Below are 72,089 nucleotides of genomic sequence, written 5' to 3'. Positions count from 1 at the left end.
TGAACAACGTAGATTGACCTTTTTAGAGTTTTTATACCAACTCCCACCGCAAGAATTCTCTCTTTTGTAAGACACTCGATCAGTCTTTCTTTGCTGATAAAAAAAAAAAAAAATCTTTCTGAAAAGATAGGCATGCAAGACAAGGTAGGACAAAATTTATGAAATTTGCTGGATCTCTCAAAGAGATCATTAATTTACTTTTCTAATAATAAGACAACTTCTTAGATTTACAATTTGAAAGCTCTATATAAGAGTTCTCATGATTGACTTCAATGGAAATTAGGGTGTAAGTGGGTTAAGTTGGTTGGGTTTGGATAATTCTATTACTTGACTCAATCAAAATTTTACCGATTGAGTTGAGATCAGATTTGTTTAATTTTTTTTAAAATTCTAATCTAACTCAATCCGATCACAAAAAGGTTGAATTAGGTTGGGTTAATTAGGTCAGCATATTTATATTTATTTATTTATTGTAAAAATTTAAATATTTTAAAATAAATATAAATTATTTGATACATTGTTATAGGTTTAATATTATCAACCTATAAATAATAATACAAATTAAATTCTAAATTTTTTTTTATTAATTTGTTACATTATTATCAACTCAAAAAATTAACATTAATTAATACAAAATAAAATTTAAAATAAATATATTATATTATTAAAATATTATTAATTTAAAATACAAAACTTGTTACTAAATAAAAATTATAATGAATATTGTCCTGAGCAAATAGTCATTCAAATATTATTATTATTATTAACCGAACCGAGTTGGGTTGGTAACGGGTTGAAAACATGAAACCGTTATTCAACCTATACAATACCATGTTTTGATCGGGTTGGGTTGGATATGACTTTAATACTGAAAAAATTCGATTCGAATTCATTGAGTTGATTTGAGTTAGTTCAAATTTACGAATTATCTATACTCGCTTACACTTTTAATAAAAATTTCTAGATATTTGACACGAAGATCATCAAGATGATGATTCAGATATATCATCCAAAATAATACAAAACTTTTGCTTCAAACAACTTTTCATTATATTATTATTATTATGCTAATTAAGATTATTTGAATCTAACGTACTTCTATGAAATACCTCAATAATATTAAATTGTTTTATAATCCTATTCTCTTTTTAATTAACAGACTTTAACTTTTAAAGGATTTGTCATTCTATTAAAAAAATATCAACTTAACTTCAATTCAACGTTCTTTCTTATATTTTCAATTTTAATTATCTTTATGGAATATCAACAAGGTAAAACCAATTACATATAAACAAACTGCCTATACAAATATATATATATATATATATATATATATAAAAGAACTAGCCAGTCGAGATTAATCACAGAAATGAGAAACAATTAATTATAAAAGCTAAATTAACTTTATTGGATGATCTATAATTCATCAATACAATCACCATAATCACGTGATTTTTTTATATTCATAATACAAACTAAAAGTGTTGCTCATAGTTTACATATTGCGTAAGCAGTATGCACTTATTTTGAAGGGATGGATGCATAACCAAGTGTAGTTCAAGGGCAGAATGTGATGGCATAGTCGGGCCTGTTGAAGCAAGTGAAAGTGCTGGTCTTGTCATCGTAAGCGTAGGAATAGGCATCGGGACATTGCTGCTCGAAAAACTGAGAGTAGTTGAAGGGTGGACACGTCTCAGCGGTGTTGTGAGAGCCAGTGCAGCAGTATTGATCTCCTCCAAAAGCCAAGCAAGCACTCTTGCAAGCGATAACGCTCCCATCAGAGCCTTTCATTTGGAGCTCTGCAGGGCACGCAGCGTTTATGTTCGCAGGACAGCTCGAGGTTTTGCAATCGCCACTCCCACCTTGTGGGGTCACGGCGATGGGCACGTTGAACCCGTCCACGTTGCTCACGTCGTAGAAATCTTGTCCTCCGTTTTCTGCCACCGTTATTTCCACCAAAGATGCCGGTGGAACTGCGCCTGCGCCGTTGCATGCCACTTGCCCTGAGGCACAGTCGGCGGTGGCGCAACTGAACTTTCCGTTGTTGTTGGAGCATCCCGTTCGGCCCCAGAACCTACCCGACCATGGAGATGGAAGGTCCAAGGAGTTGGATGCTCCTTGTGCCAACTCAAAACCCGTTGATGATAACTGCGGCTTTTGGTCACCGGTTAGGGTTCCTGGCCATACCGTGTATGTGCATTTGTTGGTGAAAGTAACTTTGGCTCCTTCAGACACTGCATGCATACATAATTATTTGATCAGGTTCACGGTTAGGGCGTATAACACCAATAAATTATTAACTTGAGGAATGAGTGTAATAGCTAGCAAGACACGTCTATATGATATATCAAATAAGCAAAGAAGGAAATATATATATATATATATTATATATATATATATACCGTAGAAGAGGAAATAAATATATATATATATATACCGTAGAAGAGGAATGCAAAGCAAAGGCAGAGAGCAACGCGGGTGGTCGTCATTGTTGGAGATTGGAGACTTCTCGTTTTGCAGTGTGCAATATATGATGAGTTTTGCGTGTTGGTAAGGTTGCTATATATAGGCTACGAGGCTTGAATCTTCAACAGTTTAATACTACACGCATTTGGTACGTGGAGCAATTCTGTGATGACATCAAGACAAGACTCAGTAAGTTGAAGGCTGCTGTAAACCTTGACCACTAAAAGGGGCTGCTGTCATCATATCTTCTGTGAAGTAATGTCTTAATTGTTGATGTTCTGATCTCCCGGGATCCACGGCGTGAATGTTTCATTAGTTTCTTCACAGAGAAAATTCCTTCTCCTATAATCTATTACGCGTATACTGTACAGTGTCATCACAAATAGTTTTCAAAGATCCTAATTAATTTACATTCAAATTCTGTACTTCTAATTAAGACTCTGTTGTTGGTTTTAATCAATCCAATTCAACTTCTTATATACATAGAGGAACCCATTTTACTTTTGAACTAAGTTTACTTAAACTTATTTCGTTTAATAATTCATGTTTTACATTAAATTTTAATGATCTAACTGTTGAATTTAAAGTTTTTAATGTACAGAACAAATTTGCAAATTTTTAAAAAATTTGAAAATTATTTGATATTTCTTTTCATTAATTCAAATCAATGTATAAAATGATTTTATAATTATCCGTTAATTTGAATTAATGAAACGAAGTATCAAATAATTTTTAAATTTTTTAAAATTTTACTAATTTGATCCATGTATAAAAAATTTTAAATTTAATAATTGAATCGTTAAAATTTGATGTAGAACATGAGTTATTGAACGAAGTAATTTTAGGTAGACTATTGAAATAACTTTTAGGTGACCGTTAATTAGTTGTAGTTTCAATTATATCTTTGTTTTAAAGTATAATATTGTATTCTTGATTCATCCAACAAAAAAAGAAAATAAAAGAAACTAGTGTATCCGTGGGAATCTTGTTTTGAGCAATATTATACTTAAATGTTATTCTTATGAGAAAAAAAATTAACATTTATTAATTTTGAAAAAATATTTTATTAAAAATTAAAGAATAAAAGATAGTGAAGAAGAATGAAAGAGTGGTTGCTGTCAAAACAAAACGAAAGAGTTAGAAGAGATAGTCATTAATAAATAAAAAAATAGTAATTGCCATTTCTCGTGACATGATAAAATTGAATTACACATCCGAAAATAGATATTATTTGAATTATTATACTTTTAAATTTTAATATATCAATTACAAAAATATTTATTGAAATAAAAAAAAATTCTTCTCTGACTTTTCTTCAGACTCAAACTCCAAAATACATTTTTGAAAGACACAATTACTTTTTATCAATTATATCGTAATTTATTAGAAAAATGATTGAGCCTCTGTATGCCGAAAATCATTCCGAATAAATAAAATAATATTTTAAATTATAAAATATTAAATTAAATAATTATTTTATAATAAATTTATTAAAATATATTAATATTTTAATTTTTTGGACCATAATTCAGATAAAATTTCGGACGTTGTAGTAATGCTCTATTTATTAACAGACATTATCAACAGCAACAAAAATTATACCACACATTTGACATACAAAAATTCCACATACATCGGTGACGTGACATGATTTTTCTATGATGTGAGATGTTTGTTAACACTTCAGAGTGGGTACGCAAATGGCTAGAAGACAATAGTCTTAGGCAAACATATATCTCAAAGGAAATAATTCAGGTAATATGACGTAATCTTAATTATATAATACTTTTTCTGGTTACGAATATAACTAAAAAAAACTCTATATTTATTGATTTTAAATATAAATAAATCTCAATTATAATTATAATTATAATTATAATTCATGTGTTTTCTATTTAGCATGCAAATTTCTACAAACCTTCAGATAAAACACAGTTTCAGGACAAGAGAAGTAAATGTTGTTGCGGAGAAGTTGCCTCCATGTTGTTTACACAGCCATACAAGTCATCAGCAGTGGATAGCTCCCCCTATACGTATGTTTATTTGATTAATCCTCAGTTAATTCTGTAATTTTCTGTTCTTTTTTTGGTCTTTTGTTTTCTTATATTACAAAAAAAAAACTCCCAAATACATTTTTTTAAAAAAAAAAACATTACTCTCTCCAATTTTAAATATAAGAAGAAAAAAATCATTCACACTAATTAAAAAAAATATTTACATCACTTAATTTTGTTAATCTCATCTAAAAAATATTTTTTTTTAAATTATCAGTCCTTAAAACTTGATATAAAAATAAAAAGAGACATTAAAAATATAATCTTAATTAAACAAAAAAAATATTTTAGAGATGACAGCATTCAATAGAATGAAACTAATTAAATTTTTTTTATAATTAAAATAATAAATATGATTTTTTTAAATATTCAGAACCAGAAAAAATACATTTATCAGTTATTATTAAAGAATATGTCAAACGAAAGAATACCATACAGAAATTTCATATGACCGTTACAACTTCTAGATCTGACGCACTATGACTTTTCTATGAGGTGAGATGTTGTTACTTGTTGTTAGGACTTTAACGTAGATAAGTAAATTGCTGGAAAATAATATTATAGATATATCACATAGGTGAATTAATATCCTGAAGGAAATATTCACGTAATATGAGATAACCTAAATTATATAACAGTTATTAATAAATTTTGATATAATCTGAATTTATATATTAAATATCGACAATTATACTGTGTAAGAATGTTTTTATAAATTTTTCTTTCATGATAGGATTTTAAATTTTTTTATCTAACTTAATTTTTATTTATCATAATTATTTATAAATTAAATATAATATTTTTAAAATAAATTATTAATAAATAAAAATAATATTGTACTATAATTTAAATTACTTTTCATAATTCTAAATTATAATTTATATATTTAGAAATATTTTTTAATCTAAATTTTAAATATAGTTCATATTTAAATAGAGTATTTATTTATATATAAATTTTTTATTATAAATATTAGTTATATATAATAATTAAATATTTAGCCTATATAATATACATGTTAAAAGATTAATAAATATTTATAAAGATTAAAATACATAAAAAAATTTTGCACCGGAAATAGCCATTCGTTAAATATTATATAATTCACTAATTTGTTTTAAAAAAATTCCTCTCCCTCTATTTTTTTTTTCTCTTTAAAATTTATGATAGCAAACCAATTACCCAACATTCAATGGTCACTCAAAGAAAAACATCAGGCCCAATATGGCTTAGTTATTATTAGGCCCAAATGTGAGCCTAGTCTCCTGTCATGACAAACCACGTGGATGAGTTAGATTTTCTGCCTGTTAGCTTTTGTTTGTTTTAAATAAGTCGTTGTAACGAATAGTTAGATATGAAAATGAAGATTGAATGTTTTGTCTTCCCTTTCTCTTAGCCATGCCTAGTCTTTTATTGCTTAATTATTTTTTGTCATATCATTATGGTGTTTTCATTCAAGTTCATTAATTGTTGGTTTCTACACAAAGACTTTGACCATTTCATTGCAATATTTTGGGGAGATATGTCTTTTTAATGGAGGAAATTATTTATTTTGAGAGAGAGACTTAAGCTATTAAAGGAGAAGTTGAAATGTTGGAATATAGAGGTATTTGGGGTGTTGGATCCTAAAATAGAAAAATTATGAGCCGGATGAAAAGGCTATCTTTGTACCTTGGATGTTAATGAAGTGGACCATCGAAGAAAAGTTACGACTGAGTTATGGTAACAATGGCAGATGCGAGAAAATTTCATTTACCAAAAGGCTATAACTAGATGGATGAAGGAAGGAGACGCTAATACAAGTTATTTTCATGCTTGCATTAGAGGTTGTAGGAGAAAAAATCAAATTATTGCTTGGAAGGGTGAAAATGGTTGGATTAAAGATGTCGAAGGGTTAAAAAAAGGGGATGTTGTTGTACTTTCAGAATGTATTTATTGAAAATTTTCATTCACGTACTTTCTTAGATGGTGTTCAATTTAAACAGTTAAACAACAATGATAACTTGGTCTTGACTTCCCCTATTTCCTATGATGAAATTAAAGAAGTTGTTTGGAGTTGAGGGAGATCAAAGTTCAGGACTTAATGGATTTAATTTCAATTTCTTCGAATGATCTTGGGAGCTCATAAAAAGTGAGGTATGTGCTGTTGTTACAAAATTTTTCATTAATGGAGTTCTGCCTAAGTGTGTTTCATCCTCATTTATTGCATTAATTCCCAAAAGGAATCACCCATTTTCTTTGAATGATTATGGAGCAATATCACTTATTGGTAGCATATTTTAGATTATAGCCAAGGTGATGGCAACAAGATTAAAACTAGTTCTATGTAAGGTTATATCACAAAATCAAACTACATTTTTCTCTAAAAGACAAATGAAATGGTTGGAGTTGCTAAAAGGCAAAAAAAATGAGTCCTTTATTTTGAAAGTGAATTTTGAGAAAGTCTATGATTCAGTCAATTGGACTTTCTTAGACTACATGATGGGCAGACTTGGATTTTGTAAAAAGTGAAGGGGTTAGATTAGGAGTTGTATTTGCACCGATCAAGCCTATAATCTTCTTAATGGTTCCTTACAAACGAAATCCAATTATAAAAGGCCTTAGGCAAAGAGATCCATTTTTCTCTTTTCTCTTTTTAATAGTGGTTGAGGGACTCACTAGTCTTATGTGTATGACTTCTGAGTCATGGAAATTCTCTAGATTTAAATTTAGTGATGAAGTCCAATTTTCAATACTACAATTTGTAGATGGTATAATCTTGGTTGGGGAGGCTAGTTGGGATAATTTGTTGATGTTAAAAACTATCCTAAGGTATTTGGAGCTTGTTTCAAGATTAAAAGTCAATCTTCTCAAAAGTAAGTTAATTGGCTTAAATGTGGAATAACAATTCTTGATGAAGTCAGTTGGCAATTTTCTACATTGAAGCATTGAGGATGTTCCCTTTAAGTTTCTTGGGATTCCAATTGAGATTAACCCAAGATTGTTATATACTTGGCGACCACTTATCACTACAATGAAAATAAATTGGCATCTTGGAAAGGTAGATGTCTGTCTTTGGGAGGTTGGATTGTCTTGATTAATTCTATTTTGTCAAGCTTACCTTTATACTTTTTTTTTATTTTTTATTTTTATCATTCTTCAAGTTTCCTAAAAAAGTTCTTAAAACTATCATTGGCATTAAAAAATCATTCTTATGGAGTGGTAAAGAAGATTCTCTTAAAATAGATTGGGTTAAATGGCAAAAAGTGTGCCAAACTAAAGAAATTAGGAGGTTTGGGTATTAAAAACATTGAGATTTTCAATCTCGGTTTACTAGCAAAATGGAGGTGGCATTTTTTGACTGATATATATAGAGGTTATCTGGTATGAATTAATATCTTCTAGATATAGTCCCCTGTCACAAGTTCTATTAGTAGGAAAGTTCAATCCAAGACCAAGCTCTATTTGGTTGAGGGATATTTATTCTGTTGATAACAAATTTGAGGCTACTTGTTGGTTTTCTTCAACTCTTGGTAGAATGGTGAAAGATGGAAAATAGGTGAGCTTTTGGCATGATGTTTGCATAGTTACAACCTTTTTGAAAAATGCCCACTTTAGGTCATATCAAATATTTATTGATAAGGATGTTTTTATTGTTGAGATCGAGGAATAAATAAATGATTCGTGGTACTAGAATTGAAAGCAGAGGAGGAACCTTTTGTGTGGGAGCAAGAAATATTGTTGGATTCTCAAATTTATTGTATTTTATTTCACTTGTAAGAGATAAGGTTGATGAATGATTTGGAAGCTTGGTAAATCTCATACTTTTTTTTTGTTTTTTAAGATTTGCATATACCTTTCTAATTCATGAACAATTTGTATGTAGGGAACCATAACACTTCAACTAGAATATTCAACAAATACTACTTATGATTGAGCTTTAATGAGCTACCAATGAACATACTCGTGAACTAATGGCTTCTATTATAAGGGAGTTAATTCATGGTCTTTTATTTTAAGGAAGGATTAGTATGATTCAATCAAAGTCTTATATCGGGAAAATAAGAAAATGAAAATAGGTTTATAAATACATAATTGTCTCTATTGGTAGAAAAAAAATTATTTGGGAGATGACTAAAAGAAAAATACGAAGGCTTAGATCCAAAGTAGACAATATCTTACCAATTTACAAACGTGTGTGTGGGAACCCCCTGGTTCATAACAAGTGGTATTAGATACTCATGAACTAAAAAGTTAGCTTCTGCTGCAAGAGTGGTTAAATCATTGTTTTTTGTTTGAGGGGTGAATTGTTGGAATACAATCAAAGTCTCATATATATCATTAGAACAAAAAAATATGGTTTAGCTTATATACAAATAAATGCCTCTATTAGTAAAAAGTGTTTTGGAAGATGACCAAAAGTAAAATTATGAGGGTGTAAAATCTAAAGTAGACAATATATTATCAATGTGGAAACGTATGTATGTATAGGAACCTCTAATGCAATTGGTATTTGAGTCGATGATCCAACCAAGTGATCTGCTTAAATGAGTATGATGGAATTGATAAGTGAGTTTGGGCATAAGATCCCTTATATTATAAGTTTTTTTGACAATAAGTCCATATATGAAAAGTCTTCCTATTAACATGGAAGGTTAGGAGGCATGTGCTGCTATTGTGAGTCAACTATGTAATGATGATAAAAGTAACTAGAGCATGAATAAGCTCTATAGGTCATTTTATACATTGATTTGAATTAATGAAATGAAGTATTAAATATTTTTTAATTTTTTTAAAAAAATTGTAGATTTGATCTATGTATTAAGAACTTTAAATTCAACGGTTGAATTATTGAAATTTGATAGAACATGAGTTATTGAACGAAATAAATCTAGGTAGACTTATTCTTGAAGTAAATGAATCCTTTCTCAATATATATATATATATATATATATATATATATAATACATTAAAATACTTTTTTAGTCCCTATAGTTTTACTTAGTTCACTTTTTAATCCCTATAGTTTAAAATTGACATTTTAGTTTTTATAATTATTTTTACAATCATTTTTAGTTCGTATAATTAAAGATAGATCTATTTAATATCTATACTTAATATTTTTAAATCTTTTAGTCCTTATGATTAACTTTTTTTTATAATATTGTCTCTTTCATATTATCGTGACACAAGTTTTAATTCAATTTTGTAAGTTTGATATCAAATTTATTTTGATATAATTATTATAAATTAGGTTTTTCGACGTTTCGTATCTCCTTTATACCTACACATGTGACTTTCATTATTAAGACATCCTTTTGTTTTACATCACAAAATTGAAGACCTCGTCAACGCAAAACAAACAAAGTAACAAAAAATTAATGAAGTGGACTAAAAGGATTGCAAAATTGTAAGTATAGGAATTAAAAATATTTATCTTAAACTATAACAATTAAAAACAATTGAAAAGATAAGTAAATGAACTAAAAATGTCTATTTTAAATACTATAAGGACTAAAATGTAAAATAAATAAAATTATATGAACTTAAAAAATTATTTAATAAAAAATATATAATTATAACATGAGAAATCCAAATTAAAAACATATGTATTAAGACATTACTAAACACAATAAAAATTATAAATTATTACTATAAACAGCCGAAGAATTAATAAGAAAAGTAAGTAATTAATCAAAAGCTTCTATAGCTTGATTGAGTATCTTTAATGCTAATGGGAACATTTGGTAGACGAAATATTTTTATTTTTTTGAGAATTTTAAATTAGGGATTATAGTTTTTCATGTTTGGTAGTTATTTTAAAAAAATATTTCTAGAAATATGATTTTCTGGAAACCATTTTTATCCCACTTTCTTGAGTTAGGGAGAAGTTGAAAAATTTTATGTATATAAAAAAAATCACAATATCTCTTTTTAAAACAGAAAGTCTTTATCTTTCTTTTTCTTTTTCTCCCTCTTTTTTTTCTCTCTCTCTCTCACCCTCACTTCCATTCTCTTCCTCTCTCCATCTCTTTCTCTCACTCTCTCTCCTTCTATTTTTCTTTCTCTCTCTTTCTTTCTGTGATTCTCACTCCCTTTTCTTCGTCTCTAGGGATGACAATGGATAAGGTCTGATTAGGATCTTATAGTATTCATCATCCTTATACCCACGTTTTAAAAAAAAATACCTATAACCAATCCCATACCCATGCAGATAATAATTTTAATCTCCATTGCGTACTCATTAGGTACCTGTGTACCTATACCTACACATACGACTTGCATTTTACTTATGTATAAAGTAAATAAATCAATAAAGAGATAACATTTTATACAAGCAAACATAATACTAATTTATAAGGTCTTTAACATTACAAATATCTAACATAACAATTCCTATAAATAAATATTACAAAACATTTAATTCTTGTAAATAAAATTTTAAAAAAATTCAACATAATAAAAGTTGTAATTAAACTTTCAACATCATGATTATGTGTTAACAATTCTCCAAGACCTGTGAAAAAAATTATACAAAAATTAGTTATATTAAAATTATAGATTAAATTATATACTATAAATTTTAAAAAATAAATATGTAGATATTTGACATCATCATCAGAATCAACTTCTCCATATTTTTGCAAATGTTTGTCTTCTAAGTCTATATATTATTTTGATTTAGTATTACTAATAGAAATTACATGACAAAAAATGAATGATTAAATAATTTAAATTAATAATTAAAATCAACAATAAAAAATAAAACAACTTTTATTAAATAAATAACAATTAGTTATTTATTACCTTATTGCTTGTGTTTCAGCCAACTTTATGTAGACATAAGTGCGTCTAGAGTAAATTCATGGAGTTTAGAATGATAAAAACTAAAAAATCTATCTCCTGTGCTAAATATAAATTTTGAAGCCACGATTGAAATTAAGATTACCAAAACATCTTTAGCAATTTTTTGCAAAATTGGATACTTGATCTCATTTGTTTTTCACCATCTAAGAATGCAAAAGTAGCACTCAGACAAAAAAATCTCTTGCAAGTAGAACTTTATTTCAAACTTTGTTTGTATTTCAATTGTATCATTAACAAATGAGTCATAATCACTAAAAAAACTGTTAATATTAAGATTATCCAAGTTTGACTCATTAAGATTTACTTGTGAAGTTGAACTGTTTACTATCTCATAGCTTTAGTTTGATACCTTTCAAATAATGAGTAACACAATTTCTTGATATTATTAATTTCAATTGAAGATGAGCTACCATAAAGCTTAGAAAAAAAAAATACTCCAACAATTTTCAACTTGTATCTTGGATTTAAAATAATAACAATATTATTATTATTATTATTATTATATATAAATAAATATTATTAATTAAGTAATTATATATATGTATGTATATGTGTGTGTATAACTACGAGGCGAGGCAGACTGGGTACCATAGTACTTATACTCGCACTTGCACCCACTAAATTTTGTAAGTGTATACCCGCCCCGTACCCATCCCCATCTAAATGGGTATTTATGCGCCCCGCATGAGGATAGTTTTGCAAATATCCGTAAAGTTCAGGTTCATTTTTCCATTCCTATTCGTCTCTTCCTCTCCCTCTCCTTCTCTCCCTCCCAGATCTCTATTTCTCTTTCTTGTATCTCATTATTTATTGGTTTTATCAATTTTAATAATATTATTAAAGTATATTTTGTTTATATAGTTTAATGGTGTTTGTTAACTTTTTTTATTTGAGTGAAATGAAATAACATTTTTATTCTTGTTATTTATTATGTAACATTTTTGTTTATTTCTTTTGTTAAATTTTATATTTAAACAATTTTAACTATAAATTTTTAAATTTTAAAAATAATTTATAATGAGATTTAAGTAAATAAACATATCTAACAATATTATTTTAATAAAAGATATTTGAGGGCAAATTTAGGTGAAGTGGATAATGATCTTCCCCTTGGATTTGCACCAACTCCTTGATCTTTTCCTTGAGGTGATTCTGGACGTGCAAGGTCCATATGAAGATGATGACTCGTTGGAAATTGAATGAAGGAAGCACCAATGCCAAAGGAATAAAGGATTGCTCACAAATGATGTCTATCCTATAAGCTTTCTAGGAACCTAAGAACTAGACGTGAACAAGGGACTTTTGAGAGAGACTTTGCTTAGCACAATGTGCTGAAAATATCATATATTCAAAAGTGAATCAAATGATGACTGAATGGTTCAATTTATAGGCCAAGAAGCATTCAAATTTGGCACCATCCACAAGCTTGTGCATTAGCACTGAGAATTTGAATTTCAAATGGAATTTGAAATTCAAATTTCTTGGCAACCACATGTGTTCTCCCATGTGCAGCCCGAATGTTAACATTGAAGGAGTGTTAACATTGGCCACCAACCACAAACACTGAGAATGGAATTTAGTGAGTTGAGAAAAGCGGTGGAGGAGGTGGAAGTGGTGGATGGTCATGCCCACAACATAGTTTCTCTTGATTCCAACTTTGCTTTCATCCAAGCCTTTTCTGAAGCTTATGGTGATGCCCTTACTTTTGCTCCCAACACTCTTTCTTTCAAGGTAACTTAACTTCTCCCTCGCTTTTCTAACTCCTTTATTCTCTAACTTTTGCTACATCTGCGTTCTGTTACGGTGTTGCGCAACAACGTTTTATTTTGGTTTTGGATTTTCTAACAATTTTATCTGCGAGTTTAGAGGGACATCACGATTGATATTTCAAAATTCAAAAAGTCAACTTCTCTGAACAAACTTGGGTTGATATTGTATTTGTTGGGGCCAAGCTGATTGCCCGATGCCATATTTTTAACATTCTAAAGGATATGTTCTTTTTGACTTTGGGAATTTAAATAAGAGAAATTTTATGCTACTTACATAAATTTGAGGGATTTTGAAACTGTCAAGTTTTTAAATTAATAATTAATTTTTAATTTAATTTTTTGTCGTTGTATAGTTTTGAACTTGTATGAAATAGTTAGTTAAAAATATTATGGGCATTTAAAACAAGTAAACAAACAAAATAAAAGTTAGACCTCTTATCTTTTATTGGATCAAATTAGAATTATAAACATTCTTTTATTTCATATTTCATAAGTTTTAAGTTGTATTTTCACACTTCTATTAAATAACTAATATGTCATAAGAAAGTGGTCCAAATGTGAAGAGAAAAATCATATAAATGTAAAACATGTAATTCAATGTCAAAAAGAATTGTACCAAAACACCTTATGGTGTGTTTGGATGAGTAATTTTACAAATTCAAGGAATTTGAAATTCTTGATATTTGAATTACTTTGATTTCAATTTCTATCATTGTTAAAATATTTTGTTTGGATAAGTCAATTCAATTTGTTTTAAATTTTAAATTGTTAATTTGGATATGATAATTTGATTCTATCATGATAAAATTGCTTTTAAAAATATATTTATATGTTGAGATTTTTAAATAAAATTTTTAAAAAAAATGTTAACCAATTTTTAAATATTTAATAATTTTAAAAATTAATTTAGATAATATTTAATAATTTTTAAAGTATTTTTGAATATTCAATAATTAAAAATATGAAGATATAAGATAAAATATATAAGTGAAATAAGAAAAAAATATGAGGAATTTCAAATTCTTACATTTTTGGGAGAATTTGAAATTCTATTATTTCCAAGAATTTCACAAATGCTTGGAATTCAAATTCTTTGTAAATTCTCCATCCAAATAAAGTATTTCACCTCAAAAATTTAAAATTCTTCAAACAAATGAATTACCCCATTAAAATTCCTCATCCAAACATACTCTTAATTTATACAGGATATCACTACAACAAAATTGCTATATAGTGAGTGACACACATTCTATAATGAAATTATATATGTCATTAAAAATTATTTTTACCCACACAATAACTATAATATATGTTGGTATATTATTAAAAAATGTGGGTATAGACTATATAATGACACACAAAATATGTTGTTAAATCTCATTATCAACACTAAAATTGTGTGTAACTATATGTCAAATAGACATATACTTGCATATATTATACCTATAGTGACACTTTTTGTATGTCACTATATGTAATATTTCTTGTAGTAATAGTTATTATTTTTTTAAAAATTTATCAAAAAGTGAAGTATAAATTGTCAAAAAGTATAGATGCTCTAACACATGCACGTGGTAGATAGATAGTGTGGTTATTTAAGTTTTAGGTAAAATGTATTAAAATGGCTTTAGAAAAGAATCAAGCCATGATCCAACGATTCATAACTACTTCCTTATTCAATAAACCATTCATATTCACTATTAGAAAAGTGTCATTTTCCTGCAAATTTTTTTACAAAAAGATATTCACAGAAATTTTTTGCGAATTTTCTTGGAATAATAATTTCACAAAAACTTTTACAAATTTATTTGCGAAAAATAATTTACAGATATTTTTTACAAGTTTTTTTATGAAAAATAATCTACAAGAAATTTTTTGCAAATTTTGCTACAATTTTAATGATCATAGAAATTTTTTTTCCATGGTAAAAATTTGCAGAAAATATTGTAAGAATTTTATTTTGTTTTTAGCAGATTTTCTTGCAAAAATTATTTGCAAGTAATGTTTACTAAATGGTAGAAAAATTTAGCAGGTAACTTTTCCTGCGATTTTTCCTACCAATTTTAATCTTTATGAAAAATCAAAAAAATATTTAAATTTATAATTTTAATATTTTAAAAAAAACTTCAAGTCCCACATCAATTGAAAAACAATTAAAGAGTATATAAGTTGGGACAACACTTACCTTACAAATTGATTTGTATAGTTGAGTGTTAGACTTATAATCTACAATCTTAGAGTTTAAAAGATTATGTATCACATGTTGGTGGCGTGGTAACAAATGCTTCGGATGAATATATTCATTGTGAGTAGTTGAAAGTTGAAGAATTATTAATAGAATTTGTAGTAATTTCTTTGATTTTTTTTTGTAAAAAATATTCTTGCAGAATTTCTTGTAAAAAATTCGCAGGAAACTTTTCTGTGAATCTTTTTTAAGGAAACTTTTCTGCAAATTTTAAAATTCGCAAAAAATATTATCTACGAAGGTATTACCTGTAGATAAAATTTCGCAGAAAAATTCGTAAGAATAATATTTGCTGCGAATTTTAATACAAAATTCGCATGAAAAATCGCATGTAATAAAAGAAATTTTAGTAGTGATTCGACACATAAAATATGTATGGGATATACGATATTTTTAAAAATATAAGATATGGGTATATTAATATAATTTTAAAAATATTTTTAATTATATAAACTTAAGTAAATTATATAAAGGACAGATGAACACTTATGCTAGGATATCACCATTTTATTGTAATATATCACACTTTAGTGATTTCAATCTCATCATTTTTTTTTGTCCATTATCATCTAATACATCAAGAAAAAGATTAACAACTTCGATAATGTTGATCCCTTTAATTGGACGCCATTCATTCCCGTTAATATCATTTGACCCTCTATATAACTCTTACCCTTTCTTGAGAGTAGTTGAAGATTTATATGCATAAAAACTAAATCTTCAACTCTCTTGGAATTAAGCCTATTTCTTTTCATATAATGGATAAAAGAATGTGTGCTCTAATTTCTCCTGCAACAAGAAGTTGATAATGCTTGTGAGAAAAGTTTTAATGCAATAGATTGAAGTTTGGGGATTATTGCATCATATATGGCCCACCAATCCTTAGATTTTATTTTTAAATTCTTTTGTTGGCATATATAGGATTATTTTTTAGGCTTTGGTATGAATCAGATACGTACTTAAAAAGTACCCATTTTTTTGGAAAATGTTATAGGTGGATATCTAATATGTAGGAGTGATAATGAACTGAAATAACTTGAAAATAGTTTAAAATTTAATTCAATAATTAACTTGTTAGACTTAATTCATGAAACAAATGAATTAAACTTAAAAAAAAGATTGAGTTCGATAAATAATGAGTTAAATTTGAGTTATGTATAGTTTAATTTCAACTTATTATAATTTGAAAGAATCTTCAAAACTTAGTTATTGAGTTAATAATAATAATAATAAAAGTTAACACCTTAAAATTTCATAATTATGGATTAAATTTTTTATTATTTTATGCAAGATGGGGTAGTTTTTATTTTTATAAACTTTAGTTATAATTATGCTTCTTTCAAGCCATACCTTATAACCTTGAAAAACTAATAGAACACGTTATGTTTTGTCTTTAAAAAAAAAGTAAACAATCATTTTATCTAAAATCTATTATTAAATTAAAATTTTGAAATGTATAAGATTAAAACAAAATTGGACTTTTGGTTTATGTGGTTCAAGCTAACGAGTTATGAACTGAACCAAATTACTAGCAAGCTTTAGAGTCAAGTTCAAGTTGGAAAACAAGGTTCATTTCAAACTCGAGTTGAACTAAGAGTTGAACCAAATATTATCGAGTCGAGCCGAGCTGAACCTAACTTGACTCAGCTTGACTCATTTTACTTAAATAATCTATTTAATATTTTTTAATTTTAAATTATACATTAATTTACATGGTTCATTCAATTTATAATTTGTTGTCTTGTTAGTGTATTATATTGACTACAATTTTTTAGAAATTCCTTTAGATTGAGTGTAGTATGAATTTTATTAAAAACTTGTAGATATGAAGTGTCTATAACATTTAAGGTTGAAAATGAGTTGAGTTCGACTGACTGAATAACATCTGGCTCAACTTGCAACTCGATTCAAGTTCAACATGAATCATTTTTTCAGCTCAAACTTGACTCGATTCAAGTTTGCTAACAACTTGGTTCAACTTGTCAGCTCGAATCACATAAACTAAAACTCAATTTTTTTTAATCTTATAGATTCAAATTTTCAATTTAATAATAGATCTCAGATAAAATGATTTTTTTATTTTATTTTTTTAAAAAAATAAAACACAACTTATTCTATTAGCTTTGCAACTATATATGACTCTAGAGAAACATGATTACAACTAAAGTTTGTATAATAAAAATATTCCATTTTGCGTAAAATAATAGAAAGTTCAATCCTTAACTATGAAATTTTAAAGTATTCACTTCTTTTATTATTATTTACTTATAATTGAGTTTTGAAAGCTTTTTCACATTTTAATATGATGAAATTAGATAGAAAGTTAATTATATAAACTATATATTTATATATGGATCTGATTCACAAAATAAATGAACCAAACTATAAACAACTCATATTCGACTCATTTATTTATCAAGCTCAATCTTTAACTCAAGTTCAGTCATTTGGTTTCTAAACCAAGTTTAACGAGTTAATTATCAAATTGAAATTTGTGTTATTTTTGAGTCAGTTTAATTCATTGCAACCCCTAATAACATGTATAATTTAAAAAATATTTAATAAAGATTTGTCATGTGGTTCAATTAGTGACTCACTAGTTTAATCTTGATGAGAGAAAGCCCAACATAATAACAACAACTTGATAAAAGAGCAATAACGTAGTGAAAATTAAATCCCACTACTTGTAGGAATCAACGAAGAGCACCAACAAAAAAGAGCAAAAATAGATAACTTAAACACACACAAGACACAAATATTTTTAACATGAAAAACTCTTCAATATAAAGGTAAAAACCACGAGTCATTCAAATCAAAGAAAAATCCATTATGATTAACAAAATGTACAAGAGAGTCTCCAAAGAACACACCAAACAATATTTACAATCAGTCAAAACAAACCAAGCACAATTTCTTACAAAAGAAAAATTAGATGAAAATCTCAAAAATAGAGTTGTCACTACGAGACTCTTTTCTCCAACTCCATACCTCTTTTCAACGATCTAATCGTTGAAAACAAAGAATCACATCCTACGAACTTGCTATTCAAAATGCAACTTGATCCAACAGTGAAAGAATCTACAATTGCAAATAAAAAGTTGTTGCCTAGTGGATATCCGAACTCAACAATGGAATTTTCTCTTTTCTCTTTATATTTTGATATTTTTTTCTCTAAAAATGAGTCACTCTTTATCCTAACCTAACATCTCTCCACTTGGTTAATTAAGACATAATATATTTACACATTTGGATCTATTCTCCACATAGGAAGGGAGCAAAAAACCCAACAAATATCTCCCTCATAAATGTGTGGAGATAACTGCCAAATTGACGATCTCGCAACAAATTTCAAACTTCTTTCTTGGTAATAACGTAGCCATCATATCACTACTATTATCACTGATGTGGATTTTGGTTAGCTCTAACAACTTAGCATCCAAAGCATCACATATCAAATGATACCTCACATTAATATGCTTAGACCTTGAATGAAAAGTTGAGTTCTTACAAAGATAAATAACACTCTAAGTACAAATAATAGATATTTATCTTAAATAAAATCAAGCTCCTAAAAAAATTTCTTCACCCATAGCAACTCTTTGCATGCTTTGGTAATGACAATGAATTCTGCCCCTATAGTAGACAATACTACATACCTTTATAGTCTATACTACTAAGTCACATCTTCCCCTACAAATTTAATCAAATAGCCTAAAGTGGTCTTCTTGGAATCAATATCTCTAGCCATAACAAAGTCTAAGTATCCCACCAAAGTAAGCTTATCAATACCAAAACAAAGCCTCATATTTGGGGTACCATGAAAATACTTCAAAAACTATTTCACAACATTCTAATGCTCTCTACATTGGTTTAACATAAATCTACAAACTATACCAATAACATGCTTTACATCTAGTCTTGTGCATACCATTGGACACATCAAACTACCCACTACAGATGCATAAGTAAGTTGTTACATATCCAATTTCTCAACTTCATTTGATAGAGTTTGTTTAAAACTTATCTTAAAATGAGTAACAAGAGAAGTGCTCACCACCTTGAACTTTTCCATCTAGAGTTTTTGCAACACTTTTAATATAGAGTTGATGTGACAACCAAAGTTTATTCTCCTTCCTATCATGGATGATTCTTATACTAAGAATCTGTTTAGTCGCTCCCATGTCCTTCATGGAAAATGACTCGTCCAATTACTTTTTCAACTTGTCAATTTTGGAAACATATTTTCCAATAATAACCATGTCATCAACATACAATAATAGGATAATGAAGTCATCATCAAAAAAATTTCTAACAAAAACACAATGGTTAGAAATAGTCTTCTTGCGCTTACACATGACAAACTCAAACTTCTTATACCATTGCCTTGGAACTTACTTCAAACCATATTGGCTCTTTCTTAGCCTTCACACATAGTATTCCTTGCCTCCAATAAGAAAACCACCAGGTTGCTTCATGTAGATCTCTTCCTATTAATCACCATGAAGGAAATCAATCTTCACATCCATTTGCATTACCTCCATATCAATAGCAGTAGCCCAACACAACACAGTTCTAATGGATGTCATTTTCACCATAGGTGAGAAAATCTCATTAAAATCAACACCTTTTCTTTGACTAAAACATTTCACCACTAATTTGACTTTATACCTCAAAGATGTAGAGTTATTTTCATATTTCACTCTATAGATCCACCTGTTATCCAAGGCTCTCTTACCTTTAGGCTTCTTCATCAAATCAAAAGTGTGATTATCATACAAGGATTTCATTTTTTCCTTCATAGCATCCAACCGCTTTTGTGTGTCTTCACTCACCATTGCCTTTTCAAAGCACTTAGGTTCTCCTTATCTTTCATGATCACATACTCATCAAAAAAATACCTTATAGATGATTCATAAGTTGGGTTGGTGGTGGTTAAGGTGCATCACTAAGACTTTCATCTTGTGACATCTTATGTTCCTCTTCATAAACATCGTCAATAAGAACATCTACCTCATCTCCAAGTCATTGCTCACCAACATAGCCATCTCATTACCACTCTGAACATCAATATCTCGATTATGAATAATCAATCAAACTGGATCAACATCAGCCATGACACTATTTCCCTTGGGTGTAGACTTCTCCACCTTATCAATGTCTTCAATTGTTTGTTTGGTCATGAACTTCACATTATGACTTCTAACAAGCTTTCTCTCAATAGGATCATAGAATCTGTAACCAAATTCATCCTCACCATAGCTAATAAAGATACATTATTTGGTCCTTACATCTAACTTGGATCTTTCATCCTTTGAAACATGCACAAATGCCTTGCAACCAAAAACTCTCAAGTGATCATACTTGACATTCTTGCCAAACCAAAATTTATTTGGCACCTCACTATTCAAATCAACAATAGGACTGAGATTAATAATATGTACTATCGTGTATAATTCCTCACCCTAAAAGTGCTTGGGTAACTTAGCTTTAGAAAACATACATCTTACTATTTTAATCAATGTCCTATTCATCATCTCTGCTAAAACATTTAACTAAGTAGTTTTAGGAGGAGGTTTCTCATGTGCAATACCATGTCATTTATAGTAGACATCAAACAGTCCATAGTACTCACCACCATTGTTGGTACAAATACACTTCAACTTTTTGCTTTATTGTCTCTCAACTAAGACATGTAATTCTTTAAACTTCTCTAACACTTGGTTTTTTGTCTTCAAAGTATAGACCCATAGTTTCTTGAAACAGTCATCAATAAAGGTAACAAAAGAAAATTTATTACCCAAGCTTTTACCTTCAAAGGACCACAAATATCTGAATTCACCAATTCAAGTAACTTAGATTTCCTAGAACGAGGATTCTTCTTAAAGGATACTATAATCTAGTTACTAATGCATGAAAACATTTCTCTAACCCTACATTCTTCAATCCTTGAAATACAACCTTTTTGACTAAAAAATTTAACTCCTTCTAACTAATATTATGACCAAGCCTTCAATGCCACAAAGATGCCTCCATATACACAACATTCACACTATTTAGCAATTAAAGTTTTTGTCTAGTCAAACTTGAAATTTTCTCCCTTTTAGTCATAGTCAAGTTACCTTTAGTGATTTTTCACTTTCTAGAACCAAAGTGGTTATCATAACCACCACCATCAAGAACCTACACAAAAATCAAATTAAAACAAACATCTGGTGCATGTTTAACTTCTCTAAGCAACAACTATGATTTGCAAGCAAACATCACCAACACTAATCACCTTGGAACACCATCATTACTCACCCTTAAAACTCCAAAACCACTTGGAGTATAAGATGCGAAGAACTCCTTCTTGGTTGTAATATGTAGTGTAACACAACTATCTATTATCCACATGCTCTCATTGGATACAAGATTAATTGCATCAAGATCACGAAGAATAATAAGATCATCATTGGTAGCGGTAGTAACACGATCTCCATCATCGTGATCTTTGTCTCTACTTACACTTCTAGTCTATATTCTCCTTTTTCCATAGGAAACAATTCTTTTGTATATTCCCTATTTTGTGACAAAAGTGACACTCCACATTCTTATGTCGAGATTTAGACTTGCTCTTGCTTTCGCCTCTACCACCCTTCTATTCTTACCTCTTGCTTCTGTCTTGTTCTTAGTAACAAGCACCTCTAAATGAGATGAAGTATCGTGTGTCTTCTTTCTCATCTTCTCATTAAGCACACCACTCTTTTGCATTTGCAAAGAAACATGGAAACTCAGAATGTCTACCAATAGGAATAGTCTCAATAAATCTTCATCAAATTTTATACTCATTCCAGATAATTGATCAAAACACCCTTTAAATTTACTCAACTAATATGTAAAGGGAGTCTCTTTCTTGTACTTCAACTCCACAAAATTGTTCAACAAGTATAATTTATTAGTCCCTAATTTAAAAACATACATAGACCCAAGCCTATCCCATGGGTTCTTGCATGTCTCATTGGCAATAAAATTGTAGACATTATTATCAACAAATTACTTGATAAATCCACACACTCGTTAATATTCAAAATCCCATTCTTCATTAGACTTGGATTCTGACTTATTAGAAGTAAAGACAAGAAGATGCAAATTCTTCACAAATAACAAGTCCTTCATCTTGTCCTTCCATGAGTGATAATTTTTTTAAAAAAATATCATTTTCATATGTAGCTCTATCATTCAAACAAACCAACAACCCCTTAACCATGCTATAATACCACTCTGATATCAACTTAATAAAAGAGCAATAAAACAACAAAAATTAAATCTTTCTACTTATAAGAATCAATTAGGATTACTAACAAAATAGAGTCCAAAACCCAACATAGTAAGGGAGCACAAAGAGAGTCCAAAACCTAACAGATCTTTAACTCACTGATCCTGAACTTAACCCGTTTAATGATTGTTCTGACTTTTAAACATTGTGCACAATTATTTTAAAACAATGTACTCTTTCTCGGGTTGAGTCTTGCTCACAATCAGAGTGTCTGTCTATTTGATGCGGATTTTAACACATGTGCTATAGTTTTCAGTTCAACTTGTATTCGCTAAAATATTATCCTCTAGAATTTTTGTTTGAAGAACTTTGAAGTTGAATATTTTCTATCTGGAATCTTATTATGACAGCCTATATATTATGTAATGTTAGAGAAATTTAAGAGATATTGCTGAGCTCTATGGAACCGAGTTATCTTTGCAAGGTGTTGAGGAATATCGAAAAGTCTCTAGAATTCAATCCATCTGCTCAACATGCTTCAAGGCTGCGAGAATCAATGCCATACTCATTGATGATGGATTGAAATTGGACAAAAAGCATGATATAGAATGGCATAGGAGTTTTGCACCTATTGTAGGTAGAATCTTAAGAATTGAACAATTGGCCGAGGAAATTCTTGATGAGGTGAGACACCTAAACACATTCACTTTTAATCTGCATTCCCATGATTATTAGGCATCTTATATTATTATAGGTGCTTTATTGTTCTCTTTTACTTGTTTTAGTAACCATGCCATCTACATAGTCTGCTCTTTTCTTGGGTTATTTTTTTTTTTTTTTCTGCTTGCTGAAATTCCATTATAGTATTTCATGTGAACAAAAAATTCCGTTGTGGTATTTATTTAATGTTACAGTTTAATTCCACATGATCATTTATGTAGGAAGGATAATATATTCAAATCCCTTTTGTATTGCTGAAGCTGGAGGGTTAGGCCTTCCAAACTTGAGATATCTAGGTTACTTCCTTTCTGTGCAAGCATTTTATAAGGTTAAATAAAAAACAAGTTTTGAAACAAGGAGACAAAAAATGTTGTGTTTTGCAAGGTTCATTTTAGATCGGTAGTTTAGCAACTGGACTTTCATTATGTATGCATTCATTCCATACGCTTCATCTGCTTTCTTATTTACAAGAATTGTTTAAAGTGTTTGGCTAAATTAATCTTCAAATGTCTTAAGCATAACCTGGGTGTGAATATTCTTTAAGTAGATATTCCGTAGTCTTTGGTATAAAAGATATTTTCAATTAAATTATACTTTAGTTGACTTTATATTGTTGAGATTTCCATTGAAACACTTTTGTTAATATTTGTAAATTCGTTTAATTCTATCAACGGTCTCAAACACGGCAAGTATACCGGCCGTTCAAGTAGTAAAAATATCGTATCCACAGGGATTAGAAGGTAAAATAAGCATTTATTGACTATTCGTGACTAAAGAATAATTCCAATTTGTAGTTTGTCATGTGTATGTGAATTAAAGATCATGACTACTGGAATGAAAGCTATAAAAATATTTGTTTGAGAGTGGAAAAGGTTAGAAATGATATTGTGGTATTGTGAGGTTGTGGGGGTCAGATTTCACCAAACGTAACACTAATGTATCCTTAATCTCTTGTTACATACATTGCTTAGTCAACCCATAAGTTTACTCAAACCTAATCCCTTAGAGAAAGAGTCTAGGTGCGGACATTGAATATCAATCCCTTGAGTACCCAATATCTACACCCGCATTACGGGCTAGGGTTTAAAACTACTAATGGGTCAAGCTCTATCCCTAGATACAATCTCCACTAGGCATATGTTCCAGAACTAGTTTCAAGGGTATTTCTCAATATTCAATGGAACCTTAAATCATGCAAAGGGTGATCAATCCAAAGCAAGCATTAAGCGTAGAAACGTACACAACAAAGAATGAAACAATACATATATATATTATTAAAAACGTAAGGATTACAATAGAGTACGTTGGTTACATCTAACCCCACAAAAAATGGGTGGAACCACTCAACAATGAGGGTAAATACAAAATAGAGATGAAAGGAGAAGTGAAGAACCGAAGGAAAGATCCACACACGAACGATCCCAAGCCCTGGGAATCCCTTTCGCAGCTCCTGGAGGCACCCAATGTGTGAATGAGGGTTTCTCCCTCGAAAATGGCTTCAAATACGAGCCTGGGAGATCAGATTAGGGTTTCGCGCTCGGCGTGTAAGTCTTCGCGCCCGGCGCGTAGTCTTTTGAACACTTTCTGTCTCATTGTAAGCCCGGCGCAATTCCATTTTACGCCTGGCGTAATGTCTTCCAGAGAGTTTCAAGCCTCTCTGTCTCGATCACGCCTGGCGCGGGTAGTTTAGCGCCCGGCGCATGTGTAACTTGCAGAGATTGAATGCTCTGCTCTTCTCAAGCCCGGCGCGGTTCATATTGCACCCGACACATCCACTCTGCTCTGCTCCTTAGCTCCTTAGATTTTCAATCCTAAGGTCTTCCATCCTCAATTCACTAGCTCAATACCTGCACAAAAAATGAGGTGTATTAAGGTATTGTTAGCTGAAGTTGGGTTAGTTATATCTGCACACAAAATGAACCAAAAAGAGAACAATTATATTGTAATGGTTCAAAGGATGAGTGGAATTTGTTCAATAAGTCTCATCCAAAAAGAGGTAAAATTGAGACTTAACAGTTAGGCCTTCCAAACTTGAGATATCTGGGTTACTTCCTTTCTGTGCAAGCATTTTATAAGGTTAAAGAAAAAACAAGTTTTGAAACAAGGAGACAAAAAATGTTGTGTTTTGCAAGGTTCATTTTAGATCGGTAGTTTAGCAACTGGACTTTCATTATGTATGCATTCATTCCATACGCTTCATCTGCTTTCTTATTTACAGGAATTGTTTAAAGTGTTTGGCTAAATTAATCTTCAAATGTCTTAAGCATAATTAACCTGGGTGTGAATATTCTTTAAGTAGATATTCCGTAGTCTTTGGTATAAAAGATATTTTCAATTAAATTATACTTTAGTTGACTTTATATCACATCTTCAATTTGGATTTTGTGAGTTTGGAGTTAAGTTAAATAGGAACCTGCACGTATTCATAAACTGACAAATGATTTACTTTTTAATATTTCATAACCCTATACAAGAATAGTAAAAAGGGTTAATTTAGTTCATTTAAGTTTAGCCCATCGTCAACTTATCAAGTAAAAATGGACTAAATACTTTGACTTGTCACACTTGAAGTTGAGTTGACAGGCTAACCTACAAAAAAAAATATAAAATAAGGTTTGTATATTAATTTTAGGCATCTCTTCCTTTCTTAATATAAGGAACTATATAAACTAGTGCACCTAAATAATAAAATAAATTTTAAATATATTTGATGTAATTTGTTACACAATAAATATCAAATTTATTATATAATAAAATAGATATATAATTATATTATAAATAGATCTTTTGACAAATTTGTTATACAACAAATATCAAATTAAATATAATAAAATATATTAAATATACAACAAATTTATTGTATGACAAATCACATATTGCACACATAATAAATTTGATATAACAGACTGACGGGTTTTGTAGGGTGGAATGAAATAATTTTTTTCCTTTCAGTCCTCTAGGATGTTTGGATGTATAAGATATCAGATCATGATAGTAGGCCATAAAGTTATTTGCTTTCCAAAAGAACTAGATTTGATCAAATGAGGATCGATTCTATACTTTGCTTGATGTTTATAATTATCGCATGGTAATTCATGTGAAGGTCTTACAAGAACTTAAGGGACATGCTTAGTTTTGGTGTTTTTCCTTATTGTGATTTCTCCTTCAAATTCTCCTTCTTTAGTCATTTTCTTTGTTAGAGTATGTTAAATTATGATGCAAATTCTAGAAAAGAAAAAGAAATTCTAGAAAACATAATATAAGATGTATAAGTCTCTAAAAAAACTAAAAGAGTGTAGAGACTTAAAGAATCTAGAAATTCTAGATATTTTCATTATCATCTAGAGATGGAGCACTATGCCTATAAATAGGTAAATTGGGACTTCATTGTAACAACAAAAACTACTACTACTACATACTACTCTCTAAATTCAAATAAGTTCCTATTATTCACCATCAACTACTATTCAACTATCGTACACAATTTCTCAAGACTACTCATGTTCCTTTTGTCTATTCCACCAACTATTCCCTTGACAGCTATTAAATACTAACAGTGGTATCAGAGCTATGTTCATTCATCTACTGGGCGTAGAAAAATCACCCAACTACTTCTAAAATTCTCTTTTATACTTATAAACATTTTTTCTTTGATCCATGGCCTCCAATATCGTTAATTTTTCATCTGTCCCTTTACCAGTTTTTACTGGTGAAAATTTTGATCTTTGGAAGCTCAAACTAAAGACATATTTTATCTCACGGAAACTGTGTGATATTGTTCAATTTGGTTATACAAAACCATATAATACTATCACTTTGTCTAAAGAGGAGTGGAAGAAGTTAGAAGACTAGCAACAAAAGGATGCCCAAGCATTGTTTGTTCTTCAACAAGCTGTGAAAGAAACTATCGCTAGACGGATCATGGATGCAGACACTGTAAAAAAGTCATGGGATATTTTGAAAGAAAAATTTGAAGGCAATGAGCAGGTACACTCCGTCAAACTACACTATCTAAGAAGAGAATTTGAGACCATTAAAATGAAGGAATCCGAGAACATTGAAAAATATTATGGAAGAATAAAAGAAATAGTTAATAAAATGAAATTATATGGAAAAGAAATTAAGGAGAAGAGAGTGGTAGAAAAAAACCTTATCACTCTCACAGAAAAATATTATTCCATTGTAGCTTCCTTAGAAACTTCCTCAGATCCATCTTCTCTATCGGTGAATAAATGAATTGGTCCCCTTGGGGCGCACGAAGCAAGATTAAATAGCCGTGTCGATACAGATTTAGTTGAAAATGCATTTCAATCAAAGCTTAAATTACAGTCTAAAAATAAAGAAGATGGAGGAAAGAAAAATGTTGGAGAATATTCTAGAAACAAAGATTCTAGAATTTCTCTGGAAACAAAAATATAAATATCCTTTATGTGGTATTTGCAATAAGTCAGGACATGCAGAAAAAGATTGTTGGCATTGTAGGAAGCCAATATGTCATTATTGTAATAAACTCAGTCACGTGGAGAAGTACTGTCGTAACAAAAATAAACATAAAATGAATTTTGCTGAAGAGCATAATCGAGAGCAACGTCTATTCTATGCTAACCAAGAATCTTGTGACAACGGAGATGGAAGCTAGTACTTGGATAGTGGATGTAGCAATCACATGGCCAAGGACCAAAGCATCTTCAAAGACATTGATAACTCCGTCAAAGTCAAAGTTCGACTGGGAACCGACATGATGGTGGAGTCTCAAGGCAAAGGCACTATCATAGTGGAGACAAAGAAAGGTACGAGACTCATCAAGGACATTTTACTAGTTCCCAATCTTAAAGAAAATCTTTTAAGCATTGGCCAGATGATGGAGAATGGATATTCTCTTCACTTTGAAAAAGATATATGCAAAATTTATGATAGTAAAAGTTTAGAGATTGGCCAAGTAAAAATGGAGAAGAGAAATAAAAGCTTTCCTTTAAGCTTCAACCGTGGCACTAATATTGCCATGAAGGTAGAAGTTGATGACGCATGTCTCTGGATTGGAGATTTGGCCATTTCAATATTCATGCCTTAAAGCTTCTACATCAGAAAGGTATGATGAGAGATCTACCCAGCCTAAAGGAAAATAATGAAGCTTGTGAAGGATGCCTTTTTGGAAAGCAGTAAAGATTACCGTTCTCAAGTAATAATGCATGGTTGTCGCCACCGGCCCGAAACGGGGCTTTCGGCATTCGCGAAGACGGTCGAGCTCGCTTTTATTTTAGTTTTGAAAATGTATTGGATTATTAGAACGACTTGTTCTCAAACTGAGACCTTGTCGATCTTATCCAATTTATTTATTAAATGTCTCACCAATCCATATTAATCCCAAGCGGGACCCTCCATGGATTAGTGGTTTTCGCAAAAGGAGGGTTCGTGGAGTCGCCACCAATGTTTTACTCAAAACATTGGAAAAAGGGATAAGGCAATTGATTTTATAAATCAACTTTGGCCATTACAACCAGAGTTGGGTAAGGGAGTCGGTTACGCGTGGGGAAGGTGTTAGCACCCCACAGCGCCCCTTTCGGGTTCCCTATGACAGATTATTTCTAAAATAATAGCGTAAAATTACTAAATTACCCCTATTTATTATAAACGATTATAAATTAACTATCTACATGATGACAGTTTAAATATGCACACAGAAAGCAGTAAAAGGAAGGATTTAAGAAGAAACCTCTTGAAGCGTGCTTTTATATATTGAGTAAAACTGGGAAGCTTTTTGGCGTTCCCTCGCTCTACAAGCTCGCTCGCTCCTTCCTAAAAACTTTTGACTATGGAAATCCGGAGGATTTCCCTTCGACTAGGTTCGAATCTCCAAGCTAAGTGCTCGGAATTCCAAAACTTCGTCGGATCGACTCCCAGAGAGGTTCCTAAGGCAGAGCACTGCTCAAAAACCCCAGAACACTCAATAAGAGAGTCAAGAAATGGTTCAAAAGTGTCCAATGACGTCCAATTGACGTCATATTTATAGGGAATAGGCGCAATACGGCCTACAGAAGCAATACGGCCGTATTGAAATTTTTGAACTTCAATACGGCCGTATTGAGTTCAATACGGCCGTATTGAAATTCAGAAATTTCAATACGGCCGTATTAAATTCAATACGGCTGTATTGAAGCTTCAATACGGCCGTATTGATTTCAGTACGGCCGTATTGAAGTTTCAGAAACTTCAATACGCCGTATTGAGTTCACTGCGGCCGTATTGAAGCTTCAATACGGCCGTATTAAGTTCAGTACGGCCGTATTGGGCTTCATTCCCTCCACTTCCTTATTTTGAGCTATTCTAAGACCTCTAGACCTACAGAGAACCCTCCTAGGGCCTTCCAGGAGTCCTTCTGGCTGATCTTCCTTCAGTCTTCGAGAGTCTTCAAGCTTTATTTCCGACCCGGACAATTTTAGGGGTCTACAATGGTGAGCCAAGGACTTGTTGGAGCTAATTCCTACTAATGTTTGTGGACCGAAGATGACACCATCACACACCAACAACAGGTATTTCATCCTCTTTATTGATGACTTTTCTAAAATGATGTGTGTCTATTTCCTGAAGACAAAGTCAGAAGTCTTTGGAATATTCAAGAAATTCAAGGCCCTTGTTGAAAAGCAAAGTGAAAAACAGATAAAAGTACTTAGAAGTGATCGTGGAAAGGAGTATACATCTTGTGAGTTTGACAAATTTTGCGAAGATGAAGGCATAGAGTGACAACTTACAGTTGCAAATACTCCACAACAAAATGGTGTGTCAGAGAGAAAGAATCGCATAGTCATGGAGATGTCGAGATCGATGCTAAAAGAGAAAGGACTGCCAAATACATTCTGGGTTGAAGTATTTTACACTACAATCTACCTACTCAATAAATGTCCTACTAAAGCAGTTCGGGACAAGACTCCAATAGAAGCTTGGAGCGGGAAGAAGCCATCAGCTAAACACCTAAGGGTCTTTGGATCTATTTGCTACATTCATGTGCTAGATGAAAAAAGGCATAAATTAGAAGACAAGACCGTACGAGACATATTCTTGGGATACAATTCACAATCAAAAGGCTATCGAGCTTACAATCTTCAGACAAAGAAGCTAACAATCAGTAGAGATATTGAAGTAGATGAAAATGCTACTTGGAACTGGGAAGAAGAGCGAATTGAGAAAAAGACTATATACATGGCCATCAATCAACCAACTACATCAAGTCTGGAAGACAACAATCAAGACGTTGTTATCTCTCTAGAATCTCCAAGAATAGTTCTAGAACAAGAAGAATCATCACTTGAGTCTACTCCGAGACGAGTTAGATCACTAGTAGATATATATGAAACCTACAACTTGGCCATACTTGAACCAGGAAGCTTTGAAGAGGCAGCAAACCAAGAAGTATAGGTCAAGGCTATGGAAGAAGAGATTAAAATGATTGAGAAGAATAATACATGGGAGCTCGTAGATTGCCCTCATGGAAAAGATATCATTGGATTAAAATGGGTATATAAAACAAAGCTTAACCCTAATGAAACTATACAAAAGCACAAAGCAAGATTGATTGCTAAGGGCTACTCACAGCAACCAGGAGTGGACTACAATGAGACATTTGCTCTAGTCGCACGCCTAGACACAATAAGAGCTCTAATAGCTCTTGTGACACAAAAAGGACGGAACATCTACCAACTAGATGTCAAGTCTACATTCCTCAATGACATACTTGAAGAAGAGATCTATGTGGAGCAACCACCAGGATTCGTGATGAAAGGCCATGAAGGCAAAGTATTGAGACTGAAGAAAATTTTATATGGCCTGAAGCAAGCTCCTTGAGCATGGTATAACAAGATCGACCAGTACTTCACTGATCATGGATTCAAGAGGAGTAAGAGTGAGCCTACACTATACATCAAGACTCAAGGTCAGCATACTCTCTTACTCTCTCTATATGTAGATGATCTTATTTACACTAGAACCAATACAAAGATGATGATGGAGTTTAAAGAAGACATGATGAAGACCTTTGAGATGACTGATCTTGGCTTGATGAGTTACTTCCTCGATATAGAGGTAAGTCAGAGAATTGATGGAATATTCATCTTACAAAAGAAATATACAGAAGTTTTATTGAAGAAATTTAATATGCACAGATGCAAACTTGTAAGTTCACCGCTAGTGACGAATGAGAAACTACAAAAGGTGGATGGAGCACCAGAAGCTGATGCATCCCGATATAGGAGTCTAGTTGGAAGTTTACTTATTTGATAGTTACATGATCAGGCATCATGTTCGCTACAAGTCTTGTATCAAGATTCATGCAAAAGCCAAGTCAAATTCACTATGGATTAGGAAAAAGAATATTGAGATATCTACAAGGCATAAGGGAGTTTGATATATGGTATAAAACCATGAACAAATCAAGGATGATTGGCTATACCGATAATGATTGGGAAGAATCAATAGATGACATGAAGAGTACATCAGGATATGCCTTCTCACTAGGATCTAAATTTTTCTCTTGGGCGTCAAATAAGCAAGTAACAGTTGCACAACCTATAGCAAAAGCAGAGTATATAGTAGCTGCTAAAACTACAAGTCAAACAATATGACTACAGAGAATACTTGAAGAAATGAGTGAACAACAAGATGGACGGACTGTTATATATTGTGACAACAGATCAACAATGGCAATATAATGGAAAAGAATCCAGTTCATCATCAAAGAATGAAACACATAGTCATCAAATATCACTTCATCAGAGAAGCGGAAGCAACTAAGTAAATTCAACTTGAATACTGCTCCCAGAAGATCAAGTTGCAAACATATTTACAAAGGCTCTACCAAGAGCGAAGTTTGAACAATTACAAAATATGCTTGGAGTTACCGAAATTTGCATCAAGGAGGAGTGTTAAATTACGATGCAAATTCTAGAAAAGAAAAAGAAAATTCTAGAAAATATAAGATAAGATGTATAAGTCTCTAGAAAAAAAAACTAAAAGAGTGTAGGGACTTGAAGAATCTAGAAAGTCTAGATATTTCCACCATCATCCAGAGATGGAGCACCATGCCTATAAATAGGCAAATTGGGACTTCATTGTAACAACAACAACAACAACTACTACTACTACTACTACTACTCTCTAAATTCAAATAAAGTTCCTATTATTCACCATCAACTACTATTCAAGTATCATACACAATTTCTCAAGATTACTCATGTTCCTTTTATTTATTCCACCAACTATTCCCTTGACAACTATTAAATACTAACAGAGTATACAATCTACTCACATTATATTACTAGTTGTAAAGTTGTTTCACTTGTCTTTACAATAGTTCATTTCTTTCTATCCAACGGTTACTTTATCAGTTAGGACAATTTTTCAATAACATTGATGCCGAGTCAGCATAGTTACCAACTTTCTCTAGACTTTTCTCAAACTCTACATATTGTATACATATGTACTCTCTCCATCTAATTGTGCGAATAATACATTTCATTTTTCAATTTACTTTCTCAGTTTCTAAAGAACACTCAAAATCTAATATTCTCACTCATAAGTCTATTATGTGCCTGTATTGTGGTTGAAATTGAAAAATATATATTCAGTCATATCAAATTTTATTTCCTCTTTTCTTTTATTTTTCTGAAGAATGAAAGTTTCATTATCTTTGGAATTGGGATTATTATGTGGTATTAAGTCTAAAAACAAGATCCCACGTAGATAAAACAAGAAGAGAAATAATAGTTTAAAAGATATACACATATTCCAATAGTAAAGAGGTCTTTTGGATAATAAACAAAAATAAAATTATGAGGACTTAATCTTAAAATGGACAATATCTAACCATTATAGAATTGTATGTGAAATAATTTTATAAAAAATATATAAATATATGATCCTTGAATCAAGGCCAGTGTCACTAGTTAGGAAGATGTCATTGTTCAATTGCATATTTTCCAACTCCTGTTTAATTTCATGATTGCATCCTTCTGTTTGCAATTGTTTTTGTATTCTTCCTCGAAGCCATTCACCTCTTATGTTATCTTATATCTAAATCTGATGTTTCCTAAAGGACTTGCCTGATGGATCTTCTTGGACAGCGGATTCATTTACTAGAGCATTTGTCTCAAAGTTGAAATCATATCCTTTATATGTGTTTTCTCTCTTTCGCTCCCTCTCTCTCACCACACACACACACCAAAATGCTTTCTTAGCTTTATAAGAATATAATGTCTTAGCTGGATTCCTTAGCGATACTGTTACAGTTGCTGGTGAGATCTTTGGATTGAAAAGCATAGCTGCATACCGCAGTGGCCTAGAAATCAATACCAATGTGACTAAACAGGATGCTGAGGAGGGTCTGAGGCAAGTGTTGATCGGTGAGTAGTGTGCATGTAGGTTTTAATTTGATCTGTTTCAGGATATTCTTACCCACCATTCTATACTTTTCAGCTGGGAAGCCTGTCCATATTGCAAACAAAACTCTTGTTGACTACATCTTTTTACAAAGTTTGGAAGTTGCTCAATCCTATGACTTGCCAATGCAGATACACACAGGGTAATGCATGGTTTTCAATTGTTTGATACTTTTACATATATTGATATCCAAAACATCACTGATGTTAGTAAGGTGAAATTAGTTGGTGCCTTGTCCACTCCTAGGATTTACCAAACTTCTCTTAAATGTCAAAGACGCAGCTCCTTTTCCTATTTATAGCTGTCGAGGCACATATGACCATGATTTTCTGCTTGACAATATCTCTTACTTTTATCTAGTATACTAATTTGTTCTTTTGTTGTTTAGCTTTGGAGATAAAGATCTGGATTTGCGACTTTCCAATCCTCTTCTTCTACGTGCAGTTCTTGAGGACAAGAGATTTTCGAAGTCTCGGCTTGTTCTTTTACATGCATCCTATCCATTCTCAAGGGAAGCATCATATCTAGCATCTGTTTACTCACAGGCAAACATTCTGGAACTCAATGGCTTGGTATTAGTATATTTGAATGTAGATTATAGGTTCACTGGCAGGTAACACATTCTTCTCCTTCAGGTCTACCTTGATTTTGGGCTGGCAATTCCAAAGCTTAGTATGCATGGGATGATTTCTTCAATGAAAGAGCTGTTAGAGCTGGCTCCAATAAATAAGGTGACAAAATAAACAATACAAGTAATAATTTTTCACTAAGAATAGAAAACGTGTGTTATGCGTAAATTGTAAGCGTATATCCTCTATAATGGAATTAGAATCTTCTGAAACTTTTGAGTTATCAAATAAAACATGTAAATTTTAAGAGAATGGCTTCTAGCCACGACATTTAATGTCTCAAAGGAGTAAACTTTGCAATGCAGGTGATGTTCAGTACCGATGGCTATGCATTTCCTGAAACGTTCTACTTAGGTTGGTCAACATTTATTATTACACCTGAATTCGAAGATTATACTTGTGTTTTGTTGTGGTATTTCAGTTTTTTCTGCTTATTTTCTCTTGCATATCACCACCTTGAACCGTATATTTATCTTTTTGTCATGAAATATATGATGTTTGCTTTACTGCCTTGGTATATATACACGAGAGTACCTGAATTTTTAAAATTCCCCAACACCTAGGCTGGCGAGTTTATTGCTAATACATAGTTAATTGTATAGTTATCAGAATATAAGTAGTAAAAATGCTCTTCCTACTAATGATGGAAACTCCTAAGGTGCATTGAATATTATAATTTCAACTTACAAACCTGAATATTTTTAAGTTCATAACTTCTGTTGAGCGCAAAGGCTTAGAATGTAGTAAACAAACTGATGTCCTGATTCTACTGAACTGATGCTTGAACTTCTTATATATGAAAAATGAGGGCAACGTTTAGCTTTTTGTTGCTTTTAGAGCCTTTTGAAAATTTCCACCTTTTTACTGATATGGTGTGATGATTACTAGTTAAAGCTATGATTCACAGGTGCAAAGAAATCTCGCGAAGTTGTTTTCTCTGTTCTACGTGATGCATGCATTGATGGTGATCTCTCAATTCTTGAGGCTGTGGAAGCTGGAAAAGACATCCTTGCTCGAAATGCAATCCACTTCTACAAGATTAGTTCAGCCAATAGTGTTGTTAGTTCAGTTAACAATGTTAGTTCACATAGTAATTTGCCCCAAAAGTTGAATGATGACTTAGACATTGATGTTTCACTTGTTCGTATCATGTGGGTTGATGGTTCAGGACAGCACAGATGCCGAGTGAGTTTCCCTAAAACGCTTTTCTTTTACTTCATTGTTCATTTCTTTTGTAGCTTGAAACCTGTTATTTGTGAAACTTGGGATGTCTACTTTCATTAGTTTCATGTTCAAATGGTCAAACGCATCTTTATTCTCTTTGCATCTGGAATCAAACTAAGTTGTATACTGTATATCGTAAGTTGTATATTTTTTTTTCTTATATATCATTATAGTATGGGAACGAAAAAGAAGAGGAAATCTACCAAACAAGAAAGATTTTCTATCATTTTGCATCAATACATAACATGTCAGTTGCACTATATCACAGTCTTCCAGAAGAAAACCACAGAAATTTAGCTGCATGTTTTCTCTGCAATTATGTTTGGTAATAATTGTCCATAAGTGAGACTGCTACTGTGAAATTTCTCAAAATGTGAGAGTAGATTGATACAGTTCCTGAGAGTAGTAAACTACGATTGCATAGTTGACACGGTGATGCTGAACAGAAGTCAGGAAGAATGTTGGATGCTAGATGCCTTTTCAATCTCAGATAGACTCTTTCTGAGACTGTTGCCATTTAGCAGGTTTACATAACCCCTAGCTGGACTTATAGACACATACATGACACTTTGTTCAGGTTCTATTTCTCAAAGTGAAAAAATAAAATGAAGATTTTACCCCGTTGACTGAGACATTATCTTGAAATGTAAACATAGTTAGAAATTATTAGAATATGCAATAGGTAGTGGAACCATAAAACATAAAAACCACAAAATAGAGAAGAGAAAAGGTGAGAGAACAGAACAATTTTGTATTTGCTGAATAACCATATTGTTCTACATATTTTTCATTCATATGTAAGACAAATAATATATGAAAAGTGATGGTACATACATCATATCCATAAACACTATCAGCAAAACACGTGTATTCACCATTATTAGGTGTATAGATTTGTCCAAATCAAAAACTTAGCAGGATATTATCCACTAAAATAAGCAAGCATAATTACAACAAAATTTTACCCACTAATATAAGCAACGATAATTAATTACAACAGTAAAAACAAAGGAAGAATTTTACTACTTTAATAAAAATCATAGAAAAATGTTCTTGACTTCTTGCTGTCCTGTTTTATCTCTTTGTTAGAAGTTTTGAGCTGAGTAACTTTGTTAGAAGTTTTGATGCTGAGTAACTTCGTAATACAGAATATTGAGCTGAGTAACTTTGTTAGAAGTTTTGATGCTGAGCCCTTCATTCCTTGTGCACATACTGGGAGTGGAAATTTATGCCTTTTTGGTACTTCAAACTTCTGGCTGTCCGGGCCTATAAAAGATTAATGGAGACAGTGTGGGAATTTATTTCTTTAAATTACATTTTGAGATACTGTCATTTTATTTCAGGCGATTCCCAAAATGCGTCTCAATGAAATTGTTGCAAAGAATGGGGTTGCTTTAGCATCTGTGACTATGGGATTCGCTTCTCATATGGATGGACCTGCAGACGGGTGCGGTCTAATTGCCGTTGGTGAAACAAGATTAATTCCTGATTTGACTACTATAAGGAGAATACCATGGTAAACAGTATTTTTCTTAAGAGGATATCTTAGCATTCATAATTTCAACTTGTTTTGCGATAATGAATGAAAAGCTGAATGTAAAATCTCTTGTCTTCCCTTTAAATAAACGGATCAATGGGGTGAATTACGATTGAATTACTACTTAGGTTCCCCCACCCCAAAAATAAAATAAAATTGAGATATACTTAAATTATAGTCGAATTAGAATAACTTTGCTACTTAGATCAATCTTTCTTTCTTTTAGGCTGTGTAGTTGTTTTTAGTCTTTATAAATTGCATGAAGTTCTCAGCACAGTGTGCACCTTCCCACTTCCCTCTCCCAACTGGCATTTTATTCCATCTCATATCATTAAATAGTTGGGAGCAGATATCCTGTATTTTTCATTTCCTTATGTCTTTTTTCTCATTTCAATTTGGCATCATTAATTTGTTTCACAATTTTTTAGTTTATCTTGTTATGTAAGTATCATATTTATTTTTCTTCTTTCTGTTAGATAATTTTTGCATTTGATTGTTGTCATATTTATTAAGTAAATAGCAATTTCATGGAACAAGAACTGGTCTTCCTTGATGGGATATATCTAAAGGTGTAACATTTTTTGTTTTGCAGATCTTCTTGAGAAGACCATTCAAATTTCGTTAACTAATGCAACTTTCTTTTGTATAGGAACAAGCAAGATGAAATGGTTTTAGCTGATATGTGTGTTAAACCGGGTGAAGCTTGGGAATATTGCCCAAGAGATGCCTTAAGAAGAGTTTCTAAAATTCTGAAACATGAATTTGACTTGGTAGGAAGCAGAGTTTGTCTTATCTGTTGGGAAGTATATCATGCTTAACTTTTCTCTGCTTCCACTTCCAGGAAATGAATGCAGGATTTGAGAATGAATTTATTCTCTTGAAGAGCATAACAAGGTATGATATATCATATTATCTATTTTGTGATCTAAATAGTGCAATTAACTGTGGCAATTAGTTGAAAAATTAAAAGAAAAAAAAAATCAGGGAAGGGAAGGAGGAATGGGTACCAGTTGACTCGAGTCCATACTGCTCCTCATCAGCATTTGATGCTGCTTCCCCCGTACTTCGTGAAGTTGCTGGTGCTCTTCAATCTTTGGGCATTTCAGTAGAACAGGTAAAAGGAAATTTGTGAAATGATCAATTGTAAATGAAGATATGATATGGCTTTTTATGGTTTTCATTGGATATTGTTTTATCTCTTAAAATTGCTTTCACAGTTTCACGTAAGACCAAAAATTACTTTGATTTGACCAAATGACAACCTGTAACCAAAAGTAATGGTGATTACTACTAAACCAGTATATTCTTAAAATTGAATGTAAGCATTGAAAAGCCCAACAGACGTGAATAGTTTGGGTATTAGCATGACCAACAAAGGTCGTTAAAAGGATCATTACCATTAGCATGTTTGAAGACTTGCTTGATACTTCTTTTCTAGTCGTCACCTATATGGCCCACTTCTTGAACTTATCTTCTGTGATATTGTAGTTACATGCTGAGGGTGGAAAAGGTCAATTTGAGCTGGTTTTGAAATATACCATTTGTACTAAAGCCGCAGATAACTTAGTTTACACCCGTGAAGTCGTTAGGGCAATCGCTAGAAAGCATGGCTTGCTGGCAACTTTTATTCCAAAGTAAGTGCCAAAATTTGTAATAGAATTGATTATATGTTGTCCGTGTAATTCATAATTTGAACCAAAGGGAATCAAATTTGCATCTTAAACATGGCTGAAAATTGTGCCAGCATATTTGACACCATCTTTACATAATTTTATTATACCCCTTGTGCTGTAAATACATTCTATTATATCCCTCAACTATAGAAACCCATGCCTGTATCTTTCATGGTGAAAATTCCTTATTGTGTATGTACTGTGTTGATAAAAAAAATACCCTCATGATTTGAATATATGTTATTTTAACAATTTTTGAGCAAGATCCAATGGCCTTCTTGAAAATAGTGATACTTCATAACTGTTTCTCTTACTACTACTTTTAAATACCCATCAATCTAATATAAAACGATATAACTTATAATAAATAATTTTCAGTTAATTTTCTTGTCATTAAGTTATTAATAATCAATGCTTTTACAATCTAAGGTAAACAGACATGCTATTACAGAGGGGTATGTATAATTCTAGTTTCTAAAACTCAGTTACAGCTGATGAACTCTCTTTATCGGTTCTAGTGTAAAGCTCAAAAGTAACCATTTTGAACTAACATAGTTTTCTTGTGATATTGAAGGTACGCATTAGATGATTTTGGTTCGGGATCCCATGTTCATCTTAGCTTGTGGCGCAATGGCCAAAATGTATTTATGGCATCCGATAGATCATCTAAGCATGGAATATCAACTGTGGGGAAGGAATTTATGGCTGGAATTCTACATCATCTTCCTTCAATTTTGGCATTCATATCACCACTCCCTAACAGGTTACTCTTCCCATTATCTTATTCTTGCACTTTTGACCTAAATTGATTTTATTGTATGGCACTATACCATAATTTTGTCAGCGTTGATGAAGCTTGAGTTGTCATGTGGCCGTATCGCTAGGAAATTGTTCCTCTCCAGCAAGCATTATAGTAAATTAGAAAAGTAAAGTTTTTACATTTGTTAATCTATAGTTGAAAATGAGTAAAATATCAGCTAGTAATTAAACATCTTTTGAACTTCTCGTTTGTTAGTTTTGAAATTATGCTGCTATGTTTCTTACTTTGCTATTCAAATTCCTTGCAGCTATGATCGATTACAACCCAACACATGCAGTAGTGCATATCTTTTCTGGGGAAATGAAAATAAGGAGGCTCCATTGCGAGCTACATCCCCACCTGGAACTCCTGATGGTCTAGTTAGCAACTTTGAGATTAAACCATTTGATGGTTCTGCCAATCCATACTTGGGCATAGCTGCCATACTTGCTGCTGGCATTGATGGGCTTCGTAGGCATCTTTCTCTTCCTGAACCTGTTGGTAAGATCATAGAACTTTAATTATACTGTGTGTAGCAACATGCATTGAGAATAATTTTGTTTATATCAATCATGACTCATGAGCTTATACGATATTCAAATGATTAACAATTTTGTGTTAGCTTGTATTGTTAATATGCAAGTGTGAATGAGAAGTTCTATATGGGACAAAAATGAGTACGTTGAATAAGAAAGAATATAATAAACTTGAAGCATTAAATAACCCTTCATAAAACGTATTGACTTATGGAAGAAGTTCAATGTTTCACGAATCCCAGGGAAGCTCAGTGGATGACTGAATTTTATGTACTACTACTCAGTTTTAATTCCAAATTTGCTGCCATTTTTCTCTTTTTCTCTTTCATGTTCTTTTTACCAACTTGCATAACGGTTGCGTATAAATTTTTGTTCGGTTCTTACAAGTATCAGCGGTTGAATAAAAATATCAATCAAACAATAAACTTCTCATTTCATGTGTGAAACAGATACGAATCCAAATCCGGAAATCCTTCAGAGGTTGCCAGCATCACTTTCTGAATCTCTGGATGCTCTCCATAAGGATGACTTCTTAAAGGAATTTATCAGTGATAAGTTGCTAACTGCCATAAAAGCAATTAGAAAGGTATGTGTTTGGTTTAGATTCTTTTAAATTCATAATTCCTTATAATATAAAATGCTTTTACACTTGGATAGCTGTTGGCCAATAGTGAGCTACATGTTAGAGAAAAAGGCTTCGATGGTTGGAGTATCCAGTGGATAGTTTCTAATTGCGGTTGCCTTTGCTTGTTTGAGATTAAAAAAATTAGAAAAAATTAAAAGTGATCCTTCTTTTTGTATAAATACTAAGAATTGATTAGGTAAATTTCACTAAAATACCCTTTAAGATATAAAAATTGAAAGAAAAAATAAAATAAATTTATAGACTAAAATTAACTTATCCATACACTAATTTATAAAAATTAAGAACTCTCTTTTCTTATTAATTTTTTTAAGATCTTATTTTAATTTGATTTAATTTTTTAAAAATGTTTCTGGAAAATGTTTATAAGACTTAAATATAAAATCTGTCCAGCCACAACTTACACCTACACGTGTCAGCATTCTATTCAATTCTGCCCCCTGGACTTTCTCTATATGCTTAATTAATAAAAAGTAAGCATCCTGCTACGAGTGATCTAAAGTGAAAAAGCTTTTTTTTTTATTAAAAAGTGTAACAGTGAACCCCACCGTGATTTTCAGTGCAATTATAACTTAAAATTGTTCTACTTATAGAGGATAATGGGATTCACTGCATTCTGCAGCGATCATAAGTTAGTGATTATTACCTGACTGGATGATCACGGTCTGCTATTAACTTCATTTCTATGATAATATGATTTGCATAGCCAAGGTGATAATTTTGATGCTTAATGTGACTTATTATCAGGCTGATATTGACCATTACACGAAGCACAAGGATGCATACAAGCAACTCATACACCGTTTTTGAGCCAGTTGTCTTTCGTTCCTGTGACAGACTGATCAGGGCACAGTTTAGATTATGGTGATTTATGTTAAAATCAGAACATGAAAAAAAGGAATGTATGACTTAAAAAAAAATATATCAGGTTGAAATTATAATCTTAGACTTTGTCAAAGAGAGAGTATTTTAATTATGAATTTAGTTATATATATATTTAAATTATTTACAGTAAGTTATTAAATACTAAAATTAAAAAAAAAATTGATTAGGTAAAGTAAACAATAAATTATGATTAAATTAATAAGTAAACATCATCTATTTGTATAACTTACTTTTTCTAAACATAAGTAATATTAAACTAAATTTATAAGTAAAACAGAAAATTATAGAGATCTTAAAATATTTAATTATGAAAGTAGTATAACAACTTAAGTTGTAATGATCTGGTAGATCATTACACTCACTTTAGTATGGCTACTACATAACGGAGAAAAATAAAACAACGACTAGTCTAGGGCAATCAGGCACATTGATATATGTATAAGGTAAGAGATAAAAAAAAAACATAATATGTACACATATGCAATCTACATACAAAATATACAAAAGTATATAAATAACCCTACTCAATGGTCAAGCGACTATACAATGGTGTAGCCATCACTGAAAGACAACAAAGACAACACAAAAGGGAGTCATCTCCAAGAATGACTCGTAACCTAAGCAGTCTCGTTAATCTTATCCTATTATTTTCATATCAAGTATGATTATTGCAGTTCTAACTATAAGGAAAACACATGGTAGACTTGTGAAACAAAGAGACATACAAGCACACTGTTAGGATTATTTTATGGTATTTATCTAAGGAAATACTTATATTTATCAAAAGAAGAGGGTAGGCTTGTGAAATAAAGAGATATACAAACATGTTATTGGGGTTATTTTAATATTTATCAAGAAGAGGGTTATAACTTTGTTACTTTTATAAGATTATTTCATACACAACTCCACAATGACGAGATATTATCCACTTTGGGCCTAAGTCAACATGGTTTTGCTTTTTGGTTATCACCCAAAAGATCTCTCAATCATTGGAGTATATGTATGCTTTATAAGTTGTTATTTCTTCTCTTATTTTATCGATGTGGGACTTTGTTTTGTATTCCAACAATCCTCCTCTCAAACAAGAGACGTAACTTTTCATGCAACAGAATCTGTCTTTGTATATATATTAGATTAACACTTATCACTTTTTTTTAGTTATAACTTATTGGTTGTCATCAAATTCAACTTGTGGCTCTAATATAACTGTTGGGGTTATTTTATATTTGTATTTTGTAAAGATATATTTTTATCAGAGAAGCATAACTCAATTTTATTCATGAATTCTCTATTTATAAAGAAAAATATTAATACAAAATAAATATTAATATTATTTTATTCTAAAAATAAGCAAACAAATCCTAAATTAATCAAAACAAATTAAATCTAAATATTTAAAACATAAATAAAAGATTATTATCATAACTAATTTATTATCCTAAAGATATTTATGCATATTCTAAACACTCCTCCTTGACTGAATATATTTATCACTTAATTTGAATTTGAATTTTAAAATCTATCTTTTCTCTTTTTGATTGGTTTCTTCCTTATATTTTTCTTGTGATTTTTGTTGCAATCCTTCTTGAGTGGAGTCATCTAAGAATTTGTCTCAAACTTCTCCTTTGAAGATTATTTTTCATCATCTTCATTCTCCTCTTGATAATATAGCTTCTTTTGAAGATATGCATTTTTGTACTTTTCACTTATATCTTCATTTATAATTGACTTCTTCTTCCCCAAATTTAAAGCAAAACTCTTGTCTTTCACATGAACATTGAACACTTCTTTGTTGTTTACATCTTTAATCACACAATTTTTATGTTCAAATAACACTTAGTATCCTTTTTTCAACAGTTGAGCAACACTTAACAAATTTTGATTAACACTTATATCAATTTTGTTGAGTTCTTTGAAGAGTTCTCGATCATAAGTCATATGATTTATACAACCACTATCAATAATCCAAGCCTTTAAGGGTTTTTTGGTCGTAAAACATAACATTGAGAGTATCATATCTTTCAGGTACAGTTACTAGTATTTTTTCAACAATTCTAGAATCAAAAAATTGTGTGGGGTTGTAACCTTGGCTCTAGACACCAATAATGGGTTATTTTATGGCATTTTTTTTATTATTTTATGGTATTTGTTCCAGTTTTAGAGACAACTCCACAATGATGAGATATTGTCTATTTTGGACCTAAGCCCTCACGATTTTGCTTTTGGTTATCACCCAAAATCTCTCTCAATCATTGGAGTATGTGTGTGCTTTATAAATTATTATTTCTTCTCTTATTTTATCGATGTGGGACTTTGTTTGTATCTCAACACACATATAAATGTCAGCTTAATCAACATAAACAACAACATCAACATCAACATGCAACTTACAACATAAAGACACTTAACAACTTCATCTTACCAACTTAATCATTGTACAAAAATATACAACTAATACATCATTACGTATATCAACTAAGGAGATCTCCTACAACAGGATAAGTAGTTTAAGTTGATAGATCCTACCAAATCACAACATTTGACCTAATTCCCTGACCCGGTACTTTACTTAATTGGTCATTTTATACATGTATGTCTTGACTTTGACCAAATATGAATACCACATAAAATCTAGAGGAGAAAACTTAAAAACAATTTACCTATTTAGAAGTCAACTTACTTACTAAAGGATCTTAATCGGCCTCTCGAAGCACCATAATGTACACACAATGGGATATTATAATTTTTAAAATAATTTTTAATCTTTTCTAATTTTTATGTATCGTAACTAAGACATGTATCTAACCCACATGCCTATAGCTTTAACCATGTGAACAAATTAGCAGCATACAACTTATATAACTTTCTCATCTATCAGGTTACAAATTAACAACTTAACAACTTAATCTCATCATATAATATATCAACTTATAACATACATATTCATCATCATACATCCTCATACATACTTATTCATCATCATTAACTATAAAACCACTTAAAACAACAAATTTTCATATGCAACTCGTGCTTGATGCCACTAAGAGGGTGCCTAACGCCATTGAGGTAGAGGACTCCCTATGTTACCCATGCTCGGTGCCAAACTACTCATGCTTAATGTGATTAAGATAGAGAGCTTCCCAACCTCTCGCGCCTAGCGTGACAAAGCCCACGCTTGACCCTATCATGTAGGGGTCTCCACACAACTCACGTTCGACGCCACTCCATTGGTGCCTAACATGATTTCAACCCGAAATGCTTCTCTCTCCTCATGCCCAACGTCATCAAATTATGCACGATGTGATTTCAACTAGAGAAAATTCTCTCTCCTCATGCTTGGTGCCACCAATCCTACACCTGATGTGGTTGAGACAAAACCACTAATTCAAACCATGCTTGACGCTAGGCATGGCAATCTAACCCGTCCCCGTGGGTACTCGTCCGAACCCACCCTGATTTGGACGGGGAAAATCCATGTTTACCGGGTTCGGCTTCAACTTCGGGTTTTTCCCGATTGATAAAATCGGGGGCGAGGGTGGGGACGGGGATGTCAATACCCGCCCTCGTACCCGTCGCACTTAATAATATAATTAAAAAATTATTTTTATATATAAAAACCAAAATTAGAAATATTTATATATAAAAATTTGTATTATCTTACTTTTATTTTATTTTATTTTATTTTTTTCATATTTATTAGAAATAAAAAAATAAAAATAAAAAGGTAGTAGCGGGGGCGGGGGCGGGGAAACCTGAACCCTGCCGGAGACGAGGACAAGGATGGGTACCCAGATTTTACTTCCAGCGAGTATCGGGGGCGAGGACGGGGGAAGTTTAAATTTGTTTCCCGCCCCCACCCCGCCCCGTTGTCATGCCTACTTGACGCCCTAAAGGCTTATTAGACCTGATCTCAATTTTGCACTTATATAGGACCTAATTTTGATCCAAACCACCTATAATCGAGAAACCCAACAACATGCATTGCAACATATAAAATTTAGACAACTTATACTAGTAAAAATATTTATCCACTAGTTTGCAAGGATCATAATATTCGTCTTATACAAAACTTCAAGAACACCTCAACTTCATAGTCATCAACCTATGAATTCAAATCATAGCAACAATGAATCTAGAGATTCTAGCAAGCAATAATAATCATCATGCACCAAGAGAAATTCAATCACAAAGCTTCATTTACCTCTTGAAGAACCAAATCTAGAAGAGGAAGAAGAGAAGAATGAGGAAGTGAGCTTCGAATGACTTCCGACCTGGGATTCTCTAAGCTCTTAAACTTCGAATCTCACTACTACTACAAGTCTAGATCCGTTGCAACAATAAGGGAAGAAGGGTTTAGTACAAAATTGGGGAGAAGGTTTGCTCACCAAAGAAAACTCTCTCTACCTCTCAATAGAGTTTTCTTAAAACATGAGTTTATGAGGCTCACATCTTAAGAAAATCCTTATATAACCTTCTTAAGTTGACCCAACTTGTCTCTGGTTCAACTATCCTAGAGTCCAACTTAACCCTCAAAGTCTCTTAACTCTAGAGTTCTTAAAAAACTATATAACAATAATTTACAACTAGACAACAACGATCATCTAATTAAATTAAAGCATCATAAAATTAACAATGTTACATAAGTTGTCATAGAACAACGAAATTTATAAAATAAAATCAAACTCAAAATCATCACTTACCTTATACGACACATTGTTATAATTATATACATCATTTATAATGGCATAACAGTAACTAGCAAACAAAGGGGGTGTGAAAGGAGAACGCGAGAAGGAAAGGAGCACAAACATGCTTATGAATGTTTTACGCTTATTTTCTAGCATGCGCACACGAAAAAGTAATTTACATAATATTTGAGCCTAACTTACAGCACCATCACAAAGACAATAAAATCACTATTAGCTAATAATTCAGCATGTGCATTGGGTCAAGCCCATTAATAATCTGAGGCCCAATACTTGTAATCACAAGATATATTGTACTTGGTGATTAATTTTTACAACTTTTCTGATATTAGTCTTTTTTGGATCCCTCTCTCTTTTACCTTACAGTGGTATCAAGAGCTTCAAGATCAGGGACGAACAACAATGGTGAACGGGAACGAAGGAACGTTATCAGGGAATATGCCAATGCTTGACAGTAAAAATCTCAATAGCTATGATCGTTGGTGCGTGAAGATGAAGGCCATCTTTGGATTTCAAGAAGTCATGGAGATTGTCAGCACCGGCTATAGCGATCCACCGGAGAACGCAACTGATACACAACAAGCAGCATTTCGCGAGGCGAAACGGAAAGATTCTAACACATTGTTTTACCTTCATCAATGCGTCGATGAAGCAAATTTTGAGAAGTTCGCGCTGGCGAAAAAGGCGAAGGAGGCCTGGGATATCTTAGCACAAAGTTACGTTGGAGTGAAACGGTTGAAGACACTACGGCTTCAGACTTTGCGACGTCAGTACGAGCTTTTGCAGATGGGAAATCAAGAAACCATCCAAGAATATTTTTCGCAATTACTATCCCTCACCAATTTGATGAAGTCGTGTGGAGAAAAATATGAAAGAAAGAACCATTGTTGAGAAGGTACTTCGAACCCTTGATACAAAATTTGATATGATTGCTATTGCGATTGAAGAATCAAAGAACCTTGATTCTTTGAAACTGGAAGAGTTACAAGGCTCGTTGGAAGCACATGAGCAGAGGTTAAGAGAAAGAGATGGTGACAAATCAGGTTCAGAACAAGCCTTGTTAGCTAAACAGAATAAGAAGGTTGAAGGTAATTGTGGTAAATTCAATAAGAGAGGCCGTGGAAGAGGATTTAGAGGAGGCTATAATGGAGGCCGTGGTTCTGAAACAAATGGAAGAGGACAAAATGATCAAATTTCTCAGTGGAGAGGTAATAGAGGAGGAAACAAGAATTGGAGTGGTGGTAGAAGAGGAGGTTATGCACAATGGAGAGGTGGTAGATCGGGTTCAAGTTCAGGTTTTGATAAGAGTTATGTGCAATGTTACAATTGTAACAAATATGGTCATTATGCTGTCGATTGTTGGAGTAAAGGAAGCTCAAATGGCAAAGAAGAAGAGGTCAATGTAGCTTAGAAAGAAGAATATGAGGATGAAGTATTGTTGATGGTGACTACTACAAAACCTGAGAAGAAAACTTTTGGTGAATCTTGGTACTTAGACACAGGTTGCTCGAATCACATGTCAAACAGTTGCATGAATAAAAAGATTAAAAGTAGAGTGAAGTTTGCAGATAACTCTACTATGAAATGTGAAGGAAAAGGAAAGATCTTAATTAGAAGAAAAGATGGGCAAACAGTTGTAATTTCAGATGTGTTGTATGTTCCTGCAATGAAACACAACTTATTGAGTATTGGACAGCTTTTATAGAAGGGATATTTGGTTGATTGCAAGGATCAAATGCTGAGGATTCTTGATAAAAATGGTTCACCAATACTAAAGGCTCCTTTGAGTAAAAATAGGACCTTTAGAGTTGACATTTCAGTGTCAGATTATATGTGTTTTGTTGCTGCTGTCTTAGATACTAATTGGTTATGGCATTTGAGGTTTGGTCATCTCAATTTTGGTAGCTTGAGTCAGTTAGCAGGGAAAGAAATGGTGGTAGGATTGCCTCATATTCAGAAGAGTGAAGTCATGTGTGAAAGTTGTATGCTTGGGAAGCAACCAAGGAATCCATTCAAAGCACACTTGAAGACCAGAAGCAAGGATGTTCTGGAGGTGATCTATACAGATGTATGTGGACCATTTGAAGTGTCTTCACTTGGAGGTAATAAATATTTCATCATATTTGTTGATGATTTCAGTAAAAGGATGTGGCTTTACTTGATCAACAGAAAATCAAAAGTTTTTAAATGTTTTGTTGAATTCAAAAGTCTAGTTGAGAAACAAAGAGGCAAAGTTATCAAAGTAATTAGATCAGATGGTGGTGGTGAATATACTAATAGTGAGTTTGAGATTTTCTACAAAAAAGAGGGTCTGATTCATGAGGTTGTTGCTCCATATACACCTCAACACAATGGTATTGCTGAGAGAAGAAATAGGACAGTACTTAATATGGCTAGGAGCATGTTAAAGAGTAAGGAAATGCCACATTCTTATTGGGGCGAGGTTGTAGCTACTGCAGCCTACATTTTAAATCTTTGTCCAACTAAGAGGCTTAAGTTCAAGACACCAGAGGAGGTTTGGTCAGGTAAAAAACCTAGTGTAAAGCATCTCAGAGTTTTTGGTTCAGTTTGCTGGAAGCACACTCCTGATGAAAGAAGGAGAAAATTAGATGACAGAAGCATGAAATTAGTTCTTGTTGGATATCATGCTACAGGAGCTTATAAATTGATTGATCGTATTACAAAAAGGGTTGTCATTAGCAAAGATGTACTGGTTGATGATAAAACTACTTGGAATTGGAGTTCTTTGGAATCAAACAGCAATAGCATATTAGAGTTATCTTGGACAGATTCAGAAGAAGATATTGAACAGGTACAAATAGATGTGCCTGTTAATGTGAATAATGAACAAATAGCTGCATATGGAAGAAATAGACCAGCAAGGGTAGTACAGGCACCTACACGATTTGGTGATTATGTGATAAATTCAGATAGGGTAGTGACTACAGAAGGAGAACTTATTGGTGAGACTGAGGATGAAAATGATCTAGTCCGTTTGGCTTTATATACTGAGATAGAACCAGAACCAATTTGTTTTGAAAAGGCAATCCTAGATCCTAAATGGTTGGAGGCTATGCAGGAAGAGCTAGATGCAATACAAAGAAATCATACATGGGCATTAACTGATTTTCCAAAGAACCACAGACCAATAAAAGTGAAATGGGTATATAAGACCAAATTGAATCTTGATGGATCAATTGCAAGATACAAAGCTAGACTCGTGGCTAAAGGCTTTCTACAAAGAAAAGGACTGGACTATAAGGAAATCTATGCTCTTGTTGCTAGAATGGAGACAATAAGGACTGTTGTAGCTCTTGCAAGTTATAAAGGGTGGCAAATGCATCAAATGGATGTTAAATCTGCCTTTTTGAATGGTGAACTAGAAGAGGAAGTTTATGTTACACAACCACCCGGGTTCAAAGTTGTTGGTGAGAAACACAAAGTCCTCAAACTGAAGAAAGCCCTTTATGGTTTGAAACAAGCTCCAAGATCTTGGAATAACAAGATTGATGGATTCCTTGTGCAACAAGGTTTTGTAAAATGTGCAGTTGAGTATGGCATTTATTCTAGAATTGAGAATGGTGAAGTTCTAATAATTTGTTTGTATGTGGATGATCTCTTGATAACTAGTAGCAATATAAAGATGATAGAAGAGTTTAAAAGAAGAATGAAGGTTCAGTTTGAGATGACAGACCTTGGAAGGTTATCCTACTTCATTGGCATGGAATTTATTAATAGTGAGAAAGGCATTCTGCTTCATCAGAGTAAATATGCCAAAGATGTGCTAAAGAAGTTCAGGATGAGTGAATGTAATGCAGCAACTACTCCTGTTGAAGCAAATCTAAAGCTTGATAAGGATGAAGATGGGAAGTCAGTAAATGCTGCACTGTATAGGCAAATGGTTGGTTGCTTGAGGTATCTTTGTTGTAGCAGGCCAGATATTTGTTTCTCTATTGGTCTGTTAAGCAGGTTTATGGAAAATCCAAAAGCATCACATTTTGCAGCTAGTAGGAGGGTTCTTAGTTACATAAAAGGGACTATTGATTATGGTATTTTACTCCCTAATGCCACACATCAGAATGGAGGAGAACTAGTAGGATACTCTGATTTGGATTGGGCTGGAGATAAAGATGAATGTAAAAGCACAACTGGTTATATTTTTCTGCTGGGAAAATCACCAATCTCCTGGTTCAAAGTTGCAACCTGTAGTTGCACTCTCCTCTTGTGAAGCAAAGTATATCTTTGTTGCGTACACAGCCTGTCAAGCTCTTTGGCTTGAAAGTTTAGTAAACCAAATTCTGGCCAGACCTGAAAAGACAATAACACTAAAGATTGATAATAAATCTGCTATCAGTTTAGCACAGAATCTGATACATCATGGTAGAAGTAAACATATTGAGACTAGATTCCATTTTATCAGAGAAAAAGTAAGAGAGAAGAAGCTACAGCTGGAGCACTGTGAAACCATGGAACAGTTAGCAGACATCATGAAAAAGCCGTTGAATACTCGAAAGTTCATAGAGTTTAGGAAAAGATTGAATGTAAAATCAGTTGCTGAATTAGGGTTTAATCATTTTTACAACTTTTCTGATATTGGGCCAAGCCCATTAATAATATGAGGCCCAGTACTTGTAATCACAAGATATATTGTACTTGGGGATTAATCATTTTTACAACTTTTCTGATATTAGTCTTTTCTGGATCCCTCTCTCTTTTACCTTACATCCACAAGCAAAATCATAAACAATAACCAAGTGAGCGCACAAACCTAACCTCGTATCATGCATGGTTTCGTGACTATATGGGACTTGCTAAAACCTCTATCATACTGTGTGGTTGCGTGCGATTTAGGTGTATGTAAAAGATACACGCGTATGAGTAATTAAGTGTGAAACCTTTCTTTCACAAGGATTCAAACTTGAGTGTCACCAACTACCTTTTTATTCTTTGATGACGTAGACCAAGAGGTTGAGTGTAGAGGGAAGGAGCAAGAGTGACTTTCAGCTCAGTCAAAATGTAAATAAGAAATTGTGTGTGTTTGGTTGATGCATGGACGGTTATATATGTTGTAGTTGGTTTAGTCTTGGAGACACGTGAGGTTGCAGACTTGGGTATTAAGGTTGGAGGCACAAGGGAATGGTGGTGAGACGAGAATATGTTGTATCCACATACTGCGATGGTGCCATGCTTTGGTGAGTGTGACTATGGTTTATGTGATGTATAATGTTAGCCAAGTGGGAGAATGTATATGTTTTTGTTTGTTGGAAACTCATTAGGAAGCTTTCATGGTGGCTTGAATATGAATATGGCTGCCATGAATTTTTTTGGTGTAATTAGTGAGGAAACGAGAAAATAATGAGTTTTTAGACTACTAGAGTGTGTGATGAAAATGAAAAAGAAAAATTGTCAGGTTGAAATGTGAGAGGAGTTATGGTGAGTGCTCGTGGGTGGGATGAGTGAATGCCATAAAGTCTTTGAGAAAAAAAAAGAAAAAAGAAACAGAGTATATGTTTTCTCCCCCTTCAGTCTCCAGAATGTGTACTTATGTGATTCACGCTTCACATTTTGAAGATTATGGGGATTGAGATCCACTTTTTTTTTGCAGGCAATTTAGCTGCTTCCTAAGTGTAGTATGTATGGCTTAAGCTTAGTAGCTGAGAGGTCAAGTAGAGTTAGTTGTCAATCCTACCAAAGGATCAGGAGTTGCTTCGAAGATTTGATCTCTTTTTCATCTTTTTTGATTGATTTTTTTTTGTACCTTTTGTATCATGTAATTTTTGAATTTGAATTTATTTGTATTGAGCTAGACTTTTATTTATTAAATGATTTAAGAAATCCGAGAGAGAGAAAAATGTATTATTATTTAATTGATTTAGAGTTTTTTTTAACAAAATAAAGGGGAATTGATAAAGAAAAAGAAAAAATGGGAGACAAAATTGTTTGTTTACAAGTGAAAAAGTTTCAACTTTGAACACTCTTCCTTGGAATTTTTCTTCATCACTTAAAGTTATGATCGCTATTATCATTTACATTTTTTTGTTAAATCTCTTTCAAGTAGATGAACATCAACAGATTTAACATCTCCGAGTTCAATACTAATTTTCTCACTTGAAATAAGAATTCTTGTAATTTCTTTAATTCACTTCCCATCTTGAAAAACATTTTGCATGAGAGTTGCAACAACATTATCAATATTGAATTGATAAGAAGTACAATAATTCCAACTAAATTTTGTCAATCAAAAAATTTATCTTCTCCATTGACCAAAGTCATAACCATGATTGTTACAACTTCCATGACCTATAAAAAAAGGATTCTCATAAATTCCAAAAACTTTGAAACTTTATTTTCTTTCTTCTTTTCAAGTTTATGGTGTTCAAAGGTCACTTTCTCTTAAGTAGCTTTCACTGTAAGCTCATTTGAATCACATTTTAGAGTTTGAAATGCCTTTTTAAGTGACCCATTTTTCAAATCTACATCTTTCTTTAAAACATCATGGGTGGTTTTTTTCTTCCATTCTTTTGAAAAACTTTTATCTCTCATTTTAATAGACATGAGCTCACACCCGAAAGAGTCAAATATTGTGCATCCCATATTTTTAAAACGTAAAAAAATAGTTCTTTTCAAGCATTTGACCCACACTTAAAAGATTTTGATTTATTTCATGCATAAATAAAACATATAAAATATATTTTATACCTAAAGAAGTTTCAACAACAACAACTCATTTACCTTTGATATCAACATTTTCTCAATTGTCTATGGTGACTTTGGAGATATAGAACTGATTTAATTCCTTGAAAATTGTAGCATCATGAGTCATGTGATTTATGCATTCATTTTCTATAAATCATGTCTCTTTGCTATTGCTCGTTGAATAACTAGTAACAAATAAATGTTCCTCATGTTGTTCTTCATTCTCCACAATTGAGGCTTGATGTTCTTATGACTTTGCTTTATTTTTACAAACCTTTTCCACATGACCAAACTCATTGTAGTCCCTACATTTAATACTTTGCCTAAACCAACAAAAATTTCCAATATGATTGTTCTTATTGTGGGGGCATGGTGGAAACTTGTTTTTCCAAACCTTTTCCTTTGTTTCCTTCTTCATTTTTGTTTCTTTTTGTATGTCACAAAAGAACCTTCAATATTTTCTTCCATCCTAAAATATATTCTCTATTTAGTGGCTTGCAAAGCATTCATAATTTCTATAATTGATATTTGAGAAAAATCCTTATTTTCTTCTAAATAAGAGATTTTACATTCAAATCTCTTTGGAAGACACCAAGATTTTCTTTAAAACACGTTGATTACTAAGCTTTTCATCAAGTAATCTAATTTAGGTAACAATTTTCAAAAGTTTGTCAGTAAAATCTTTGACAGATTCAATTTCTTTCACCTTTATCGCTTCAAACTTTCACCTTAGGTTCAACACCTGTATTCTTTTCATTCTTTCACTCCCTTTGAACTCCTTTTGCAACTTATCTCAAGTCTCTTTTGCAGCCTCAAGAGTCAGAATCTTTATAAATACATAATCATGTAGTTTTGTCTGTATAATGGCAAGAACCCTTCCCTTTTTTCCCATGAAATCATTATGACTCCTTATTTGAGCTGCTGTTGAGTTTTTTGGAAATGGAGGTGGATTACTTCCTGAAGTAAATGTTCGCCAACAAGAGGGGAGGTTGAATATTGTTGGGTTTCTTAAAAATCAAGTCTTTGTAAGATTCTAATACTCAGAAGCAGGTGCTTCTAAACGTTTTTACTAACCTAGTTTTACGAAGGTTTGCTTCTTAATGGTTTTCTATAAAATAGTTCTTTAGAAGTTGATGCCTCTAACTTTATAGACTTGGTTCTTTCTTTATATAGTCTTTTAACATAATTTTACACAATAGTTGAATATGCAACATAGATATATAATTAATGATAAATAGTTGAAGTAAGTAAAGGAAGGTAAGAGAGATTTCAAATAAAGATTTATACGGGTTTACCCAATCCTTGGGCTATGTCCAGTTCTCACACATATTGTGAGATTTTTCACTATGATTAGCAGCAAATACTCTAATTACAAAAACCAGTCACCTACTGGATTTTCCCTACATAAACGAGCCATCTTTTGTTTGTATAGAACCCTTAAACTACTTACTATAAGTAACTCCCTCAACACTTGTTGAGTAAACCACCAACACCTATTGGATTTTCCTACACAAACTAGCCACCTACTATTTGTTAAGTCACCCTTAGTCAACTACTAAGTAACCCTCAACAACTGTTGAGTAAACTAACTTCATAGTCCACAACTATATAAGTCAAACCACAACCAACTGGTTGCAACTTTTCTACCCTTTCTTTCCCTCTATAAACCAAATCTAGGAATGGGTAATCAAATGTGTTTACAGATTTGAGAAAACTTAACAACTGTTAAAGGTTTATATGAAACCCTCCCAAGATAGAAGCTTCCACTAAGGAAGTATTCTCACTCTTTCTATTATAAATCATATTACAAATGTGTATGGTGAGAGCTTTAAATCACAAAGTATGAAGCAAGAATTACAATTATGAAAGCTTTTACTTTGATGACTATCTTTCATTGTGCGTGCTTGAAACAATTCCCTTAATCTTTCTTTTATAGACTCCAAAATAGGTCCATTGGAGTTGGCTTAACTTTTAATCAGTGCTGACATCATCTTATACTTTTATCCTAGTGTTGTCAACATATCCTTCAAAAATAGTCTACTTTTGAAGCTTCTATCTAAGTATGCTTCTAAGTAACCTTTTGAATAGGATCTTTAGTACCAATCTTTTAAGAAGTTGAGTTTAAACTGAGACTTGTTTCTTTTAAAGCTTCCTTCTGAATGTGCCTCTAATTGTGCTTTTGAGTAACCTCCTGAACAAAGTCCTTAGTGCCAGTCTTCTATGAAGGAGCTTCAATTAAGACTTGTTTCTTGGAAGGCTCTACCAAAAAGACTATGATTCAGGTTCCTCAAGGTATCTTTCCCTGAGAGAAGATGTTCATATTTGAAGATCCTTAATGCATAAATCTTGAGAACTTTGAACAAGGAATAAGGATAATCAATGATAGTTGTCTCTAATTCTAAATGTCTTTCTGAATAGTATATCTTATAAGATATATAATACATTTAGTCTGAAACACTTTACCAGATATGTTAGAAATAATTGATTACTCTTCTAACATTTGGAACTAAGGACTTGTCATTATTAAAAACATTTGGGATTCAACACTCCCATTTCCACTATAACCCACAAACTTTAATCTCTAAGATAAGTTCTCATTTTCTCAGCCCACAAGTGATAGTTTTCACTTGCAAATATAGGAAGTGGGGGGTAAAGAATTATTGTCGAAAACCATTTTTGTGTTTGAAGTTTTTTTTTTTGTATGGGTTATTTTGTTGTTTTTTCTCTCTCTCTCTCTCAAACCCTTAAAAATTAATGAATCTTTTGATACAATGTTGAAAAAGAACATGAAAAATAAAGGTGTATGACTAAGAAAAATTATAACAAGTTGAGATTATAATATGTTTAATTACAACTTACTTTTTCTTAACAAGAAAAATTTAACCAAATTACAAACCAAATAGAGAACTACAAAGACTTTAAAAAATATATATTTAATTATAATAGTGAAAAATCTCAACTACCAACAATTTCTTTGCAATGAACGATTGTAGTTACTTACTAGCCATATTTGTTTTCTATATATTATGTATCTTAAATGTGAACTAATTTATTTAATGTCCTTTACTCACAAGAAATGTTTATGATAAGAAATAAATCTCAACACTATTAACTTTAGTCTTTATTCAAGGATTGTTATTAATTTCTTCCATGTTTTCATATAAAAAGCTGTTTTCACATGAGTTACAATGACCATTGCAATTACCGTTGCTACAATAACTATTGTAACTACTGTTATCACAATGATCATCGCAACTACTACTATTGTCATGCCTTCACCACCATTGTTGTCACCATTTCTGATTGTAATGATAATGATAGTGGTGGTGGTGTGATTTTGGTGATGACCACGATGATGATTGTGATGATAGTAGCGACAATGATGATGGTGCTACCAGTAACGATGATGGTGTTCATGGTAGTGATAATTGTGACGGTGACAATAATGTAGACAACAAAAATAGTAGTGCTACATGATAATCATTTGTAGGCTTTTAATCTAATCTATATATTTTTATTTAGAGTTATTAATTATTTTCAAATTATATATATATATATATATATATATATATATATATATAACAAAATGCATTAAGACTAGGCATAAAAGTTAGTGAAATTGTATCTTTAATAATTTTTAAAGAATTCAAATTTATTAATGATTCAATTGTTAAAATATGTGATATTGCTTATAAATATGTATATAAAATTTTACATAATTTAGACTTTTCTAAAAATGTTATCTAGTAACGAATATTTACCTATATTTTAAATATTATCATATTATAGGTTAAAATAAAATGTTGTGATGAACCAGTTAATACTCTTGGAATTGAATGAATTTTGGTACATTTGATCTGATTAGTAAGAACATTGAATATAATGTTGTGACACTTCTAAATTATTATTTTTTATAAATCCTTAAAGTAAGTGTTATAATATACCTTAAAATAGTTACCAGAAACCAAAAATACTGACTTTAAAGTTTAGAGGGATAAAAAAAACTTAATTTATTGAGATCAAAACTAAAATTTTCTTATTTTACAAGGATCATAAATAATAATTACAAATTTTAAATGGATAAAGAACAAAGAAAAAAATTTATAGAGATCAAAACCAAAACTTTCTCATTCTACATAAAGTAAAAACATATTTAAGTTTATTTTAAATATATAAATTATATTTTAAATTTATAATAAATAATAATTCACATTGTGATATAAAAATATTGTAACTATCAATAATTTTTTAATATATATATATATTAAAATTCAATTTAAAAATAAAATGAAAATATTAAATACAAGAGATAAAATGTTAGGAAGAAAATGTTAAAATCACTAAAAAAAATTACAAGTGAAACTTTACCCTTTTTTTAATTTATTAACAATTTCTCCATCTTATGATGAAAATAAAATCGAAAATTTTTAAACTTAAATATCTTTTTAAGAACTTAAAATATACTATAATTTTCTCAATTTGATCATCGACCAAGTATCAATGTTGATCAAGCATTCCAAATTTTTTTTTGTGTCGTTCAATATATAATTTTTAAATTTACAAACTAATAAATAAATGACACTTAATTTTTGTATGCACATTTATCTATATCAACTTTCAAGTAATGAGTTTAGTGATCAAATATTCTTTTTACTGACAATATAGATATTATTGTTGATTAATACTAATAATAATAATAATAATAATAATAATAAATAAATAAATAAATAAATAAATAACTTTTATATCTATAAATATGTTGTTGTGATGTCTATATGTTTTTAACTCTTTAATCCTTTAACTAATATTTACAATTATCCACTATTGTAAAGTTATATGCACATTCTCATTTTATCATCTCTTTATTATTACTATTTTTACTTTTTAAAATAATAATGAGGCACATATAGTGTTGTATTTTCCCTATTATCATTGAATAATAATAATAATAATAATAATAATAATAATATATACAAATAGATTTGATATATAACAACATAATATTATTTATATATATATATTTTGACCAGTTATTTTAATAAATACATAGGAACGCACACACTTCAAGGTACTAGTTGTATCAAATATCAAAGCATCGTCGAATAGGACCATGTATCAGGCATGGGATACATAATCCTTTAGTCGCAGAGGATTTGGATCCATGGTTGCAAACATAAGGAGTTCATTGTCTTGTTGCAATAAGGCCATCTTGTCTTCGTTTAAATAAATCCAAGCTTCAATACCTTTTCTCGAAGGTGTATCCATTAGGATGACCAAATCATCAACTGAGTCAGCAAAACAAGACACCCAAATTGGCTTTCCCCATCCAAAATCAACATCGTAGAGTCCAAAATTACACCAACTCGTAAAACGAAGATAATTTACCCCAGTGCCCATTGCAACTCTTGAAGTTGTTTCCATTACCTGTTTTAAACTTTCACAAAAATTAACAAACCCTCCTTCATCTTGGAATCTTTTAACAAAGTCATGGTCGATAGATGTCACTGTTTCCCGTAATTTAGTAACCAATTCAGGTAACTCATCATTTGCACTCATTAAAGCCATAGCCAACCAAACAAAGTTTCCCATACACGAGTTTGGAAAATTAGGAGATGCCCTTCGACGCATGTTTATTGAATGAATTACTAGAGTTGGCCTCTCTAAACCAGATTTGGCCTTGGAAGCTTTTGCAGCACATTTGCACAGAAGGGATGCTACCACCTCCACTCGAGTAGGGTTTTGCACGGTTGAACTTGACCCTTGACCCCTTAACCTTGAAATAGCTTCTTCATCAAACAAAAACCTCCTCGTAGTAAGCCTACCCTCTTTTAGAGTTTGACAACACAAATGCATCGCATTCTTGTCTTGTGGGCATGCATTATTCCGAGGGAAAGGGGTGTCAAAGTTAGGAAATTCAAATGCATGTTGAAACTCATTGATATGAGAGTTAGAACCCCAACTGTTTAAAAAGAAACTTGCACCTGCTCCATCTGCTACCATGTGAGATATTAAGGTACCTATCACTATACCACCGCATGCAAAACAAGTCACTTGTGCCATAGTTATGTACCCTTCAGCTGATACTCCTATGACTGCTTGCTTTGGAAGGAGTTTGTAGATTAATGATGATAAATTAGGTTGGTTGAAAAATTCAACAAGGCTACAACTTACCTTGGCCTCGGTGAAGTGAACCCCTTCGTCGTTGCAATCGATGGTAACCTTATCTTTAATCCTTCCAGCGAATGGGTAGAAGAGATTCAAGGTTTGTGATAAGGATTCTTTTAATTGTTTCATTCTTTTTTGTGTGATGATATCAACGATGGCTTGAGTATTCTGATCAATAGAGTAGAAAAGCAACATTGGAATATATGCAGGAGGCATGTACTGGTCTAAGATTGAAAGCTTATGGGATTTCGGGTGTGTTGTTGGGAAAGAGGGTTTGATGAACTGCGAGGAGATTATTTCAACTTCCATATTCTCTATTGATGCAAAGGTGATTGAGAAAGAAAGTAGTATGGTCTATTCTCTCACTCTATATATATATAAATAAGAAGTTAAGTTGTTAAACTATGTTTCTTTTCATTATTTTTAATATGTTATTTATTATTGCTCTTAATAAATTTTTTAATGTTATCATGAAATGATCAAACGTTTTCTTTTCTATGATAGATAACTTTTATAGTATATTTGGATAGAGAATTTAAATGGAGTGATTCATTTATTTGAAGAATTTCAAGTTCTTTGAAGTGAATTACCTTGTTTGAGTAGAAAATTTATAATGAATTTAAAATTTAAGCATTTGTAAAATTCCTTCAAATAATAGAATTCAAATTCTCCCAAAAAAGTATGAATTTGAAATTCTTTATATATTATTTTCTTATTTCACTTATATATTTTATCTTATCTCTTATCTTTTCACATTTTTAATTATTGAATATTTAAAAATATTTTTAAAATTATTAAATATTATCTAATATTAATTTTTAAAATTATTAAATATTTAAAAATTAGCTAATATTTATTCTTATAAAATTTAATTTAAAATTCTCAACATATAAATATATTTTTAAAATCAATTTTACCATGGTGGAATCAAATCATCATATCGAATCCAACAATTTAAAATTTGAGAAATTTGAATTGACTTATTCAAATAAAATATTTTAAAAATAATAGAAATTGAAATCAAAGTAATTTAAATACCAAGAATTAAAAATTCCTTAAATTTGTAAAATTCTTCGTCCAAAAAACTAATCTTGTTCATGATAAACCCTTGAACATTTTAGAACTTAATAGAAGTTTTAAGAATCGAAAATTTTTAGTTTTTTAAAAAGGTTAGATACTTTCAAAGTGAAAATAGGTAGCAAAACTTATTAACATAAGTGATTTGATACTTATATTTTTTAACTAAAAATTGAGGTTTGAACCTCATGCATGAAATCACAATTAAAGATATCAGTTTACATATAAATGATAGAATTATTTTATGATATTTGTCGGATGAGATATACAATGATGAGATATTGCCCGCTTTGGGCATAAGCTCTCAAGGTTTTACTTTTGGTCATCACCCAAAAGATCTCTCAATCATTTGAGTATATTTGTATTTTATGAGTTATTATTTTTTTTCTTATTTTATTAATGTGGAACTTATTTGTATCTTAACAATCCTCCACTCAAACAAGGGACGTAATCGTTCATGCAGCGGGATCACATTATCGGTTATGAGTTATGAGGGGTTATAAGGGTTGTCACCCAATCCAACCTTGCAGCTCTTATACCATGTTGGGGTTATTTTATAATATTTGTCTTAAGAGATATTTTATAAGTGTTATTTTTTCTTTTATTTTATTGATATGAGACTTGTTTGTATCCCAATAATAAACTGGACTGATCTGATGAAAGAAATACGGCTTAATAATAAATAAATAAAAAGTGAAATAATTGTATAGAGCTTTTTCTAAGTGCTTGTAAAAAGAAAACCATTTGTAGGCTTAACTTTAACTTTTTTTAAAGCATGTGATTTTTATAATCTCCATAAAGATTCATTTCTATATATATATATAAGGATAAATCCATTTACTTTAGGAGTAAGTCTACTTAAACCTACCTCGTTCAATAACTCATGTTCTACATCAAATTTCAACGATTCAACCGTTGAATTTAAAGTTCTTAATGTATAGATCAAATTTACAAATTTTTAAAAAATTTGACAATTATTTGATACTTCCTTTCATTAATTCAAACCAATGTGTAAAATGATTTTATGATTATCCATCAATTTGAATTAATGAAATGAAGTACCAAATGATTTTCAAATTTATTAAAAATTTACAGATTTGATCTATGCATTAAGAATTTTAAATTCAACGGTTGAATCGTTAAAATTTGATGTAGAACATGAGTTATTGAATGGAGTAAGTCTAAGTAGACTTACTCTTAGAGTAAACGGATCCCTCCTCATATATGTGTGTGTGTGTGTGAGGAGGGCTCAAACGACACCGATGTAACTTTTACTAAATATTACACCGCTCAATAATTTTATATTAAATGTCAATAACATATCACTTTATATGTTTATATCAAATTTTGTTAAAATTGAACAATAACTTGAAGGTAATATAAAAGTGTTCATATTTTATTATATTTTAAAATATATATTACGTCAGTTTTGTTTTATAAGAATAAAGTATCAAATCATCTAAGATTAATATAAAAATTTTGTATATATGATCTAAGAATAAAGAATTTTATTTCAATCTAACGGTTGGATTTACAAAATTCACATTTAATATAAAGTTATTGAGCAATAAAATACTTAGTAAAAGTTTCGTTTAAACCTCATCTATCTCTCTCTCTCTCTCTCTCTATATATATATATATATATATATATATATATATATATATATATATTGAAACTAATAAAATATTTAATATAACATATTTAATATCCTTTAATTAATACCCTAAGCGTTTCTTTCAAAAGAAAAGTTATTTACCTTTGAAAAAAATACACATTTTACTACCAAAAATTTGCCTAACGTTTCATCATTTATATGTTATAACACTACTAGAAAAATGTCATTTTCTTGCAAATTTTTCTATAAAAAAATATTCACAGAAATTTTTTGTGAATTTTCTTGCAACAATAATTTCATAAAAAAATTTATGAATTTATTTGTGAAAAATAATTTACAGATATTTCTTACAAATTTTTTGATGAAAAATAATCTACAAGAAATTTTTTCAAATTTTGCTACAATTTTAATGATCATAGAAAAATTTATTCATGGTAAAAATTTGCAAAAAATATTGTAAGAATTTTATTTTGTTTCTTATTTATTTTCTTATAAAATTAAATTCCTAAGTAATGTTTACTAAATGGTAGAAAAATTTTGCAAGTAATTTTTACAGTAAATTTTCCTACCAATTTTAATCTACAAGAAAAATAAAAAAATGTTTAAATTTATAAGTTTAATAGTCAAAATATTTTTAATTAAAAAATGTTGTTTTACTAAATTATTTATAAACATATCATTATAATTAATTTTAATTTTAATTAAATTAATATATATATATATATAATTTTATAAATATGATAAATTAATGATAATGTGTTTTAATTTAATGATGATTTATAAAAATTTTAAAATTAAAAGTTTTTACTTAATAAAATATTATTTTACTAAATTATTTATAAATATTTCATAAAAATTAATTTTAATTTAAAATATTAATAAATTAAATATTTATTTTAATTAAATATATAAATTAATGATGATGAGTTTTAATTCAATGATAGTTTTTAAAATAAAAATATTTAAAAAAAACTAATTTTTTTAGAATATTGAATATTTTAAGAGTTAAAATAATTTATAATAATATTTTTTTTTGTTCAATATAATGTATTAATCATTTTTTTAAAGACATGATCTAATTAATATTTAAAGAAAAGTTCATGTCTCAAATCGATATAAAATAAAATAATTAAAGAGTACATAAGTTGAGACAACACTTACCTTACAAATTGATTTGTATGGTTGAGTGCTAGACTTATAATCTATAATCTAAGAGTTTAAAAGGTTATGTATCACATGTTAGAGGTGTAGAAACAAATTTCTTAATGTCACGAATGAATTCATTGTGAGCATTTGAAAGTTAAAGAATTGTTAATAGAATTTCTTGCGCAAAAATTCGCAAAAAACTTTCTTACGAATTTTTTTCGTAAGAAATTTCACAGAAAAAGTTCTTGCAATTTTTAAAATTCTCAAAAACATATTATCCACGAAGGTATTACTTAAAAAAAATTGTAAGAATAATATTTGTTGTGAATTTTTATATAAAATTCGCATGAAAAATCACATGTAATAAGAAAAATTTTAGTAATGTAATAAAAAAAAATATTTGATATCCTTCAAAATAAAACTTTTTTGTGAAATATCCTTCAATTAATACACTTAGCTTTTCTTTCAAAAATGTTATTGACCTAAAAAAAGATACACATTTTCTTCTGCTGATAATAAGTAAAGAAGAAAAACAGTAGAACGTTTCATCATCTTTTTTATTTGTAAAAATAAGAAAGATTAGCATCTCCAATGGGGGTTGCTTATAAGCAACCCCTTGTACTACATCACTGCTAAATCAGCTCTGCCTCATTTTATGGATTGCTTAAATTTTAGCAGAAATAACTAGGTCCTCATGCTTTTTTAACTACCCCAACTCTTCCCCACCCAACCACTAGGCTAACCCTATTAATTTTAGAACGTTTCATCATCTATGTATTATAATAAAATATATTTAATATCTTTTAATTAATACCGTAAGCTTTTCTTTCAAAAAAAAAAAATAGTAACTGCCCTTCAAAAAAAGATACACACTTTGCTGCTGATAATATGCAGAACGTTTCATCATTTGTACTTTATAATAAAATATAGAGCAAGTTATTTACACTCCTGTGATAGATAAGAGTATAACATGATTTCTCTTTTTATATTTCTATATTATATTATCATATATTTATATGTTAAAATATAGAATAAATTACATTTTAATTTTTAAAAATAAAAATATTATATATTATCAATCTCCTATTATACTAAAAATATATTTTAAAATATTTAATTTTACATATATAAAGAATATTCATCATAAAATTTAAAATGTACTTTAAATAAAAATACATGTTAAAATATTTTTAGTCCATTGTCATTAGTTCACTTAATAAAAAAATGTAAAATATATAATTAAATTTAAAATAATAAATAAATTTATAAATTATAAATAAATTATATACGTATACCCATATATATACGCCAATTTATATATTAAATTTTGTAAAAAATTATATTTTATTTAATAATAGATTTTATATAAATATATTTATTTAAAAACTTATATGTTTCATATACATATTTTGACATTATATTTATTAAATATGATAAATAATATTTTATTAAAACTACTAATTTATTTTGATTTATTACTATCATTAATTAAATAATACCTTAATACTTATATATTATCTTTAATATATTTAATTAATACTAAATGATAGAAATACTATTCTTTTTACATATTTATAAAATGTTACATTAAATGCATTGATTAAATATTATATCAGTACTTGTGTTTAATTTTATTAATATTTTTTATGAAAAAAATTATACTTATATATATTATTTTTTATTTTGATAACTTTAAAAATATTTTACAAAATAATAACTAAATATTTATTATAAATATATAATTAGTTTTAACAAATTCATGATAACTTTTAAAATAATAATTAAATATGTAAAACAAGACAAAAAAAAAAGGATGTTATTAGTATATATGGTCTTTAGTTGTCAATTTTGAAATATTACCTGGAGCATATATTCATAGACAAAAAAAAGGTGTAATATGAAAAAAATTTATTTTAGTTTTAGCACACACGAAGGAAAGGTAATGTAATATATTAAATCTTTGAAGGATGTTAGTATAAGAATATTCTGGTAATAACACTTTTTAACGGAAGTTAACAAACTTTAATAAAAAAAATTATAAAAAGATGAATAAAATATCATATATTAAAGGAAGGATTAATGTAATTTTTAACATAAGAAAAGGAATTTATATATCTCAAACGAGGTGAGAAATATAATTTACTCTAAAAATATATATTTAATATTCTTTAATTAATACCCATAGCTTTTTCTTTCAAAAAAAAAGTTATTAACCTTCAAAAAAAGATACACACTTTTTTTTTTATAATTTGTCAAACGTTTCATCATTTATAAAGCATCTTATACTCGTGTCCATCCACCAATTCAATCCCTCCATGTGATTATTTGTTGTAACACTTCAAGTTTTCTAAAATTATTAAAAGAATATTTTGATTAATTAAAGAAATTTTATAAAATATTTTAGAGTTTTTTTTTATAATCATGAGTATTTTTAATTAAATAATAAATGTTTACAAAAAAAATTGTATAATATTTATCGGATAAATATTTGTTTTATGGTTTTTAATTTATATATATATATATATATATATATATATATTGTTAATTATTATTATTTAATTTTTTTATATAATTAATTAAGTTGGTTTTAATAATTATTTTAATTATTTTTATATGGATATCTATGTATTAGAAAAATTATATTTAAAGGATTTGTTTGTTTAATTATTTTAAGGCAAGGAGTTTCACTATAAAAAAATTGCATTTAGCGACCACCAAAATTGGTCGCTAAATTGCTAAAATCGGTTGCTATTTGTTTTAGCGACCGAATTTAAGTAGTCGCAAAAACCCTAGTTGCAAAGTTATATAGTGACCAAAAAAAATTTTGTCGCTATTTAGCGACCGAAAATTTTGGTCGCTGTTTAGTGACCGAAAATTTCGGTCGCAAAATGGTTGCAATGATTTTGGTCGCTGATGTGTATGGGGACCAAATTAGTGACTGAATAAATCAGTCGCTATAGATTTATTTTTTATTTTATTAAATTTTATATATGAAATACTCATATTTGGCCTCTCAAGGATTCTATATATTTCACAATACTTCACTTTTCAGCATGTTTTGTTCTTAATTACACAATTTTTGGGAAACTTCCCAAAAGGTCACTCATCCCTATATTTCTCCAAGTCAAGCACGCTTAACTGTGGAGTTCTTATGAGATAAGCTACAGAAAGGCATATGCATATTGTCAGTATAGGTAGTACAAATTAATTTATTTAAGTCATCCTCAAATATACAATCTCATACTTATACTATCTTTGGATCCTTCTCATTTCGGTGTATTCGAACCGTTATAAAAATATAAAAATATATTTAATAATTATATTACCAATAATAATAATTATATTATATTTAATTAATCTTTATTTATATATACTTACTTTTATAATTAACAATCTACTTATTTCTATTTAAAATTAATATTATGATACAATTTAAATTATTTATTATAAATTTAAAAGTTTAAATAATAATTTTTATATTTTAAAATGAAAAGGGTTATAATAGCACTGATATAACTTTTACTAAGTATTACATTGTTCAATAATTTTATATTAAATATGAATTTTGTAAATCCAACCGTTAAATTGAAAATTTATATCACTTTATATGTTTATATCAAGTTTTGTTAAAATTGAACAACAACTTGAAGGTAATCAAAGTGCTCATTTTTAACATATTTTGAAATGTATATGTTACGTCAATTTTATTTTACAAGAATGAAGTATCAAATCATCTTGAATTCATATAAAATTTTGTATATATGATCTAAGAGTAAAAAACTTTCAATCTAACGGTTGAATTTATAAAATTCACATTTAATATAAAGTTATTGAGCGATGTAATACTTAGTAAAAGTTACACCTGTTTTATTATAACACTTCTCTTTTAAAATATTATTTTTATAAATTAAATTTTAACATTTTAAATAAATTATTAATTAACTTAATATATTTATTCATCTTAAATCTAAGATATAAAATTTAAAAAATGTATTTATCCTTGTTTTATTTTCTAATTATCAACCATTAATAAAATACTAATTTAAAATCTTATCAAGTTATATCATAATATTTTCATATCAAGTTTAAAACCAGATATTAGTTATAAAATATGTTAATTTGTGTTGGAATTTTATTTCAACATGAAACTTTAAAATAAATGTGCGAATAAAAAAAACTCCGTTAAAACAGTCACGTATTCTATTTGATAGATAAAAAAGCAAGGAAATGCATTGTGATATATTAAAAACTGATCAAAAAGAACCAGCGGGTGGTTTGCCCAATTAGTTAAGGGCGAAGTCTTAAAATTTTCTCCACGTAAGGATGTGTGTGGATTCGAGCTTTACTGTTAGCAATTTTAGCCTTTTTAAACAAAAGGAGGTGTAATTGTAATAAAAAGGAGGTGTATATATCATAAGTTAAATACTATGAACATCTATGAGTAAATTAAAATCAAAGGATAATAATTTTTTTAAATTACTAAAAAATATTTCATTTTATAATTGTTTCACAAATTCTTACTAATTTTTGTATAAGTTAATTGTTTTTAAACAATGAAACTAGCATGATTATATCAATTGAATTGAATGATTAAGCCTAACTTTTAAAATAACAATTGAAATAAAATAAGATTCATGAAAATAATTTCAAAATATATGAGGTAAATAATTTTTATATATAATAAAATTAAAGGCAAGGATTAAAATAATCAATGGAGTTAATGTAATATTCATTTATAAATATTTAAATAAATTATAAGTGACAAGGTATTATTTAATTGATGTTTAAAATAAAATATTTTATAATATCTAAATGAATTGATTTTTAAGATAAACTATTATATACATATTTAATTAATATAATTTTAAAATATATATGTATAATTAGATATATTTTAAATAGATATTTTTATATTAAAAATTAATTTATCATTAAACAAAATAAAAATATTTCAAAATATAGTTGTTGTTGAATCAGTTTCCCATGGTGGGTTCATATTCATATATAATAATAGAATCATGTCTCCTCAAAGAAGCGATATTTACCTCAAAGTAGTACGAGCATAATCGAAGATAGATGGTATAACGTATTTTAAGTAATTGATCTCATGTGTTATTGGTGTATATATTTATATATATAATTTATTTTATGATTTTTATTTATTAAACTAATGGAACATTAATTATATTTTATCAATTTTAGATTTGTTTGATAAATTTTTATTAATCCTTATATAAGCCAATTATTTTTAATTTAATGGAACTAACGTGTTTATATCAATTGAACAAGATGTTTGAGTCAATTTTGAAAATAATAATGAAAATAAAATAAGATTTATGAAAATAAGTTTATTTATCTTAACAAAATTAGAAATCACAATAAATTATGTATTTTCATATTATCTAATAATGTAATAAAATATTAAGCATGGTAAAAGAGAAATAAATTTCTCAAAGAGAAAAATAAATAAATTTTCTAGATAAATTGTTATTTAAATTAGTCTAATTTTTTGAAAAAATATTCAATTAAAAATATTATTATTTAATTTTCTTTTATAACATTATGTTTCTCATTTTGTAATACATCATGAAATATTAATTATCTATTTTAAATTATATAATTTGTATTATTTTAAAAAACAAATTAATTTTATTCGGAGGGTACTGATTTTTATTTCTTATCATTAATATTTTTATCATTATAAAATAATATTATTATTTTTTTATTTGCTTTCATTTAAAATAAATATATTTCTAAATTTTTAAAAAAATTTACATTTAGCGATCAATTTTAATTTGGTTGCTAAAATTATTATAATTATCTACAATATCATATGAACAATTTTATAAGCTATGAAAAAAGGAAAGAAATTTAAAAAAAGAAACTTTAACTTTGAGGATCCAAATCAGGCACTATAGAGGCGTTGAATGATTGACACTACACTGGTTTATCAAGCTGTTAAACAAAGATAAAGATAAAGAGACTTAGAAAGCTTTAACAAAGGGAAAAATAGAGGCAAAAAGAAACATGGAGAAGAAGAACGCACCAAGCGAGAGAATGTCAATGAGGTTAGGGAAAAGGCGTGACACCGATGGGAGGAAGTGTTGCTTGCTCCAACGTGAGGGAGTGTCACTTGCGTCGACGAGGTAAGGAAGGCATTGAGGCGCAACGTCGATGTGATAAAGTGTCACTTGTGCCGATGGGATGACGGAGGGTGTAGAGGCACAACGTCAACGAACGAGTGTGGCGTGGTGCAGCTCTGTTAGGGTTAGGATTCGAGCTTTCGGTTTTGGAGGAAAGGAATAAGGGATTCAAATTTTGGATATTCTAACGTAAAGAAAAGAAAAAATGCATCGCGTGTTTGCTTAATAATTTTATATTAAATATAAATTTTATAAATTTAAACGTTGAATTATAATTTTATATTTTTATATATATTAAATTTTGTTAAAATTAAATAACAATTTAAAGATGATTAAAGTGTTCATATTTTATTATATTTTAAAATATATGTTCTTATGTTAGGATACACACTCCAATTATCTTTGTTGTAGCGGATCTGATCCTGGGTCTCGGTCTTCTCGTTCCTATCCGGGTAGTCCGATGTGAGGGGGCGTGTGCCTGCAAAGACACTCCAACGCTCAAGTAAGTGCTCGGCGTAATAAATGCGGTAGTTCAAAAGTTAAAAACATACCTCGTTAGGGTCCTATTTATAGTAGTTCTTATTGGGCCGCGATTAGGGACTGGGCCCAGGAAAATTAGGGGACTAATCCTATGCATTATGCTAATTAATCTCTCTGTAACCATTCTGGCGAGGGTGACAAACTCGGCCGACCCCGCCGAGATATTTCGCCCCCTCTGGGAGTGGTCGGGGGGTTCGGGGTAATCGAAATATGTGTTTGTGGGTTCGGGTATTCGGCCTAAGTTACGGTCTCGGGTATTCAGACAGATCGGCTACCATACGGTATACAACCCCCACAGCGTCAAGGATGAGAAAGGACGAAGACGGTACAGAAAACATGGTAACGTGGTGTTCGGTGTTGGAGATTAAGGGTCGACATAGGTGTATCTCGAGGCCGTCTGGATGATGCTTGGGTCGTGACCTTAACCATGTGAGGTCTAACCAAGGCCTTTACTGGATGATACCTAGGACGTGTCCTTGACCATGTGAAGTCTAGACGAGGCCTTTTCCGGGCGATTGCTAGGTCGTGGCCTTAACCGTGTGAGGTCAAGCCGAGGCCTTTACTAGACGATACCTAGGACGTGTCCTTGACCATGTGAAGTCTAGATGAGGCCTTTTTCGGGCGATGGCTAGGTCGTGGCCTTAACTGTGTGAGGTCAAGCCGAGGCCTTTACTGGACGATACCTAGGACGTGTCCTTAATCATGAGGTCAAGCCGAGGCCTTTTCCGGGCGATGTCTAGGCCGTGGCCTTAACCGTGTGTGTAACACCCCAGTTTTCAAAAAGGTTATTGTTATTATTATTATTATATGGTCTTTGATGATAATTATTTTAATAATTATATAGAAATATTATTTTGTACGTTTTAAATAATTATTATTTTGGACAATTATTTTGTACGTATTAAATAAGTATTTTTATTAGTATTTTTAAATAAATATTTATATGTTTTAAGAGAAGGTTGATTTTATATGATATTTTGTTATTGAAATTTATTATTATATTTTGGGTCAGAAATATATTATTATTATAGAGGAAAAATATTTTATAATATACATGTATTTATTTTATTTAATTATTTTGAGGAGAAAGAGAAGTGGGTTAGAAGAGAAGGAAAATGGGTTGGGTTGACCCAGCCCAATAGATTAATTTTAAGAAAGGAATCAGGTAGTGTTAACCCTATCTGCCTCATTTGCATTCTGAAGGGTTAGAAAAAAAAAGAGAGGAGAAACAAAGAGCTCTAAGGAAGAATACTCAGGAACGATCTTAGATCACACCAAGACCATCCGTCTTCTGCTCATCCAGGTAAGGGGGGAGTGAGAAACCTCGCTCTGGGTGTGGGATTGTATGCTGGGTAGTGGGATTGGCCCCCAATCCTGTGTTTGTTGCATTTTTTGTATGCTTATATATGAGGGGTTTTTCCCAATTGTATCTGTTTTGCCTATTGTTTTCTTATATGTAATTAATCGTATGAATTGAGATTTCTATGGGTTCTTATGGGAAACCCTAAGGGAATGCATTGATAATTGTAAGAGGCAAATTTTAAATGTTTTTTGTTTTACCTTCTGAGTTTTCTATTGTGTTTCTTGATATTTGCTGAGTGTAAATATGTATATAATCTTGAAAATAAACAAGTTTTGATATGAATTAGAGTCCTCTGTGGGTTCCTATGGGAACCTTATGAGAAACAGACAAAATATGAATATTTTCTGTTTTGCTTTTTGATTGTTCTGATGTATTCCTTGTTGAATGAGATGTATAAATATGTGTTTATTTTTGAAAATAGAAGCCTAAGCTTCATCACCAACATAATGTGACACCTTCAAAAATAAACACATATTTAATTTTAGCAATAAATGGACAAAGGCTACACTTCGGCGAGGAGTTGGACGTCCTCGGAGGCGTCGGGCGCTTCATCAGATAAAGAGGGGTCGGCTTCAAGTGAAATATCAAGGTTGCCACCGCTGCAATGCGAAGTTGTCTTCCCTTCCGATCATCCCGAACAAGAGGACAGCGGGGATGAGGTGGTTGAGGTGTCTCCTCCGACGACATTGGTCGTGGCCTTGGCACGGGCAACTGAGGTGGATGACCGAGGTCTAAATCGAATCGGTCAGCCGAACCTACATGTGTTGCAAGTTGACGTAAGCAGGGACGAACTGGAGGTGGTCGACGATGCACGAGGCAAGGGAGTCGTCAGACCGAGTACTCGGGTAAGGGCACGGATCGACTATGGAACCGTGGAGGTGCCTGGTTATGAGTGGGTCGACGGGGAGGTCGACATTTATTTTTTGAA

General features: G+C 30.6%; 4 protein-coding genes across 4 annotated transcripts; 2 read left to right on the top strand and 2 right to left on the bottom strand.

Moving 5' to 3' along the window:
- Positions 1-1,380: 1,380 nt before the first annotated feature.
- Positions 1,381-2,572, bottom strand: LOC109792080 (thaumatin-like protein 1b). Its single transcript, XM_020351468.3, has 2 exons — positions 2,438-2,572; positions 1,381-2,234 (listed from the first exon to the last, which is right to left on the bottom strand). The coding sequence occupies exons 1-2, from the start codon at positions 2,487-2,489 to the stop codon at positions 1,558-1,560; spliced, it is 729 nt and encodes a 242-aa protein (XP_020207057.1). The 5' UTR covers positions 2,490-2,572; the 3' UTR covers positions 1,381-1,557.
- Positions 2,573-12,895: 10,323 nt separating this feature from the next.
- LOC109811186 (protein fluG) lies at positions 12,896-41,782 on the top strand. The gene is made up of 18 exons (XM_083060953.1): positions 12,896-13,097; positions 23,068-23,319; positions 33,440-33,508; positions 33,632-33,746; positions 33,820-33,925; positions 34,172-34,328; positions 34,419-34,514; positions 34,718-34,766; positions 35,320-35,597; positions 36,980-37,152; positions 37,823-37,943; positions 38,015-38,067; positions 38,158-38,287; positions 38,662-38,807; positions 39,421-39,609; positions 39,914-40,146; positions 40,631-40,767; positions 41,572-41,782. The coding sequence occupies exons 1-18, from the start codon at positions 12,936-12,938 to the stop codon at positions 41,632-41,634; spliced, it is 2,529 nt and encodes an 842-aa protein (XP_082917079.1). The 5' UTR covers positions 12,896-12,935; the 3' UTR covers positions 41,635-41,782.
- Positions 41,783-46,817: 5,035 nt separating this feature from the next.
- LOC145949819 (uncharacterized) lies at positions 46,818-47,826 on the top strand. The gene is made up of 2 exons (XM_083060708.1): positions 46,818-47,149; positions 47,268-47,826. The coding sequence occupies exons 1-2, from the start codon at positions 46,818-46,820 to the stop codon at positions 47,824-47,826; spliced, it is 891 nt and encodes a 296-aa protein (XP_082916834.1).
- Positions 47,827-58,112: 10,286 nt separating this feature from the next.
- LOC109811204 (epi-neemfruitin B 7-O-acetyltransferse L7AT) lies at positions 58,113-60,095 on the bottom strand. The gene has a single exon (XM_020374873.2). The coding sequence runs from the start codon at positions 59,583-59,585 to the stop codon at positions 58,227-58,229; it is 1,359 nt and encodes a 452-aa protein (XP_020230462.1). The 5' UTR covers positions 59,586-60,095; the 3' UTR covers positions 58,113-58,226.
- Positions 60,096-72,089: the final 11,994 nt, after the last annotated feature.

This window comes from Cajanus cajan, chromosome 7, assembly GCF_000230855.2.
Source record: "Cajanus cajan strain Asha chromosome 7, NIPB_CcT2T_4, whole genome shotgun sequence".
Lineage (NCBI taxonomy): Eukaryota > Viridiplantae > Streptophyta > Magnoliopsida > Fabales > Fabaceae > Cajanus > Cajanus cajan.
The sequence above is the reverse complement of the archived record's forward strand: the minus strand, read 5'-3'. Positions and strand labels throughout refer to the sequence as shown.

What these genes read in the sequence shown, in the direction of transcription:
- LOC109792080 (XM_020351468.3), bottom strand. Translation starts at nt 2,489, where the DNA reads ATGACGACCACCCGCGTTGCTCTCTGCCTTTGCTTTGCATTCCTCTTC. An exon ending in CTTTGCATTCCTCTTCTACG is followed by an intron (nt 2,235 to 2,437) that starts GTATATATATAT and finishes GTATGCATGCAG; the next exon opens with TGTCTGAAGGAGCCAAAGTT.
- LOC109811204 (XM_020374873.2), bottom strand. Translation starts at nt 59,585, where the DNA reads ATGGAAGTTGAAATAATCTCCTCGCAGTTCATCAAACCCTCTTTCCCA.
- LOC109811186 (XM_083060953.1), top strand. Translation starts at nt 12,936, where the DNA reads ATGGAATTTAGTGAGTTGAGAAAAGCGGTGGAGGAGGTGGAAGTGGTG. An exon ending in TTGTCTCAAAGTTGAAATCA is followed by an intron (nt 33,509 to 33,631) that starts TATCCTTTATAT and finishes GATACTGTTACA; the next exon opens with GTTGCTGGTGAGATCTTTGG. An exon ending in CCAATGCAGATACACACAGG is followed by an intron (nt 33,926 to 34,171) that starts GTAATGCATGGT and finishes TTTGTTGTTTAG; the next exon opens with CTTTGGAGATAAAGATCTGG.
- LOC145949819 (XM_083060708.1), top strand. Translation starts at nt 46,818, where the DNA reads ATGGTGAACGGGAACGAAGGAACGTTATCAGGGAATATGCCAATGCTT. An exon ending in AGTTACGTTGGAGTGAAACG is followed by an intron (nt 47,150 to 47,267) that starts GTTGAAGACACT and finishes AATTTGATGAAG; the next exon opens with TCGTGTGGAGAAAAATATGA.